The sequence below is a fragment of the Bidens hawaiensis genome, unplaced genomic scaffold (genome assembly GCF_021521415.1).
Source record: "Bidens hawaiensis isolate Kalapana, Puna unplaced genomic scaffold, B.hawaiensis_p1.1 tig00044370_1, whole genome shotgun sequence".
NCBI classification, from domain to species: domain Eukaryota; kingdom Viridiplantae; phylum Streptophyta; class Magnoliopsida; order Asterales; family Asteraceae; genus Bidens; species Bidens hawaiensis.
In genome coordinates this window covers 6,955-78,882 of record NW_027497890.1, presented here as the reverse complement: position 1 = coordinate 78,882, position 71,928 = coordinate 6,955, and the positions used below count along the sequence as shown (strand labels likewise).

The 71,928-nt window shown below is 34.4% G+C and overlaps 6 protein-coding genes and 1 pseudogene across 8 annotated transcripts; 5 read left to right on the top strand and 2 right to left on the bottom strand.

Annotated features, from left to right (window-relative positions):
* Positions 1-12,165: 12,165 nt before the first annotated feature.
* Positions 12,166-15,095, bottom strand: LOC143594949 (RING-H2 finger protein ATL2 pseudogene; annotated as a pseudogene). The gene is made up of 2 exons (XR_013146441.1): positions 14,984-15,095; positions 12,166-13,357 (listed from the first exon to the last, which is right to left on the bottom strand). The product of XR_013146441.1 is annotated as an RING-H2 finger protein ATL2 pseudogene (transcript).
* Positions 15,096-26,589: 11,494 nt separating this feature from the next.
* Positions 26,590-29,186, top strand: LOC143594956 (PGR5-like protein 1A, chloroplastic). Of its 2 annotated transcripts, none has more exons than XM_077074129.1 (10): positions 26,590-26,811; positions 27,308-27,523; positions 27,623-27,723; positions 27,787-27,843; positions 28,042-28,118; positions 28,254-28,305; positions 28,375-28,485; positions 28,575-28,672; positions 28,768-28,837; positions 28,937-29,186. In XM_077074129.1, exons 1-9 carry the CDS (start codon positions 26,628-26,630, stop codon positions 28,835-28,837), a joined length of 966 nt encoding a protein of 321 aa, XP_076930244.1. In that variant the 5' UTR covers positions 26,590-26,627; the 3' UTR covers positions 28,937-29,186. The 2 variants fall into 2 exon arrangements, with proteins under 2 accessions (XP_076930244.1, XP_076930243.1); XM_077074128.1 differs by having other exon boundaries at positions 28,768-28,843.
* A 1,854-nt stretch (positions 29,187-31,040) lies between these two features.
* On the top strand, positions 31,041-32,054 carry LOC143594953 (expansin-A7-like). The gene is made up of 3 exons (XM_077074127.1): positions 31,041-31,241; positions 31,353-31,662; positions 31,699-32,054. The coding sequence occupies exons 1-3, from the start codon at positions 31,067-31,069 to the stop codon at positions 32,015-32,017; spliced, it is 804 nt and encodes a 267-aa protein (XP_076930242.1). The 5' UTR covers positions 31,041-31,066; the 3' UTR covers positions 32,018-32,054.
* Positions 32,055-33,829: 1,775 nt separating this feature from the next.
* On the bottom strand, positions 33,830-34,897 carry LOC143594948 (uncharacterized). The gene has a single exon (XM_077074123.1). The coding sequence runs from the start codon at positions 34,757-34,759 to the stop codon at positions 33,830-33,832; it is 930 nt and encodes a 309-aa protein (XP_076930238.1). The 5' UTR covers positions 34,760-34,897.
* A 17,128-nt stretch (positions 34,898-52,025) lies between these two features.
* Positions 52,026-55,970, top strand: LOC143594959 (B-type cell cycle switch protein ccs52A-like). The gene is made up of 10 exons (XM_077074133.1): positions 52,026-52,612; positions 53,376-53,498; positions 53,583-53,687; positions 54,320-54,499; positions 54,615-54,677; positions 54,755-54,949; positions 55,039-55,140; positions 55,232-55,294; positions 55,374-55,442; positions 55,531-55,970. The coding sequence occupies exons 1-10, from the start codon at positions 52,121-52,123 to the stop codon at positions 55,582-55,584; spliced, it is 1,446 nt and encodes a 481-aa protein (XP_076930248.1). The 5' UTR covers positions 52,026-52,120; the 3' UTR covers positions 55,585-55,970.
* A 6,070-nt stretch (positions 55,971-62,040) lies between these two features.
* On the top strand, positions 62,041-66,220 carry LOC143594958 (uncharacterized). Its single transcript, XM_077074132.1, has 12 exons — positions 62,041-62,359; positions 63,247-63,365; positions 63,464-63,570; positions 63,641-63,728; positions 63,809-64,520; positions 64,612-64,666; positions 64,754-64,835; positions 64,916-64,996; positions 65,093-65,197; positions 65,287-65,336; positions 65,496-65,619; positions 65,701-66,220. The coding sequence occupies exons 1-12, from the start codon at positions 62,206-62,208 to the stop codon at positions 65,785-65,787; spliced, it is 1,764 nt and encodes a 587-aa protein (XP_076930247.1). The 5' UTR covers positions 62,041-62,205; the 3' UTR covers positions 65,788-66,220.
* Positions 66,221-66,908: 688 nt separating this feature from the next.
* On the top strand, positions 66,909-69,131 carry LOC143594952 (plant intracellular Ras-group-related LRR protein 5-like). The gene is made up of 3 exons (XM_077074126.1): positions 66,909-67,514; positions 67,874-68,790; positions 68,864-69,131. Exons 1-3 carry the CDS (start codon positions 66,989-66,991, stop codon positions 68,975-68,977), a joined length of 1,557 nt encoding a protein of 518 aa, XP_076930241.1. The 5' UTR covers positions 66,909-66,988; the 3' UTR covers positions 68,978-69,131.
* The last annotated feature ends 2,797 nt before the right edge of the window (positions 69,132-71,928 follow it).

The following is a 71,928-nucleotide window of genomic DNA, read 5'->3' as shown; positions in this document are numbered from 1 at the left end:
AATATGAGACAACGAAGATGGGTCGAGTTGTTAAGCGACTATGACTGTGACATCCGTTATCACCCCGGCAAGGCTAACGTCGTAGCCGATGCCTTGAGTAGGAAAGATCGAGTCAAACCATTGCGTGTGCGAGCGCTGGGGATGATTGTCCAGTCGAACCTTTCGGATTTGATTCGAGTCGCTCAACGTGAGGCGTTGAAAGAGGAACAAATGGAAAACGAGGGACTTTACGGCAATGAGAGGAATTTCGAACAGCGCGAGGACGAAATTCTCTATTTCAAAAATCGGATTTTGATCCCGACCCTCCATGACCTTCGTGAATTAATCATGGACGAAGCGCATAAATCGAAATATTCCATACATCCGGGATCGGATAAGATGTACAAGGATGTGAAGGAGTTCTACTGGTGGCCGGGTATGAAAAAGGATATAGCCACATACGTCGGCAAGTGCACGACGTGTGCGAGGGTTAAGGCGGAGCACCAGAAACCCTCGGGGATGTTACAACAACCGGAAATTCCCGAATGGAAATGGGAGCAAATCACGATGGATTTTGTGACACATCTCCCTAAGACGTCCCGTGGACACGATGCAATTTGGGTAATCGTGGATCGATTAACCAAGTCGGCACATTTTATTCCGATTAGAAATAATTATAACACCGAGAGACTTGCGCAGATTTATATAAATGAAATTGTGTCTCGTCATGGTATACCCATCTCGATCATCTCCGATCGGGATAGCCATTTCACCTCCAATCTTTGGCAAGCTGTCCAAGAAGCGTTGGGAACGCGTATTGATCTAAGCACAGCTTACCACCCTCAGACCGATGGTCAGTCTGAGAGGACCATTCAAACCCTGGAGGATTTGCTTCGTGCGTGCGTACTGGATTTTAAGGGAAATTGGGATCAACATCTCCCACTCGTTGAATTTTCCTATAATAACAGTTACCATAGCAGCATAAAGGCAGCACCTTACGAAGCATTGTATGGGCGGAAGTGCCGATCACCACTCTGCTGGACTGAAGTGGGTGACACACAGGTTATTAGATCAGACCTGGTCCAGGAAACGACCAGCAAAATCCATGAAATTAGGAACAATCTGAAGGCCGCGCAGGATCGGCAGAAGAGTTATGCCGATACCCGTAGAAAACCGTTGTCATTTGAGAAAGGTGATAAGGTGTATTTGAAAGTATCACCGTGGAAGGGTGTGGTTAGATTTGGCAAGGCGGGGAAGTTAGCCCCGAGATATATTGGACCATTCGATATTACTGCAAAAATCGGTCCCGTAGCTTACCGATTAGAACTACCCGATGAATTAAGTGCAGTTCATAACGTGTTTCACGTATCGAATTTGAAAAGGTGTCTGTCGGATGAGACATCGGTATTACCACTAGAGGGTGTCCAATTAAACGATAAGCTTAATTTCGTAGAGGAACCCATAGAAATTGTAGACGGGAAAATCAAGCAACTTAGACACAATAAAATTCCGTTGGTCAAAGTTAGATGGATTCGCAACGAGGCCCAGAATATACTTGGGAACGAAAAGTATTCGCAACGAGGCCCAGAATATACTTGGGAACGAAAAGACGAATTTCGAAAGAAATACCCCTACCTGTTTCCTCAAAAGGAAGTAATCGACGCGTAAAATTTCGAGGACCAGATTTTTTTTACGGGGGGGAATGTAACGATTCCGGCAAAACCAGGTATACCCTAACCGGTATATACTATTTATGTGTTTTTTAATAATGATTATGTGAATTATGATGCGTTTATACAAGTATGTATGATTCATAGTACGAATTATACTCGAATATACAGTTAATCGTATTGGAAATACGATTAACCGACTAACGATTATTGAAGCCCGAACGATCGGGGATTGCATTATAGACGAAATATATAATATTTAGTGATGTTTGCGAAGTATTAAAGCTTCGGGATAAGTGAATTAAAGCACAGAAAAAGGATTTCGATTTAATGATACGTCGGTACGTTAAACGAAACCTTTAATACCAAACCAAGCAAGAGACGATCGATCAAGCCGAAAAAGATGCACAATTATTAATACTATGATGTTTTAAGTTAATAAATGTCATGGTTTAAATTTTTAAATCGGTTTTATATAAATTTCATTTTTAAGCCGAATTAAACGTTTAACCGAAAAATGAACTGAACCAGATTATCCAAAACATTATCCAGATTATGAGAATCTGAATATGTGGCTTAAAATGAAGATGTGGGTCCCACCCCACCCTCCAATATGGTCCGATCGGACCACTATGCTTCATTTCATTTCATTTTTCTTTTTTTCACAACACCCTCCAACAATCCCTTTACTCTCTCAAGATCTAGAACCAAAAACCAAGCTTTTCAACAAGAGAAACCGAGGTAAAGATCGTATTATAGTCGTGTTCATCTTCTTTTCTCGAGTCATTTACAAGAAAATGAGGTTTCAAATGAAAAATGGGTGAGAACCCGAGATGAAACCGATTCTTGCATGATCAAGTGATGTATACAAGTTATACAAGGGATCTTGGTCCAACAAAGGAGTTAAAAGAGTCAAAAACGAATTTTTACGGTTAAAATCTTTGGTTTGATGTCTTAACCGAAACCATGAAAGAAATGGCTTGATTGTGGGTGTAACTTGCTTGGTGTGGTGTTGTTGTGCTTGTAGGTGTTATATCTAGTTGCTAGCAAAGGCTAAAAAGCAAGATCTTTGCGATCTAAAGCTAGAAACACAAGGTAGTTCGATTTTTCGTATGATTTGTATGATTTGGACAGATTGTGATAGACTTAGAGTTGGGTCATGAAATTTCACAGAGATGATCTACACATGAAAATAAGAGATCTGTGAAAATTTGGTAATTTTTGGATAAAGGATGAATATTTGGTGAATTTAATGCTCGGTTTTGGCTAAAAATGATGAAAAATAGTTAAGCATCATGAAAAATTCTGGAAAATTCCAGATAAGCTTTTTATAACATATAAAAGTCACACACAAAATTTCAGATCCGTTGGAGAAGTCTAAGTAGGCTTTTCGGTAAAACGAGTTCTAGGGTTTTCTAGCTCGGTTTTGGTGAAAATGGCATGAAAAATGATATTTTGGTTCTGGAAAAATTACAGGGAACTATGTGGATGGCAGGGGTCATCCCAGAAAAATTTGGGATTTTTCTAAGGTCGTTTGGTATTTTCGATATATTTGGTGTTTAAATGACGTTTAAAAATAGATAAATAAATGTTAAATATAAAAATTAATTCTGGAAATATTTTTATAAAATTCCTTACTGTCAAAAAGTGTTTTGTGCAAAATTTCAAGATCCGAGACTAAACGGTAATTATTTGTTCTAAAAAGAACATAAAAACAAACTTTTAAAGCTTAAAACGCGTAAACCGGCAAAGTTCGCCTAAGCGAGCTGACTGGTGTATAAAAACCTTAAAAATGAACCATTTTCATGAAACTAAGTTAATCAAGTAAAAATAAATCATCCGAAAATAATTCGGATGATTTGGGTATTTTTATCCGAAATAACAGTCTCCGGCACCCTTAATACGGAAACGGGTCCCGCGGCCAAACGGGGCGTCTAAACCGAGCTCTAAATTCACGGTTTTAACTAAAATATCAGTCAAACACTATTTCCGGGTCGTGTATGACCAAACTCATTTTTGAAACATAAAAACGGATAACCGTGCTAGGCACGCAAAACGGGGAAAACATAATAATAATAAATTTTGACGGATAAACTCTAAGAGATATCACAATCTGAGTCCTGAGAAGTGTCCCTGGGTTAACATTGTCCCCGGATCGAGTACAGTACTGGGTTAACAGTGTCCCCAGATGTACCGGTTGACAAGGATTTAATTTATGGAAATTGTATAGTAACGACTTAGGTATCATATTACAGATTCAGGCCCATAGCTGTTCACTGTACTACATACTGACTCACGAGAAGGTGAGTTTCACGAGCCCCTTTTTACTGAACTGTTTTAAATATTTTCCCGGGGCGAAAAGCATGTTTCTATCAAAATGTTTAAGTACATGCTGATCGCATGGAAATGAACGTATTTATATAATATTTATTGTACGGGAATCGTACGGTAATGTATTAAGATGGTAATTGTCTGAGTTGTTAACATTGTAAGGCCCGAAACAGTGTTCTGGGTTAACAGTGTCCCCAGAGGTTATTAAATGGGTTTCTGGGCTAACAGTGTCCCCAGAGGGTATTAAATGTGTTTCTGGGTTAACAGTGTCCCCAGAGGTTATTAGATGTGTTTCTGGGTTAACAGTGTCCTCAGAGGTTATTAAATGTGTTTCTGGGTTAACAGTGTCCCCAGAGGTTATTGGATGTGTCTCTGGGTTAACAGAGGTTTCACTTGTGGGCTCAGCATAATTTCATCGCTAATATATGATTACTATAATGATTTGTCATGGTTTATTTAAATTAGTGAAACTCACCAACTATTCGTAGTTGACCCGTTTTCTTTACATGCTTTCTAGGTACACCCAAATTGGAATGAGTGATACGTGTTTGATGATGTGTGCTATTTTGTGGAAGCTTAAGGATCTTTATTTTGTATTAAAAATGTTAATGTACTATCGGTAAAACTTATGTGTTAACGCCTAGACGGTAACGAAACTCGGAACAATGTAATACGTTATAAATTAATGTAGTGGTGTTTACTTTATAAGCAATGCTGTTGATATCAGATGCGTCTGTTGCATCCCGTTTACGTTTCCGCTGCGGTTACGGGGTGTTACAGGATCAGATATACCATCGTAAGTGCCGATGTTGGACATCTGTTTGGCACTTTTCGGGACGATTGCTTCCGCAATGTCCCTTGCAAATTTGGACGTTCCCGCCTTTGCAGCAGTTGGTGTAAATGTTTTGGAGAAGTCACGTGGGTTTCCACCCGCGTTTTTTGGTTTGAAGGTTTCTCCAAAACGCCTTCTCGGTTGGGAGTCCGTTTCCTTACGCTTCCCTTTCGCCCTATGACGAGGGTTTGCGTCACTATCGGATTCCTCCGAATCATCGTCCAAGTACTCTCCGAATTCCTCAGGCTGTTGGAATGAACGTAAGCGTTCATCCAACTCAGCTTGGAATTCTTTTTGACGTGCTTCCGCCCAATCTTTAACTTCATCGAGTGTTTGGCGGGGGAGCCTCGTTATTTGTCTCTCTGACTGGGTATCGGTGAATCCTAGTGAGAGATTATTTACTGCACTTGCCCCAGCTTGGGTAACTGGGGTAGTGTTCGTAAAAACTGTGTAGTCGCCGGTATTCCCCCCAGTAGATGGGGTTGTGGTTACCGGAGTTTCTTTAACCATCTTTCCAGAAGTTTGAAAAAACTGAAAAGAAATGAAGTTCTAGCTTTTATGCACGGATGGCGCCAATGAAGAAACACTAATGAAGAACACTAATCGACCCCGGGCAGATTACGGATAATCTGTGGGTTAAATAGATGTTTCCCACGAGGGGTTAGACCCGGCAAAGATGGTTCTTCTGATAACCTGCAAAACAGACACCATGAGCTCGTCACTGAGAAAGGGGGGGTACCTCCTTGTGACCACCCTCCGGCGTGAAAATCAGACTAGATTGCTCTTGAATATAAGTGTATATTAAGAGATTGCTAGAGCAGATATCAGGTATAAGATATAAGATACAAGATCAGATGAGATGATCATACCATTTGGGGTATTTATAGCCGAAGGTAGGTTTCCAAGAAGATGTAGCCGGCTGAATAGTATTCCTGTTCTACCAACTGTGACCTACGCACGTGCCATGCTGGTAGTTGGTGGGTAGGCAGCGGCCGACAGTGACCAGGCCTGCTGTGTACTATTCCTTTTCCACCAACTGCAGGCTATGCACGTGGTATGACAGGAGTTGGTGAGTAGACAGCGGCTAATAGTGACCTACAGTACAAGAGCATGCTGCTCGCCATACTGTTGTCAATGAGCTGTCGTATCTCTGATCAGATCTTTTGCCCATACCTCGTCAGGTACAGTACAAAAGATCCTCCAGTATCGTACGGACTGGCTCATTTGGGCGGGAGTATTCCCCCTCCCGCCTTTGTGCGGGATTGTTCCCGGCTTTGCTCATTCCTTCAGGTGACTACTGAATTATTGAGAGCTAAGTGCCTTGTGCGTGTAGCCTTGCTGCGCGGGTGGCCTTCCCTGATGGCTTGTATCCGCAGCTGCGGGAACAGGCGGAGTACTTCACCATTGGGAGGCATTTCCTGCGGGAACAGCTTGCGTACTGCGCGTAATGACGTCACGTCTCTGAGCACGGTGGGTCCTGCGGATCCAGTTGGTTTCTGCGCAGACGTCTCTCTTCAAGGTGAGTCCTGCGGGTCCAACTGGGCTCTGCTGGGACCTACCTCTTCACAAGTCCAAAATATAAGCCTAATTATCTTATGATATATAGGGTGTATAGATGTCTATAGGGATCATACGGTTAGTGTAATATACATTTCTGTTTGTAGTGTAAAATTCAAAAAAGTTATTTTTTTTATCACAAAAGTAGAGGTAATCAAGAAACACGATAAACTTAATTATTTGATTATAAAGATAGGAAAGAGGCTATCACTCTCGATTTTAGGTTTGGTCAAGAGCTAAAGTGGATGTGGAGATTTTACATAAATCTGAAGTCAATTTGGATCAGGTTAATCAATTCTATAAATCGACACAACAGTGATGCTTTCGATAAAGTGAGGATTTTTGAAGACAATGGCAGTTGGAACAGGATTGTAAGATCGATCATTGAGCTTATGAGATTCATGTCTTACACATTTATCGTCTAGGCATAATTGTCCAGACTGAAGACGCCTAGACAATGGACTATGTATTTGAGCAGAACTGTTAATTGAGATCTAATCTCCTTATAGCGTTCCCAACTCATTCCATATAATTTTCCTTAAGTTATCTAAAAAACACAATTTCATAAATTTACTTATTATTTTTCAAAAATCTTTAACATTCTATTCTCTATTCGTATCCATAAATTCTTTTTTTATGATTATTATTTTTTTCTCTTTTGTCTTGTTATACAATATATGGTGATTAAGAGATTGTTGATATATTATATGGTATGGATAAAAAATGAGACCATATATTTAGGTTTTTTACTTTAGTTGTCATATAACTCATCCATATAATAAAATGGATTGAAAAAGTGATTTTGATAGTTTTTTTAAAATTTGCCCTAAATTATATTGATCGACAACTTCAATGAATAAGTTAAAAATGTTGTTAATGATCTTTGCACTTGCCATCCTATAAAATTTATTTAAAACAAATTGCATTAAGATTGGTGTAGCTTTTATATTATATTGTTCTATTCATGAAGAAATGGAAGCAGCATTTTAAATTGTAAGTGGGGAACACGTCGTTCATGCATGTTCCTTTTATTATGTGATCAATAGTTATTTTTTTTTTTGGTTAAAATGCCCCGAATCTAGTTTATTAGTTTTAACTAAAACGCCTAATCACCAATTAATATTTATATAATATAGTATATAGCTATTTTGCACATCATAAAATCACAAATCATACTAATTTATTTTTCTTTTATTTTTAGTACCACTACTAGAAAAATAGATGTTATTCTACAACCAAATTGTAGAAAATTTGTTGAAAAAATCCAGTTTCTAACAGTTTTCCAATAAAAAAGTTGTTGGAAAAACACATGCTTGAAAATCGTTTTCAACCATTTTCCAACAACTTTTCTTACAAAAATGCTACAAAAATATGTGGTTGTAAACTTCCTACAACTTTCCTACAAAAACTATTTTGACTTATTATTAGATAATATTGTAGTAAAGTTGGAGCTTATTTTATTTGTTGGAAATCTGTTGGAACTATTTATCGTAGGAAATTTGTAGAAAATTTTTGTAAGAAAATGACTTGTTTTCTAGTAGTGTACAACTTTGTAGTTTTTTTTTCAATACATGTAAAATATAATACAACATTATATACCCATTAATAAAAAAAATAACAATTACTTTGTGATATGAATGAATATATGATGAAGTTGTTTTAGCCGGGTTAACGTCCTTTAAAGCATTTTGTATCCAACTGTGCTTCCTTTGTTCCAAAAGTTTCTATTTCGTATACTTTTATTTATATTTATTAAAGTTTGTAGAAGTTTATCATACGACTTCAAGTAAATAAATATAGAAGTTGAATCGGGAACGTTGGTGTTCGGACATGGTACTGAGTTAATCAGCTTAACAGTAATGAGCATGCCAAGTTTAAATAACTTTGACAAAAACAGGAGAAAACCCACTTATAGTTACTTTCCTTCTTTGTTGTTACTCGTTTATAAGACTCAGACAGCAGCTGAATTATTGAATGATAATAATTTGATGTTTTAACAAATGATCACGTTTTTAACATATTATTTAATATGTTCTTTGAAAGCACTAGAGTGTGTATGACTACTAAAAAAATACCAGTAACTTTTTTATTTATAAATACGAATCAATTTTATTAAAAATAAACAATAATTCTGTCAACATAAAAAGGTTATAAAAAATTATAAAGGTAAAGGGGTACAAATACAGTAGATTAAGAAATTATTTGAAACACAAGAGTGTGGGTGACACACGACATTAGATATATTAATAGCATTAATTGACTAACTAACGCATCAGACGGGAAATAGTGACTAGGAGTTCCAATGAATCACTATTTCTTATCTTTTATTTATAAAACAAATAAAAGATCCAAATATGATTTACACTACTCTTAAGCAGCAACACTATAAAAGTTAAGAAGAAACAATTTGTTTTGTAATTTTTTAAATATAAAATTTAAGTTAAAGAAGTGTGAATTTGTCTGATGTAAAAGCAACATTATTTTTTCTTTGATAAAAAATTTTCCAAAGTTAATTATTTGAATATGCTTAAGATAGTTTCAATTGCTAACAAAACTTTTTTTTTCCTAGTGTTGTATTAATAGTATAGAATATTAATCTAACTATCTATATAACTGTTTAACATAAAATCTTATGTGTCGTTATATCACTACAGGTTGTCTTCTCCATTCTCTAGAGCCATCAAATTGCTTAATTTCTGAATAGAGGCTTTTCAAGCATTTGACCCAAATTCGCGGGTATAGGTCCCATCAAACCCGAATAATTTTTAAATGAGTTATAACATCTCATTTATTTGTGAAACTCTTTCATATACAAATAATAACTTCTGCGGGTCATGAGTCTTACAAAACCCGGATAACCCTTAAACGAGTTATAACATTGCATTTATTTGTGAAATAACCCTTAATCATCAAAGAATAATTTTTGCGGATTACAGGTCTCACCAAACCCTAATATCCCTCAAATGGGTTATAACATTTCATTTATTGGTAAACACTTTCATCATCGAACTCTAATTTAATTTCTCTCAATTATGTGTTCTTCGTCGCTGGTCTATTATCTCCATCGCCAGTTAACTTCCGATTACTACCCACCATCGTCAACCTCCCTTCTCGTGCATCAACCACCATCTTCACTTACATCAACCACCCCTTTTTCAGTAGACAAATATTTGTGTTCATGTTTTTTTTCATTTAAAAAATTAAACATGCTCGTGTTCGTGTATGTTCGTTAATTAAAAATCTAAGAAACCTACACATCTCAATTGAAAAAGCCAAACGTTAAAAAAATATAATGAACGTAACAAACTAATATATATCTATTAAATCAAAACAAAACTACGTTAAAATTTAAACAAATCATCATAAAATAGCAAAACAATTACAAACAAAACTTAAATAAATCCCCGTAACACGGGGATCAAACTAGTGACAAATAAAACGATATAAATTTTAAGTGGCGAACATGGACTTCGGTAAGTTCATGCACCTATTATTATTATTATTATTATTATTATTATTATTAATCGAGCTTAAATTATGCCAATTTGTTAATTAACTAATTTGCTAATAATCATTTCAAGTCTCTTCCAAACGGTTTATATTAATTTGTTCTAATCTTACATTGTGTTAAATAATTAACGGAATCTTGTATCATGTCGAATAATTGACGAAATCTTGTGTCAATTAATTTCACGACACGTTTATCGAGGAAAACCTTGGCATGCGAGCAAAACTAGGCATTTATAAGACTCGTATAACCATGTACGAATCATTTAGACATTTAGTCAACGTCAGGGCCGACACCTTTGCAGACTTGTCGTGTACAAAAAAGTAGACGAGTTGTTTAACGCTATACGACCATCATAATTGACATCCAGATGGTGTCTGTCTTTGAAGATAGTTTACTTCGAACGACTTCTTTGAAATAGCTTTACTTTTCTTTCTTTTTATTTATAACAAAAAAAAATTACAAACGGAAGTAGCTTTCAAAAACATTTTATACTCTAGAAAAGATTCCATTCGTGACGAAAGAAGTGACAATTTCTTCTATTCAAGTGGCATTATTTAATTGAGTAAATTGCATTTTCATCCTTATGTAGTTGTGTATACAAAAGCTCAGAATATGTATTATGGTTTATTTTTATTACTTTTTTTTTTCATTTATTATGTCTGTGTCATCTCTTTTTTTTCCTTCATCATTCAGTCTCACTACTTAACTCATGCTATGATTCATTTAATCAATCCTCTCATTCTCCACCGTTCCGTTCTATTTAATAACAAAAATAAATATAAAAAAAAATATTTGAGTAGGTGAGGAGCCACCTACCCTTCAAAGGATACGAGCATGACCACCCTCATTCTGGCCCCGTCACACGTGAAGGAGAGGAGGGATAGCACATTGTTCAAATGAATCATTTGCATGATGGAGATGCCACATAGGACCCTTCCATGAGGAGCATGCCCCATGTTATGAGAGATTCTATGAAAAGAAATTTAAATTTCCTTAAAAGTTACATTTTATTTAAATTTTTGTTTAATTGTGGTTTAAGTTAACCGGACAATCGTTAATACCCATCTGCGATTTATAGTGAAGTGTTAATCTTGTTTAAAGGACTAGAGTGGTGAATTAACAAAGTTAAAGGGTTAAATATTAAAAGTTGATGATAGAGAAAATTACTAAAGTTAGAGATTAAATTTATTCATTAATTTTTATTTTTTTTTTGTCCTAACGAAGTTTTATATAATTTACTATAAAACGATTACAATAAAGTGGCAGACAAACGGGCAACAAGCTGCGCCGCAACCCCCTTTTGAATAGCAAAGCCAATCCTGCTAAAAACGAAGCTTTGGGACCTAGAAGCTGAAGAGGTTCCGTGTACGACGCGCTGAACCCTACTCAAAAATTTCACAGCCTCTGGAGCCAGAAAACCAAATGTATCAAAGGCAAATGGTAGAAAGACATGTTGATTATCTAAACAAGCTTTCGCGTGTTTAACAACTTTGCCCGATTCAGCCTTCAACGCAGCCTGACCCACAACAAACCCACGGTCCCTGAGCCCAACAAGAGGAGACACTCCTGTAAGATCCACACAGGCGTGTTTCCTCCCTGCCCACCCGAACACTAGAATATCAGCTGGTCGTAAAGTAAACCTCCCTTCAAGAGGATCCGTGAGAAAGTTAACAGGGGCCTCCTTTTTAGCAGAAATTCCTGGCCGTTTAAGAACATCACACAGAACATCCCTAACCAGATCATGTCTGTATTTAAAGCCAGGCAATTCTTTGCAATGCACCGCATGGTCACCAAAAGAATCCAAACAGACCTTGCGACAAATTGGGAATTAGACACTCATATAATATGCAATCTAATTTATAAACTCTATACAGAAGTTCAACATGCTTGAAAATAAATAAAGAACAATGCATAATAGTCTAGTGTATTATCTATAGCCAATTTTCTAGAGACAAGATGCATGCATTGAGAATAGAATCATAGATAGAGAATTGTAACTTGTAACTTTGTAAGAATGTAAGGTGATGAATTAAAACCTAATGAATTTAAAGCCCAACAGCCCATGACTAGTAGAGATAATATTGAGTAATAATAAAAAAAATAAAACCGATCCATATCAATTAAAAGCCCAACAGCCCATGACTTACCAATTCTAACTCTTTTCATTCAAATCTAAAAAGAACTAGTACTTTTCATAACATTCTTTCACTCCATCAATCATTATTTAGATAGAAACCACCTTGGTACACTTTCTGAACAAGAATATGTATAATCAGTCTGGTTTGGTTTAGTTCGGTTCAGTAACTTCGGTTACTTCAAATACCAAAACCGAAACTAAACCACAATATTTAGTTAATCGGTTATGACTTAGTTGAATTATTGGTTAATTGTAAAGTTCATTTAATTCGGTTAACATAAAAGTTACGAATCAGGTGGAACTATAATGTCATGATAGAGATAAGGTATATCAGTATATGCATACCGCATATATTTTGTATTACAACTAACCAAATGTACAATACTAACCGAACATAGCTGCATTAATATAATATAGATTATAAATAAATTTTCTGATATTGATTGATGTATCATGTATTCATGTATCTTCTAAAAAAATGTGTTTCATAAACACAAGGCGGCTTGATACTTCTAAAGACCCGTCGCTATTATCCTTTTGACTTCTGAGATAACGCCACGTGTCGAATCTATCGGTTGTATCTATCTTAACATATCATAACGATAGCCACCAAGATGTCCATTTTCGTAATTTTATCCAACGGTTTTTCCTTCCTTCTGTTATTTATTTTTCTTATGTTACTTTTAATATATTTAAACCAATTATCTGCTCTATTGTGCTCAGGTTCTCGACTTACTTGACTCTTGATCCGACTCTTCTCTCTGATTCTCGCTATCCAACACACAACTTGGTCCAACGCCAGATGACGGCGACACCATTGGCGATTTTCTGTTCATGTTATCATCTTCAACGACAATAACCGGCTTCCCGGTGACCTAAACTCATTGTCCACCACCGACTCGCTCCTACTCGGTACATCAATCCTAACATTAACTCGTAATTTCCTCCTATCCCCAGCTGACGTCGTTTCGGGGGAGCTAACACTTGAACCGGGTTCATTTATATTTGGTATTTCCGGTTCAACCGGCAACCGACAAAGCGGGCACGTTGAATTACTAAAAAACCACATGTCTATGCATCCAGTGTGAAACTTATGTTTGCAATTCGGTAAAACACGACCCGTCTCACCGTCCTCAAATTCCGATAAGCACACAGCGCATTCAGGGATACTCGCATTGGATTCCGACGAATAGATATATAACGGGAGCGACTTTATGACTGAAGCGTGGAGCCCGCCTCTCGGGGAAGCTAATGGTCTATTGTTGTCGACGTAGTAGACAACACGGGTGGAGCGGGTGGGACGACGAGTGTTGTTATGAGGGTGGAGGCGTTGGAAATACCTATTAGCATTAGCATTGGTTAATTCAATCAATAACGATTACAATATATAGAGAATACATTAAAAAAAAAAAAATAGAAAACCCCCAAAATGTTCATTTCCGTACTAGATGTCAAGACAATGATGATTTAACTAAAAATTTCCTTAAATGTCATGTCTATCACAAATCCGTCAAACCCGACTTTTAAAAATCTTGTACGAAGGCATTGCCAAACAATGGGATGTGTGTTTACATCTTAATGGAACCATTAGATGTAAACATCTGATTCATTCAGACTTCAGACTGTTTGATTCCAAATAGAAAAACATCTGAAAGGCTAAAATTAGGTCTGAATCATTCAGACTTGTTCTTGCTGCTGAATGGGACAGAGGTTCATTCAGACCTGACTCATTCAGATCTGAATGAACCAAACAGCCAATATTTTTAGATTTTTAGAGTTCTAAATCCAATTTGTTTTCTCCAACATTGCCAACCTACTATAAAAAGCCACATGCCAGGTAAATAAGGTTGTAATAAAAATTTCCGTTGAAGCTCACAAATATTCCGTTTGAAGTCACCAATGTTTTAAAAACCGGTATTTTACTTGTACCGGATTAGACTAAAAAGTGGTACAACCGGTTGAACCGGGTTATACCAGGAGGTTCAGCCGGTTGAATAGTTTATTTTATAATTTTCTATAAATGTTACTACAATCCAAAAATAACCCAAAACTAAATGATTCTTATAACAAAAAATAATCCAAAAGTTAATCCATATTAAAAAAAATAATACAAAATCACTCAATTTTAAAAAATAGTTCTAAAGTTTACACTTTTGAATGTTAATTGTTGGGTTAAAAGTAATTTTGAAAAAATATGGGCCGCAAATATCAAAAATTTCCCGGGATTAAAACCGGTTTACTGGTAAAAATCAGTATTTTAGACAAAAACCGCTGGTACGATGTTCTAGCAAACCGGTCAAAAATATCGACCTACTGTGCGAAATCCGATTTAACCGGTTCAACCGGCAGGTTTAAACCTGCTTTTAAAACAATGGAAGTCACAAAAATTTCATTGGTAACTCACCTAAATTACGCTGAAACTAACAAAAAATACGTGAACACTCGCACAAAATTCCCTATGAACTCCAAAAATTCTGTCCAAGCTCACAAAAGGTTTGTCGCAACTTTAAAAAAAATCTGTACCACACAATTATTTTTTATACGCGGCCACTTGTTGTAAGGGTACATCACTATCCAGTGGCGAAGCTTGAACGAAAACGTCGGGGTACGAGCTTAAGTTGTATGAAAAAATTCATAAACGAGGGGGCTCAAATTATTCGACCGAAAACATACGCATACAAATTTTCGGGCACAAATGGTTAATTTATGCTGCTGCGAAAAAGAAAAAAAAAACTGGACCCTCACTATGGTTTGTCCCTGCAGCATTTGGCATATTTAAAACGTTTTGGATACTTGGACCCGACGGATTAAAGATGGACATTTGATAAATCTTTTTGGTTAAATGAACATTTTGTTGAACTTTGAAATAAAAATTGATATTTTGGGGATTTTTATAAAAAAAACCCTAAAAACCTAAGATAAGCACGTGAGCTCATGCTGATAAACAATAATAATAATAATAATACCAGCGAGAGTAGAGGTGGAGAGTAAGACCAAGAAAACAACGACGAAAAAGAGGCAGATGATTGATGTGAGCATGATTTTGCCGCTGAGAGCGTATGTCGAGGCGAGGAACATAATAAAACACGGAACTATGGTGTCATTGGAAACGAGTAAGTAGAAAGAATCTAAATTACAAACTAGATGAAACATACACTTTTAATTCATACCCGAAAAACATGAACGTAATCTATATATATGGTCTTACATAATTGACCAAAACATGAAAAAATAACTCTAACACAAATAAATGATTAATTATAATATACATACACAAGGTAAATAATAAAAGAATATGCAAAATCCATGTTAACATTATATATGTTGCATGGTGATAATGACTATATGAGAGAAACTAACAAAAAGCACAAATACCCTAATTGAATAACTAAGACTAGGATATTAAAAAAACAACAAAAAAGGAGTATGATGGGGCTTGAACCTACAACCTCTCATAAGTAAAACAAGGGACTTTCTACTGTACCAGTTCAATCCTAATAGTATGGGTTCCAAGTATTAATTTTTATGGGGTCCTTACAAAATTTAATATACCGTCTTTAAGTAATTTTTAAAAAACATCGGTGTCCCGGGACCCCGATCGGACCTATGTGGGTCCGCCCCTGTTTACAAACCTGCTTTGGTTTTGGTTTGATTGATATCATATTATATATATCTACCTCGAAAATATGCAAATACTTTGACGCGGGAATTAGTAAATGACGGAAGTACCCTTTTCAACCTTCACGTGTCCTGTGAATATTCTAGCAATCTCTTTCTAATTTGTTATTATCGATTATTAATTAATAAAGTTTTGATTAAAAAAAGGGTAAGGTTAAATGTATCCTTTTCTTGTATTTGTCATACCCTTTTTTCTTGTTTTCAATACTTTTAGTAATTTTATTTAACATATTATTACTCTTCAGTATTTTTTGTAAAGTTTATCATAATAATAATATTAATTATATTTTGCAAAGTTTTTTTATTTTTATCTCTTTTATTGTTTATTATTCTTTATAATAATAATAATATTTATTATCATTATAAATATATTTAAAGAAATAATGATATAATCTCTATATAAAAACGATAGATCAACTTGTGTACTTTTATCTTATTATATGTCTCCCGTCCGACAAAAAAATTCCTTTGAATATATGTTGTTAGGTTCGGACGTATAAGAAAAGAAATAACTTGTTTATGATCAAGTCGATGTTGTTTAATTTCTTTTATTGATTAAAAACAATGCACTTTAAAAAAAATAAAAAAAAATGTAAGCTATCTCTAAAAACTATTAAAACACAAAAAGAAGATTTTATAATATGAAAAAAAAAAAGAAATGAAACTCTTTAAAGAATAAAAAACACCTTTTTTAAAATAATAATAATAATAATAACAAAAGATAACAAAATGGTAAAGGAAAAACAGAAAGGTTAAACTGTATTAATGCAAAACTCAAGGGATGAGATATGTTTAGTAAAAATGAAGGTGAGTGTGGTACGTTTAGTAGCAACTTTAAAAAGCTCTTCAACAAATATAAGTACTAATGTTTTTAACGATTAGATTTAAGCTAAATAATTAATTTGAGAATTGTAAACTCGCTAAATCGGTTAAAACTGAATATTTAAGTGAGTGAGTCCAAACTGAAAACTGAATGTTTAAGTGAGTGAGTCCAAATTGAATGTTTAATTTGAGAATTGTAAACTCACTAAACTCAACTGTTTAATTAAAAATGTTAATATTGCAAATAACGACTAAATATATAGTTACAACTAGATATGTACAAATCAGTTAACGGGTCCAAATCAGTTTGATATGCAAACCTTTGATTTTGGGTTGGGTTAGGTTAGTTTGAAAGCCGATTTTCTCAAAGCGGTTTTTGAGGTATGTTTATAAACCGGTTTACCATTTAGGAGCCGACTTTTTTAAACACCACTAGCTGTATAAGTTTTTACCATATGACAAGGCTAAATGTTATATAAGTTGTTACTAAATTCGAGTAATTATTTTCTTATAAATAAAAAAGAATTGTGTATATATAATACGTTAATATTAATAGTTAAATGCCAACATAATTTAATTCTGTGGTTGATATAATGTCTTGACATCAAAACTTTATTAAAGCAAATAAATAACTATATTGATGTAATGCACTACAAAGTTTAGCTGAAGTTGGAAGTTGATGGCTAGAAGCTGTAGCTGGTAGTTGTTAGCTGTATCTTTTTAGAAATATTTAGGTGTTTGGTAGAGTAGCTGGAGCTTTTAATAAAACTAGCTGGGTGCTCACGCGGTGCACTGTTTTAATCCAAAACCTATTCCGACTTGACCCCTTTCGACTCAAAACCGTACCAACATGAATCGAAGTGAATTAGCCCTTTTTCATCGACTCGTTCCGACCTTAATTTGGTCGTACACATGCATGGGGCTTGTCTGACTCGACTTGTTACCGATCCTAACCAATAATCACATAATATGTTAATTTTTTAAAGTTAAATAAGTATAACAATATGATACTATGCTCGTTTTTATGATTCAATTTTTTTAAAAAAACTATTAACGTTTAAAATGTTATGGTCTTTTAAAAAGTCAGAGGGATAGTTGGTTTTGAATATGGGTTAAATATGTAATTATTATATGAATTAACAAAATGTAATGAAAGTTTAAGTACTAAAATTGTAAAATTTGAAACCCTAAAAGCTTGTAGCTTGTTTAAACGCTACTATCATGAGCGTTTCAATTTGGAGTTTTTTCTCCAAGCCTAAAAGCTTCAAGCTACTCTAACCAAATGAAACTTTTTATTAAATAGGAGCTTTTTCTTAAAAGCTTGTAGCTAAAAGCTCCTAAAAGCCCCTAAAAGCTCTTTGTCAAACATGCCCGTAGTGTTACTTTGAAGTCTAAAACTCTAAATTATGTATAATAAAACTCTAAAAGTTACTGACATACATATATGCTTAAGAGTTATACTTGGTACATTTATTATTTTGACACAAGATTTTATTAAACGTAACATGAGTTCTAGAGATATATTATAAACTCGTTGAGTTTTTTTACCAAAATAGGATGAGAGAAAAAACTATTTATCAAAATAGGTGAATTTAAAACTATTTACCAAAATATGTGATTTCTTGAAAACTTGTATTTCTCCCTCCTAATTTAATGAGTTATTGGATAGAAATAGATTTAAATTTAAAAGAAATAAGAAAAAGTTTTATAATAAAATAAAGACATTTTGTTTTCTTATCAAAATAAGCCATTTTTAAAAATAATCTTTTTTAATAATGTATTCCGTAAACTGAATTTTTGAGTCAATTACTATTGTTCAATGTTGATTTCATTCAAAATTTTATAACATTAATATAAATATTTTGAACTAATTGTATTTTGCATGTAAGAAACTATAACATCAATAAAAAATATTTGAATAGTTTAAATAAAGGGTTTGTTATTAATTTTAAAATGTGTTGATTTTGCACATTTTTTATCGTAAACTATTAAGACGTCCCCTACTATACGAATCAAATCGACTTCGACCGAACAACAACAGTTCCCGTATTTGATTTTATGGGTTTTTCGATCGATATAAAACCCGTGTAGATAACTTTTCAGTCATATCAAGACTTTATTTTTTTGGTTTCTCTTTCCATCGTAATAGTAAGTGTCAATAGCATAACAATCCAAAGCAATACCAACCTAATTCTCGTCGTCTATATTTTGCTATTTATTTTGGAAATGTTGTTCTAAAAAAGAATTATATTGGGAATACATGATTAAAAGGGAATATATTAAAAGGTAAAAAAAATCTATTATCGTAGTTAAATATTAAATGAATAACAAAAACGTTTATAAAGCAACTAAAAAAATATATATAAAGACAACAAACATTTATGTTAGAATATTTTTTTTCACAGATACTTTTATAATGAAAAAAGAATCAACGATTTCTTCTTTTTTTATATAAAACTTCATGATGTAACAAAATGTGTTTAATTTATTTTATTTTAGACCTTTGTCAGCTATTATATTTTAAGAACAATTTAAATCTTTTTCTATCCAATAACCATTAAGACAAGAAGGGAGAAATACAAGTTTTCAAGAAATCATCTATTTTAATAAATAGTTTTAAATTCACCTATTTTGATAAATAATTTTCCCTCCATCTTATTTTGGTAAAAAACTCAACTAGAGTTCTATGCCGTTTAATAAAAAAAGCAAAAAAAAAAAAAAGAGTAAAATTTTAAAATGACCATTGGAAATTTGGAAGATAGTAACACGGGTATAGATGGAAATACAAGATATTGGTCAACGTCAACGACTCATTTACTTAACGGCCCCACATGTTTCAAAATCTATGACTTTTCCATCATACTTATCATGTGATTTCAGATGTTTTGTTCACTTGACAAAACATTTTACAACTTTAAAGTCGTTTTGTTACGGTTTTTTATATAAGCATAAATTGCATTTCGTGAAAAAGTAGGGGTTGATTTCACTTGTCTTGCAAAAGGAATAATATCAGTATTTTTCACATTAAATGCAAATTAATATGCATATTTTCAACATTTACGTTACGTGATACTTGCAAATTATTTTTATGTGTATATGGCATCAAATACTAGCTTTTAAACGTTTATACTTATCTAACATTTAATGACGCTGAATCATCATTTTCGATAAGCACCACTAGTATGGAAGTTTATGTACCGGCAAGTGAATAAGTCGAATACAAGTCACCTAACTTTATGATATAAGTATATTGAGTTATTTTTGGAAAAAAGAATATATATATATATATATATATATATATATATATACTAATTTTTTTACCCAAAAACAATTGTATTCCTCAACATGTGCAAATTTCTCGTAATCCATCCACAATTATTATGTTTTCAAGTTTTACAATTTCTTCAATAAAGAATTTTCCTTTTAATTGCCTTTTACTGTACGATATTTATTTGTTTATTATTCTGTGGGTGATGATATATGTTCACACTTCACACTTTCCTTTTCTTTTCTTCTGCTTTTCGACATATGCAAATACTATATATTAATTAAAGACAGAATTACAAATTTTGTCTTTTAAAAAAAGCCAAATTAAGGTTCGTGTCCTTTGTTAAGTTTCCTTGCAGGCGGTGTACTTTAAACATTTTTTTCCTACACGTTATGTCCTTTACGCTAACTGGGTTAGAAAAACTCAGTCAAGTATGACATGTGCCAGAAATGTGATGGGCATAATTGTAATTTTAGTGTATATTTAAATTAAAAAAATATATATATGTATATATAATCCCCTCCTTTCTCTCTTCTTTCTCTCTAAGCCACCACCATCACCATAAACTCCGGCCACCATAAATTCCGGCCACCGCAAACGATCCCTATCACCCGAACCCGACCCATCCTTTTCCAAAGCCCGTATCCCTATCACCCGAACCCGACCCATCCTTTTCCAAAACCCGTATCCCTATCACCCGAACCCGACCCATCCTTTTCCGAAACCCTCCACTGAGATCTGCCGAATCTCGCACCGCCGATTGGGACGCCGTCGCCGAACCCCTCGGCCGGTTGTTTCCCGGCGCCGTGCCGCCGAAAACCTCCGCGCAGTGCCGCCATAAGATGGATAAGCTCCGGCAACGGTACCGTGCTGAGAAGCAACGTGCTCTTGCGTTCTCCGTTGGCCGGTTTTTGTCCACGTGGTTCTTCTTTCAAGCTATGGATTCTATGGAGAAAAACGGTACCGGATCTGGATCTAATAATAATGATGATGATGACGTCATCAATACCGGTAACGATGTAAGCAGTTCGATTATTAATCATCAATTGAATATGAATATGAAGATGAATGTTGATTCGGTTTATGGAGGATTGAATCCTGGCTGTGGAATTAGATTTAAACCGGCTGCAGTTACGACTGCGGTTGCTGTTGATAGTAATATGGTTAATGTAGCCTATAGAGTTAGGGTTTCACAAAATTATGATGATAATAATAATAATACTGAAACCAAGAAACAAGAAACCCAGTAGTCACAGTCACAATGAAACACTAACCCACCATTTATTTTGCTCTCTCTGTGGTGGTGGTTGTTTCCGGCGAGATTCGGGAAGATCTCGAACCACCAATGATTTTCCGGCGAGATTCGGGCAGATCTTGGTGGAGGGTTTTGGAAAAGGATGGGTCGGGTTCGGGTGATAGGGATACGGGTTTTGGAAAAGGATGGGTCGGGTTCGGGTGATAGGGATATGGGTTTTGGAAAAGGATGGGCCGGGTTCGGGTGATAGGGATCGTTTGCGGTGGCCGGAATTTATGGTGGCCGGAGTTTATGGTGATGGTGGTGGCTTAGAGAGAAAGAAGAGAGAAAGGAGGGGATTATATATATTTTCTTTTTTTTTTAATTTAAAGATACACTAAAATTACAATTATGCCCATCACATGTCTGGCACATGTCATACTTAATTGAGTTTTTCTAACCCAGTTAGCGTAAAGGACATAACGTGTAGGAAAAAAATGTTTAAACCTGCAAGGAAACTTAACAAAGGACACGAACCGTAATTTGGCTTTTTTTAAAGGACAAAATTTGTAATTCTGTCTTAATTAAATGCATATAATCAGCTTTTAGAATGACGTATTGAATAATACCTTTTATAAAGTACCCATTTTAAAATTGATTTATAAACACATTATATATTTGATATGAGTCATAAAGTTTTTGTATTAAAATGTGATTATATCATACTTTGGATTATGTTCATACTTATTCTTACTGTTATACTTACTCGCATGTTTTATTTATTTATTTTTCCTCAAATATCTTCCTATATAATTATAACATCTCAAAAATTTTGATTTAAATTTAATAACTTAGGAAAGTTGAAGGATCAAAAGAATAGTAAGACAAGTCATAAGAAAATATTAAATAAGGAATTATGAGAAAAATAAGGAAATAAAAATATTTCCTAAGTTAAAGTTTACTTACATGAAAGAAATTCCATCCCACATTGGAAGATGTAAGAAAGTGGAAGCATTCCACTAAGATATAAATAAGGAAGATGGAATTCATCCCACATGGAAAGTGGTAAAAAAATGGAAACACTTTATAAGGAATAAAATTTCCATAGTAATATTTTTTATGAATATCATGCACCAAAGTGGTCCTAGCGGAGCGCAATGTGGCGCACTTTGCACTTCGCACGCTTGCATCGACGAGAGTTAGACCAGAAGTTACAAGCTACAAAAGACTAGAGACTAAAAACGAAAAATAATATCCAAGGACCCATCGCGCTACGCGATGAGTCCAAGAAAACGGCCATCGCGTACCTCGATGGGCCGTGATGACGCATCATACACGTGTCACATCCAAGTGACACGTGGCGGCAGGGCATGACACGTGGCAGAACGTGTAAGACCACGTGGCAGCGTGTCAGGCCACGTGGCGAGAGAAGCTGTCGCGGTACGCGACAGTTGGAGAAGTAGGACCCATCGCGATGGGATCCAAAATTTGCTATAAATAGGGGTGGCTACGGGTTCATTCTCACACACACCCACAGCCACTCTCTCTCTAGAAATACACTCTCTCTACCTCGGTTTGCGTGCTGAACACCGTTTTGCGTGCCACCAACCCGAAAAATATCACATCGTAATTCGTGCCAAATACTTGGTGTTTCCTCGAAGTGCATGCCATCCAAAAAGTAACCCAACATTCCGTCTCGAAGTGCGTGCACGACCCAGCGACATCTGAACATCGTCTCGATTTGCGTGCCAAGAATGGTTGATCAAGAACGCCTCGATAAACGTGCATACAGAGTATAAGTGCTGCCCGTATAAACTTAGGAATATCTAACTCCGAATACCCGTGCGAGGTAAGGGGTTCTGCCTAAGTTATTATTTTATCATTATAAATGGCTTAGACCATAGTCGGGAGTATAGCCAAACCTTGATTATGATTAAGAGTTATATAACTTTTCTTAAGCAAAGGTTATAGTTAAATAATATTTCTTTATTATTAAGAAATATAAATATTCATAAATAAATAGTCTAAAGTTAATGTTTCTTCTTGAAGAAGAAACATAGTATGTAATGATAAACAAGCAAAGGGACTAAAGGTCCAAATGTTTTGAATAAACAAATGTTTTTATCAAGGTTAACGCTATACAAAAACGGACTAGAGGTCTAAAGCTAGATTGATGATATAGTTATTTATACAAAATGTTATTCTCGTACTATAGGTCCGAGGTAACAAAACAAGAAGAAGAATCAGAAAACAGGAATTAGTAAAAGAAACTGATTATAAATAGAAAAGGTGAATACACCCCAAACCTTTTATAATGAGTCTGAATGTTTGCATAGGGTTTACGAATCCTTAAAAACTTTGTGTACAATAATAAGAAACGGACACTCTGATTAAGAGTATACATGTGTCTGGATCCAAACATACATGGTGACTCGGCATTTCCCCGAGGCCATGCATATCATCAACATGCCTCTGAAGGTCTACGGGACTTTTCAGAGAAATGATATTGTGTATATAATTAATTGTACATGGTACTTAGGGTAATTTTATCCCAATTTAGTTGTGTGCCTAATGAGTAGTCGCAAAGGTATTATTGTTGGTTTCACAAATGTATTGAAAAGAGATTTTAGAGTCAGCGTTATTCACCAGCTTTTGTGCTGACGTATTTTCTCACCCATGTTATAGGGAAACAAGAAAGGTTAAAACATAAAAGCAAGAAGAAATAGAAGATTGGAGTTATAGTCACTAGATGCTATCTGATGGCTCAGATATTTTACTTAAAAATATTATAAAAGAGTTATGTTTTTCAAATAAATGTATTGAAACATTGAACGGGTATTTTAACCCGAAAGTTTAATAAGTTTTCAATAAAATAATATTTTATTAAAGACTTTCGCTGAAATAAAACCCGCAACTCTGATGTATTTACAAAACAGGTACCAACTTGTGGTCACACACCTAGGCCCTAAGTCGGGGTGTGACAATAATAATCAATAAATTGTCACATAGAGTACTTTAATTGTTGATTTAATTTAAAAAAATAGTTTGTCGGTTAAACCATTAAACCATCTTTGTCATGTTAAGAGAATCTTTATGTGGTTAATATATGTTTAATAATATATAACTTTATTTTCTTAAATCTAATATTCGTTCAAATTATAACTAAAGTAAATGAGATTTTGATGCTCAATGTAGGTTTTGAACAGTGACGGATCTAGGATTTTTTTTCACAGGGGTCGGAAATTTTCGAGTATTGGTTGTCTATCGCTATATAGTAAAATTTTTCGGTTTTGAGTCGGGTCTAGTCGCATAATTAATAGATAAAACTAAATTAAATTCCAAATAAACCATGTTTATATTCATAAAAGTATAAATTCAAATATCGATGAAATGTAATCTGTTTATAAAAATAATTAAAATGAAACAAATGAAAACTTATAACTATCTAGTAAGTAAAGTCATTATACATTAAAAGATACATTAAAAAACAAAACATATAAAAACCAAATGCAAGTAGAATCTCGACATGTTATAATTTAAACAAACCAGTAAAGAAAATATACATAATTTACGTTTTTATGCTTTATAACATCATTTTTAAATTGAGATGGTTAAGTCCACATGTGGGTAGACACTTCTTCCAATGTTTAATAAAAAATAATAGTAAGTAAGAGAGAGAAACTTTATCTTCTTTCTTTTCCAAAACGTGTAGCCAGTTCCAAGCATTGTATTTCTCCGATTACTATTGCCGGAACCTTTTTTTTTCACCTAATAATCCTTTTTTTTTCCTCCCTTTTCTTTATCTCACATGGGTTGGTATTAATATTTTATAGGGGTCGATCGGGATTTTATCTTAAATAAAACACTAATTTTTATTTTTTTTTCACAGAGGACGCCTGACCCCCTACGACAAAGCGTAGGTCCGCCCCTGGTTTTGAAATGGAATTTAAAAGGTTGAAGTTTATAAAACTATAAGCAGAAGACATGGCTGCTGTTATGAGTTTCGGTTTTAAAAAATGTATTTGTTCTAATTTGGAGTTACAGATTGAGATGAAACACATGTATGATCTTGTGACGTCGTGGTTACATATGGATCTTAAACGCAAATCAAAATAAATCATTGGACGATTTTGCAAATGTTATATACTTATATATGATCACACCGCATATATTTGCTAGCGAGAGAAAATATACATCACAAGAACATTTATTGCTCTCATAGACTACATACCAATTAACTGTTCTCAAGAGGTCGGAGGTGGTTTGAGTTAAAATCCATAAGGGTTAGTCGGGATTCTTTTTTCATAGGATACAGCTGACCTAATTACATGCTTGTTTTTTAATAATTAAAGTTGTGTTTCGTAATTCTTTAAAACACTGTTACAACATCTCACTAAGAAAATAATATTTATCCCATCTCGTTTCACTAAGTAGACAATTTTACTCTCACAAGTCATGATGCCTCACTAATAAGATAGTAACCATTAACCACCCTTATAATATCTTTCTAATTTGTATAAAGGTTGTCACTTTTATATCTATATATGGATGTTGTCTACGAGTATTGCGTTTGAAATCAACACATCTTTCTTAATTCTTACCTAGAGATACGTGTTTATTAAGAATGTTACTCATCAATTTGAGGCGCGTATGAAATCTTTAAAGTCGGTTATTGTATTACCACTTTTAAACTAAACGACGTTTTCTATAATTATCTTTGTTAAAAGACATAATATTTCATTTATGGTAAATATAAAGGACGGAAAATGTAATTTACTAAAGAATATTTTATCGATTAATTATCTTCTTTATTCATGCAGTGTTTCAAAAACCGATTCACACCGGCCCGTTGAGCCGATTAAACAGGATTTCGCACAACAGACCAGTATTTTGAGTCCGGTATTTTTGGCCGATTTACTAGAATATCGTATCGGCGGTTTTTGTCTAAAATACATTTTATCGACAAACCGGTTTTATGTCCGAGAAATTTTTGATATTTGCGACCCATATTTTCAAAATTACTTTTAAAAATTAACATTCAAACGTGTAAACTTTAGGACTATTTTTTTTTAAAAAAAAATGAGTGTTGTTGCATTACTTTTTTAATATGGATTAACTTTTGGATTATTTTTTTGTTATGGAATCATTTACCTATGGGTTATTTTTTGGATTAAAGTTACATGTATAGGAAATTATAAGGTAAATTATTCAACCGGTTGAAACTTTCGGTATAACCCGGTTCAACAAGTTATACCATTTTAGCCCAATCCAATACAAGTAAATTACTAATTTTTAAAACATTAATTCCGTGAGAAGAGTTTTGAGAAATTAAAGAATGAAAATCATATTAAAAAATGCAAAAACATTTACCAATGTGGAAGATGACGTGGCGAATTCTATGTCATAAATCTGAACCAACTAAGCTGCTGACATGGCATTTCCAGATCAAAAGAAAATAAAAAATCAAGTACCTAACTTTCCCTCCACATATTCAAACCTTACCTTATCTCTCAATTTGTCTGATCCTTCAATTCCTTACACAAAACAAGAACCTCAAAATGAATTCACTTTGCAATTCTCAGTATCAGCTCTGCGGCCACCCGCGAAAATGGGTTTCGCAGTGACCTCTTCTCGTTTTGTCGCTGCTCCTATTCGAAGACCCTCTGCTGGTTTATCAGGTTCTAACCGCTCAGCTGCTTCTAAGGCTCAGTCGATTAAGTTGATCGGTAGAGAGTTTGCGATTCAACGGAGATTGGTTATTATTTCCCCAAAGGCCACCAGTGATCAACCAGGTTTTGTTATTGTCTTATTTTTAACACTAGTAAAATACTGTTACATTTAAAAATTTAATGCAATTAAAAGATATAAAAACATGTATGTGAGGTTAGTTTCAAGTATATAAAGAAAAGGTGTTTTCGAAATACACGCGTAAGCTATGCCAATTAGTGATTTATGTGTTTAATCCAAAAATACTGAAACTGTTAAAAGTTTAGGGAAATTATAAGAGATGAAATTGGAACCCTAATTGGTGGATTTCGAGCCAAACAACCGACAGCCCGACCAAACCACCTATAGTCGTTTGGTACATGATCTGGCTCGTTGACACCTTTCTGAATGTAGTTCCACTTGTAGCCCAAGTTATGTTATTTATAAGTTTGGGCCTTTTTGTCATGTTTTCTTTTATCTAGTTGGTCCATATAAGAGTCTGCTAACTTCTAGATCAACTACTGATCGGTAGGCAATTTCAAGTTTTCAACGCAAATTTTTGCGGTGTTGTGTTTCTTTCAGGTCAAGTTGAAGGAGAAGAAGAAATTGTTGATAGCAACATAATGCCGTATTGCAGCTTAGATAGACAAAAGAAGAAAACATTAGGAGAAATGGAACAACAATTTCTTCAAGCGTTACAGGCGTTCTATTATGAAGGAAAAGCTATCATGTCAAACGAAGAATTCGATAATCTTAAGGAAGAACTCATGTGGGAAGGAAGCAGTGTTGTTATGCTAAGTATGTATACATAGTAAATGTGTTTATTGTCACGGCGTCACCTATTGAACTCTTCATATAACATGATGTCGTATATCGTCTTTGCTATATGTTTTGCAGGCTCTGATGAGCAGAAGCTTTTAGAGGCTACAATGGCGTACATATCCGGTAACCCGATAATGAGTGATGTAGAGTTTGACAAATTGAAAAAGCAATTAAAGGTATGCAAATGATTACTATGCTGTTCATGCTTATGAAACTAATAATAATATACATTATTTCAGAAAGATGGAAGTGACATAGTGGCTGAGGGTCCAAGATGCAGTCTTCGCAGTAGAAAGGTATGCACGTAAAATTCCTAAAATATAAAAAACACAAAAAGGATATTATAGTTAAGTAAATGAATTATTAATAATGTAACACTCCATCTGAGTATTTAAACTAACTATGTTGTTAAAACATTTTTCATGAAAACTTAGTTGTATGCAGTGTTGTAAGTTGCAGCATAATCTGTTACCGATAAATATATTTGATTGTAGGTTTACAGTGACCTGACTGTTGATTACCTTAAAATGTTCCTCCTAAATGTCCCAGCTGCTGTTGTTGCAGTAGGATTGTAAGTGACACTTCACTTATTATGCTACTTTTATTGTTTATAAATGATGCATATTATCGCTTGTTACATTTGATTTTTTTAACAATTATGTCAACTTTCCATATTAATTTCTTAGTATATGTTTGTGTATGGTAGATTCTTCTTTCTTGATGACATTACCGGATTTGAAATTACATACCTTTTGGAGGTAAATGTGGTTTCATCTTGATTTCTTGGCATTTAAAGTTATATTTCTTAAGTTCTTTACTTTTATCAGCTTCCAGAGCCATTTAGTTTTATCTTCACTTGGTTTGCGGCTCTGCCATTCATAATATGGTTAGCCTTTACGATTACCAACGCCATTGTCAACGATTTCTTGATATTGAAGGTACAAGTATTCAAGTTATTCCTTATAGATAATTCAAATTAACACTAATCTTTGTGTTATACTAATATCTCAATTTTTATTATTTTCAGGGCCAGTGTCGTAACTGTGGGACAGAGAATACTTCATTCTTTGGAACCATATTGTCAATTTCCAGTGGTGGTTCTACCAACAATGTCAAATGCGCAAAGTGAGTTTGATGAGTTTTAACTACTTAACTAATTTTATTTATAAAATATATATATTTATTGAATATTAATGTCACGTTCAATCCTCTAATTTCAGCTGTCAAACCGCACTAGTGTTTGATCAAGAAGACCGTTTGATAACATTGCCAGAAGGAAGTGAAGCTTGAGTAAGGGTATAAACTCAATTTCTGCAAGTTTGCATCCATAACTTTTATGCTTTAACCTTTCTATATATATTGTTTACAACACAAGTGAAACAAATGCAGGAGACCATGAGTGGCTTTATGTTTGAAGGAAGATGCCAGTGTAAATGTACTTAGTTTTTTAATTCATAAATAGGGGTTACATGTTTGTTAGGCAGTACTACATAAGCGTGCATTTGCATTTTTATTGTATATTCATGTGCATAAAATGAGAGCATGGATTATGTATGTTGATATGTATATTTTACATTGGGTGCATGCTCTGTTCATATACGAGGCAGAGTCTTTAAGTAATAACATCCCACATTATACATATACTTTTGCTTTCAGATTCATGTTTGTAAAATGGACAATTTGTTATGATGTGATTACAATATGGAACTGTAAAGATACACAACATGTCATGGAGCCCGGATAACTGAATAGCAAGTGCGTAAATTATCGTTAAAAGCAAAATAAATCAAAGCTTATATATTATGTACAATACCAAATACCATAGGTGGTTGTTACCATTAACCAGTCATCATTAGTTGTGATTACCTCTTTTGGTTGGTGTTAGTCGAGTTTATTGTCTATTTTAGCTACTATTATTTAATTTATTATTTATCTTTAAGTTTGTTTGTTAGTAAATATTTTATCTAGAGTTTTAATGTCAGGATAACTATTGACATATTTTATTATTATTATTATTATTATGATTGTTGTTGTTGTTGTTTTTTGGTTACACGTTGATTATGGTTGTTGAACATATGAAAACCCTGAATTCTTTTAATAGGTTCTTTAGGGCTAGGGGGTCCTGGCCCCCTTCGTTATTCTGCGCACAAGTGTAAATTTACCAATTTTTATTTGGAAATTATATATTTATACGTAGTGTAACTTTGTTTGTTTCGCCCAAAAATTTTAAGTCTCCCCCCCCTCCCTCCATTTATGAATTTTCTTTATACATATTTTCGTCCTCCCTTGTTTTAATCCAAGCTTCATCACTGGCTTTTAGTTGCCAGTTATTCGATCTAATGATTCTTTGATTTGCTTCAATAATAATTACATTTTTAGCACTTTGTGAGTCCAAAAATATATGATAACATTTTTCTCATTTCTCAATATACATATGTTAATAGTTTGGTTGGTACAAATCATTTTAGTAATACGATATACTGTATAATATAAGCCGATGATACGTACGTCATAGTTAGCAGAGAATATATAACAAGACGTGCAACGGAATATGTATATAATATATTGTCTTTCATGCATGAATTTTAATATATCATGTCTTCAAAGTTATATAATAATCATGGTCGGGACACGTGTATGACCAGACAAATTAGCATACAACCTGCTCGCACGTTTCAACTTCATGGATTTGGTTCATGAACATTATTGTATAGTCGTACGTTCAATACTTATCTCAAAAACTCATATTTCAATTTTATCAACAACTACAATCTTTTTATTTTATATTAAACACTTATATTTGGATTCTACACGTTAAATTAATAATATTCTTATCTATAAAAAAAAACACACGCCGTCCACAGTTACAAATGATCAATATTATAGTGTGAACATATGAAATTTTCTTTAACAGCGTACCACAATAGTAAAACCCATGCTATTCGGGATAACCAAATTACAAAACGCAAAAGGCGACCCCATATACTTCATACGCCCGAGATTACAGACAATACTAGTTGTGATCTAATTCAAACTTACAGCACTTAGTCCAAGTCTTTACTTCCTCTAACGGCCTCCCATGTTAGTTGTGCTATAGCCCGTTGATGTGAATATACGAAAATAACAGCATATCCGTGCATCACAAGTTTATTTCATTAACAAGTTTATATCGCCGTATTATGATTATTTAGTTATATATCTATAGTAATTAAACATATTTGTTATTCACTTATTCTCTCTTATCATGCCATTTTTATTCTGTTAAAGTTTACCAGTTCTAGATTATGTTATGGTGAACTCGAATCTCCGCCTTGAACCAAATCCATCATAAAAAATTATAAGCAAACGGTTGACTTACAAATGTCAACCTTCGTGAGGGTCACAAAAGTCACCCACTTCCTGAAAGATCTGGCTAGTTTTTGAGTACTATAAATGGCTATTAATGTTAAATTGAAGTCCATAATTAAGCATATAGGTTCTAGCTACTAATTTCTCTAGCATATTTAGAAATCAAAATAAATGGCTTCATTTTATCACTCATGGAGCTTCTGCTGCTTCTTTAGCATTGTCACACTCATATTAATCTCCTGGTTCGTAAATCCAACAGGAGCCGTGTACCATGGATATGTTCCGAGCCCATGGACCCTAGCACACGCCACGTTTTATGGTGACGAGTCTGCATCTGCCACCATGGGTATGTAATGCATGTATATATTATAGCTTACTGATCATAAACCAAATAATAATATAGATAATAAACTCTACTAACAATTTGGAGTGTAAATAACATTCTTTTATGTTTCAGGAGGTGCTTGTGGATACGGAAACTTGATCACCAATGGATATGGAATCGATACAGCTGCATTGAGCACGACTATCTTTAGTGATGGATATGCATGTGGCCAGTGTTACCAAATACGGTGTGTCCAGTCTCCATGGTGCTACACTGGTTACGCAACCGTGACTGCCACCAACCTATGCCCACCTAATTGGTCAGAGGACTCAAATAATGGCGGGTGGTGCAACCCTCCTAGAACCCATTTCGACATGTCCAAGCCCGCATTCATGAAAATAGCTCAATGGAAAGCTGGCATTGTCCCTGTCATGTATCGTAGGTAAAATTGATGTTAATTTGTGGGTGTTTTAATTAGGGTTCCATGCAATGAGATTAGGAAAGGCGGGATTCGATTTTCTTTTCAAGGAAATGGATACTGGTTGTTGGTGTATGTGATGAATGTTGCTGGTGCTGGTGACATCCATGAGATGTGGGTTAAAGGGACCAAGACCAACTGGATCAACATGAGCCATAACTGGGGTGCGTCGTACCAAGCTTTTGCGACACTTCAGGGTCAAGCTCTCTCCTTCAGGCTAACTTCGTACACCACTAAACAGACCATTACGGCTTACAATGTGGCACCGGCTAATTGGAACTTAGGATTGACTTACCAAGCTAGTGTCAACTTCCATTAAAAACCATCGATGTTTTGCATATTCATATAGTTGATGGTTTTGTTGATTATTAATTCAGTTTATACCCTATACTTAATTGAATGGTTTGAGCCATTTTCTAATTAGTATAATATCTCTATAGGCTCACTACAAGAAATTAACCCTATAGCGACCAAGGCTATATTGAGGACAAAATTCGTCATTATTACCAGCTTTTTCTCGAGGACATTTCGTCGATATAGGGTTGGTCAAACTTTTTTCACTTTTGGACCCTATCTCGACGACATATCGTCGATATATGTTGCAGCAAACTTTTGGAGGGATTCCAAAAATATGCGCGCCAAGTTGAAACCCTAATTCGACGACATGTCGTCGTCATAGCCTAAATTGACTTTTATTGTTATTTATTTTTATCCAGGGTAGATAAGTAAATGAAAAGAAGTTAATAAAATAAAATAAACACACTATTGCGACGATATCTCCTCGCAATAGGTTAAATTAACTTTGTGTAATCATCTTTTATTAATGATGGAAAAATAACAAAAAGTATAAAACAAGATTTTTTAAAAAAAAAAGGAAATTACTAACCCTATATCGAGGACAAGTCGTCGACATAAGGTTAATGTGATTTTTTTAGTTATATCGACGACATGTCTTCGAGATAGAATAATTAAAAAAAACTTGATATTTTTTACTTTCTATTTTTATTATATGTGTATGTATTAATTTTTATTACTAATTATTTTCTTTTGGTATTGTATGTGTCTTGTGCATATGTATGTTTATGTATGTATGTGTGTATGTATGCGCTTCATCCGTTTTGAATGGGTAAGAGATGAATATAAAATCCTTGTTACAAATATAGTCAGCCCCACATTTATGGAGCCTTGGCATACAAGACATCTGTGTAGCACTATAGCCATTTTATTTACGTTTAGACATCTTTGTAGTCCAGTTAAAACACTTGTCATTATATTGTGTAGTCAACACAATTATGCATTAAATTATGTCCGGCTATCTTGGTGCTTAAGAGTATTATGTGTCAACATCTGATTTGTAATGCCTATAATGATTGCTTTTTTGTTTTTGAAATCCTTCTCATTTTAGGACTGTTGAAATCATTTAAATGAAGGAATTTAATCAAATTAATTCCAGTTACTTGTCAACAAAATGTAATAACAGTGAAACTGAAATTTCGATTACAACAAATTTTATGAATTAAACACATCAAGAAATGGAATTCAAATTCGAATTCCATTGAGTTTTGCAAGCCAACCACGATTTGCTAAAAGTCGATACCGAAGGCGTGAAAGCTGTTCATGTCCAATATCTACATCCTGAATTCCTGATCCCTTTACAATATTTCATCCGATTCGTGATAAAATTTCACGAAAGGGGTTGGGGTGACAGTACCGTCACCCTTTTCCATCGGCACGGGTCAACTAATTCTTTGGATCAAATGGAGAGTATTAATTATTTTCCCAAATGGTCATTCAAGTGATTTTTCATATGAAAAACATACTACAACTTTTCTATTTTTTTTTTAATGTAAACACACTTTTTGAATATATATTATTTTATCCTAAACTGTTTGCTCATCATACCCCTGCTCATGACGATGTTATTCTGTAGATTTAACACCGATAAATTAACAAAAAGAAAAAAAAAAGAAAAAAGGATATATAATTAAGTTATAATTATAATTGTAATTTCGAGATCAATAATATTACAACAAAGCTTTGCTATTGGTGGGATATACTGAGTACGATGATGATGATGAATAATATTACAACAAAGAATTTTTTGATACAAAAGCAGTACAAACAACTTAACTCACCGGGGATTATTATTATTATTATTATTATTATTATTATTATTATGAACATTATTTGCTCGAATCACATGTCCGGCCATGGAAACTTGAAGTGCTTCCTCTTCATAAGCTCTTCTTTCCAACTCCTCCAATCTTGCTTTCTTCTTAACTTTGACAAACATTGCAACCAATAACAACCCTAATAGAAAAGCCCCAATTGCCGCCCCGAACGAGCTTCCAAACAGCACCTTCCACCGCTTTATCTTCTTCCTCTCGGGCAACAAAGGCGACTCCACCACCAACCCAAAATGACCTTGGCTCGAGGCGACACAAATATTCGGTGCAACCTCTTTTTGGAGTGTCACATTACCATCATCACCAAATGTTGCACACATTTGTATCTTACCATGCAACGTGTCATTCCTTCTAATAATGTGGTTACTAAAATCTATCTTTATTCCATTTATGTTTGGAGACTGAATCTTAACCTCAGTTTCGATGCTAAATCTTGCATCGTCATCCGCGTTATAAGCTAGTAGCCCTAACACGGGTGACACGAGTTCATAACCTAGTAGTTGGTTGTAATTGTCATGGTAAATATTGGACCAATTGTGTCCTAAGTTTTGTGTTACCACAAGTACTCTTTCTACATATGGATGAATATCCACACCAACTCCTAATTGGAATTCTTGAATTCTTGCACCATGTCTCTTGAGGCTTCCGGACCGATACTTCACGGTGCTAACGTTGATCCCAGTGAAACTCGATGGTAGATTGACGTTATACGGCTGTCCGGTTTTGAAGTTTTTGTATGATTTGAAGGTGTAGTATCGGATTGCGAGATCAAGGAGTCGTGTGGGCTTGATTGCATGAGCTTGGATGGAAAATATGATGGGCAATGCCAAGAAAACAAGAAGAAGCCAAGTGAGAGTAAGATGGTGATAGTCCATTGATTTGAGGACTTGAATGTGTTTGGTGGCAAATGTGCATATCTTGACAATATGTTACTTTCTCTTAAGGGGAAAAGAGGAAAGTAGGTTTGTTTATGGAGGTTTTATAATGACAAGATGTAAAGAAAGTTTGAAGATGATGATGATGATGATGATAGGAGTGTTTTGGAGATAGGGGTGTTGTGGGGTGTAATATTGAGTATTGGTTGTCAAAAAGGTGGGTGGTGGGGTAGGGAGGTAAACATTTCTTTTGATTGGAGTGACAGTTGTAAATGTGTAAATATGTAATAAATTATGGTAATAAACAAGTCAAGAAAGTGTGATCTGAATCACATTTGAAAAGGGTAATAAATAATCAATTAAAAAAAGTTGGTCAAGTTTATCTTAGGCAGGGACGGATTCACGGGAGGGTCAGAGGGGTCAGTTGACCCTCCGGTGGCCAGGTCTACGTTAACCTGTATATCTGTATGGAAGAATGATTTTTGGTAGCTTGACCCTTCAAAATGCATCTACAAGATCAATTAATTAAACCAAAGAAAAAAAAAGATTGAAATAGAAACTTCGAAAAGCTCCGGCGGCGGTTTCCGGTGAAGAGAAGGACCAGAAAGACATGAAGAAGAAGAAGAAGAAGAAATGGCTGTATGATTTTAATTTACATATAAAACTATTATTTTATTAATGTGTAGAGACTATGAATATGACTGAATCTGACCCTTCCTACCCCTCTAGTTTTTATTCTTTCCATAATGTTTATTCTTTTATTCTTTCCATAATGTTTAATACAAAAGTAACATAAATTTGGTTCTCACAATATTTGAAATTTAATTATTTATCGTTAAGTTTTGATCTAGGATTTTTTTAATAATCAATTAATAAAGTCTGAATATCCATTGAGCTAAAGATATAACTTTCGTCAAATATTTAATTATAAATATATTTTAGTTATAGTTATTTAATAGAGTTCGCCCATCTATGTTAAGTTATATATGTTCGTTTGTGTTCATAAATCTGTCGTTTATACTATTAATGAATGGGGATAGACAAAAACGGACACTTTGTTTTCCTAATTAACGAACAAGGAAAAAAACGCATGTCTTGTTCGTGTTCATTTTGTTGGTTTACAAGCCTAATTACGACCCCCAAATTGAAAAGTTCTAGTTCCGTCACTGATTTTAGGTCTTGATTTAGAATGAATTGAGAAGCACTCTCAAATAATTAATCACAGCCGCTATCTACAAAACCATTGATATGCTATCAAGACATAAGTGTCACCAGGTCCTATGATGAGACGAAACTAGTCAAATGACTCAAATAGGCCATTTTGATAATGCGGCCACATCAGTATGATAGGACGGAAAAGGTCATACATGCTCGTATGATTTATTGCCGGACAAAGAAATGAATGATACGGTCAATAATAGATCCATATAGACCATATAAGTACTAACTTTTATCTGTCTTATTACAAAGAATATATGACCTCATACAAATAGTACAATTGAGCAAAAAAAATAACATATGGTCATATGATATGACAAACAAACTGATGTACTCATTTGAGTTTGTAGAAATGAATTTTTAGTTTAGGAAAGGCGAAATGGAATTGCAATTAAACTAAACAAACAAAATAAACAGACCTAACAATATATCCAATAGAATACACAAACATGTGAAACCTCAATTACCCGTTCTCATCTATTGACATTCAACCAGCTAAAGAAATGATTTGTCATCATAACTTGCGTTTATTTAAAAATTCAAACTTTCAAATAATTTATCACTTGAGATTCAAACCACTACCAGATCGAAGAATCATTTTCGCACGCAAAAGTTCTATTGATGGACGGTTCAGACCGACAAATAAAAAACCAAATTTTTAATAATTCGTTAGCAATCTCTTGATATATCAGTCATAAAGTTAATGATCTTTTACCTAGCAACACTACACATCATTATCAAACACTAGCCAATTGAATAATGAAATCTTAATATAAAAAACACAGTAACTATAAAAAATACATAAAGTTAAAAATTTAAACGAATTCAAACCAATCGAGCATGCATGTAGGGTAACAAAAGATATTCACATGCATGCTTAAACTTTTTTCTTGGATTAATTTAAAAATGTTGACTATTGAGGTTGGAAAAATGATTTGTTTTAGGGGAGGTTGTGGGGGTCTAATGATTATGACTTTCTTTGTGAAAAAGGGGTGGCATGGCGTGCTTAGGGATTTGACTATGCCTCCCACATGCAATCATATAAATATATTCTATTATGTGGCCGTAATTAATCTTTTTCTTATTAGTTTATGAAGAAACACTAACCAGACCCCGGGCAGATTACTGGTAACCTGGGGGTTGGAGAGCTGTTTCCCACGAGGGGTTAGACCCTTGGAAGATGGTTCTTCTGATAACCTGCAAAACAGACACCGTGAGCTCTTCACTGAGAAGGGGGGGGTTCCTCCTTGTGACCACCCTCCGGCGTGAGAATCAGACTAGATTGCTCTTTTTATATAAAAGTATATTAAGAGATTGCTAGAGCAGATATCAGGTATATATGATAAAATAAGATGTTGTAAGATGATCATACCATTGGGGTATTTATAGCCGAAGGTAGGTTTCCAAGGGGTTTAGCCGGCCCAACACGCTACCAACTGTAACCTATGCACGTGCCCTGCCTGTGAGTGGTGGATAGGTAGCGGCTGACACAGAGCAGGCGTGTCGTGCACTCTTCCTCTTCTGCCAACTACAGGCTAGGCACGTGGTATGGCAGGAGTTGGTGGGTAGGCGGCGGCTATTGGTCACAGTGCTGTGGCGTGCTGTCTGCCATGCTGCTGTCAGTGAGCTGTCGCAGTCTTGGTCAGATCTTTTGTCTGTACCTCGTCAGGTATCACACAAAAGATCCTCCATCATACGGACTGGCTCATTTAGGCGGGAGTTTTCCCCCTCCCGCCTTTGCTCATTCCTTCAGGTGACACTGGGGAGAGTTAAGTGCCTAGTGCGTGTAGCCATGCTGCGCGGGTGGCCTTCCCTCATGGCTTGTATCCGAGGCTGCGGGAACAGGCGGAGTCCTTCACCATGGGAGGCATTTCCTGCGGGACCAGCTTGCATACTGCGCGTAAGGACGTCACTTCTCTGAGCATGGTTGGTCCTGCGGATCCAGTTGGTCTCTGCGCAGACGTCCCTGTTTAAGGTGAGTCTTGCGGGTCCAACTGGGCTCTGCTGGGACCTACCTCTTCAGTTTAGTATTGAAACTAGTTTAAAAACGGATTTCAACGGTCCATTAATTATGCGTTTAGAGCGAGTGTTTTCTTAACTTCCTATGCTCCTTTTTAATCGTACATTTCTTGCTTTCTAAGATTTGAACCCAAAACATATAAGATGATCGAAGATACGTATTGTCTCTGTCACTAGCCTTCCAACCCCAGGAGGGGAGGGCTTAGCTAGATAGGATTCATACTATTGTTAATTTAGATTATAGAGGTATAGATCTTCACCACTAGACGTATTATTAACTTGTTTGTGATGGTAAAATTATATACAAGGGACACCATTTTGTTCAAATGATGGTTTGCCCAAACTCTTAGACTAAAATGATGAATGATAAAGGTATTTGATGATTGTACTTTAATATTTACAGGTTATATATTTTCTCGTAAATTCTTAGTCCGTTATGGTATTTTTAGGTAACCCGTCTTAGGGGTTCCCCACTGATCAAGTACACAACACCATAATTTGATGCATAGACATCCCTTTTATGTTGCATGTTCGCGACTGCTAATTGCGTAATCATGCCACTATTGTCTTGTTGAAATTATAACTCGCACAATCGTATGTACGTTCTGATCTTATGAACATGCAAAGTTTTAAAATCATTGAGTCATCAGATCAATCGATAATAGAGGTAGCATAGTATCCTTAGAGTGGCATGATTGAATTAGTAACCCACATATAGCTTGTAGATCTCACATGTAATTGTTATTTCTCTATATTTCCTCCTCTAGCTTATCATTAATTTCCGCAATGAAATCTATAAAATTTGAAATTCATCTCCCGTGGGATTGTATGATTTGCTTTTAAATTATATATAGATTAATAAATTGTCTTTCACATTATGTGATGATTAAAGGTGATATATTAGAGATAATTATATTTACAATGGGAAGAATTTTATCACCCTTCTAACATAACCAATCACCCATATGCTCTGGGACATCATTATTCATATTAACTTTGACATGGCATGATATATCTACATATAAGAATAGATTGGTCCTCAAGTTCGTGCTTCAGTCATTATTTCACGAAAGATATAATAAGCTCTCATTGGTTTCGCTAGGTGTGAGACATGTTGCTACCAGAATAATCACATTAGAATCACTCGTATGAGTTTTTTTAAACCAATAATATCCCTTGCCCATGTTCAAACCCGGGGCCTCCTCTCTAAAAGGCAAGTGCTTATACCAAGTGGTCTAGCCTCACGTAGGCTTCTAGCTACCTTCTACTAAAACGTGTTGGTAATATATCCTAAATTCACTCATTATCTTGATCACAATAAAAATGTAAACATATGATGCAAATGCTATGTATATATTATATACATCTCTCTATTCACAAGAAAAGATGTTTAAACGATCAATCGGTGTAGCAAATTAATCAAGAAATAGTGGATAGAAACGTTGTAGTCGATCCAACGGTCAGACCATGCGATGATTGTTCCTAGTGGAATCGTCAAGAGTTTAGAAGTGAAGTTTGATCTATCCCCTCGCCAAAAGGCGGTGTTTGAATGCCTTCGGGCTCCTCGGGCTCAGGATTTTCTAACGGCCATCCCCATTGAAGGATTAGGCCAACGTATGTCAGGTTTGGAGTATCGGGCTATCCTTAAGTACCGGTTAATGATCCCTATGTTCCCGACGGATGAACCTTGCCCAATTTGTCGCAAGGTCTGTTTGGATTCTTTTGGTGACCATGCGGTGCATTGCAAGGAATTGCCTGGCTTTAAATACAAACATGATCTGGTTAGGGATGTTCTGTGTGATGTTCTTAAACGGGCAGGGATTTCTGCTAAAAAGGAGGCCCCTGTTAACTTTCTCACGGATCCTCTTGAAGGGAGGTCTACTTTACGACCAGCTGATATTCTTGTGTTCGGGTGGGCAGGGGGGAAACACGCCTGTGTGGATCTTACAGGAGTGTGTCTCCTCTTGTTGGGCTCAGGGACCGTGGGTTTGTTGTGGGTCAGGCTGCGTTGAAGGCTGAATCGGACAAAGTTGTTAAACACGAGAAAGCTTGTTTAGATAATCAACATGTCTTTCTACCATTTGCCTTTGATACATTTGGTTTTCTGGCTCCAGAGGCTGTGAAATTTTTGAGTAGGGTTCAGCGCGTCGTACACGAAACCCTTCAGCTTCTAGGTCCCAAAGCTTCGTTTTTAGCAGGATTGGCTTTGCTATTCAAAAGGGGGTTGCGGCGCAGCTTGTTGCCCGTTTGCCTGCCCCTTTATTGTAATCGTTTTATAGTAAATTATATAAAACTTTAACAAACCAAGACAAGGATCCCCATGTCGTTCTACTAGTCAACCGTGGATCACCCTTATTGTGTCTAAAGACTTTTGATGATCAATTAAGTCAAGCTTAAGGACGATGAAGTATTAGGTGACACAATTCTAGATATAAAAATAAGATGTGATAAAGGTAATCACTACCTAGATTAGTGAGAAGGTTAAAGGTGATTACCACTTTTGATTTTTAAGATACGGGAATTGCTACTCTTTACCTTAGATGCTATGATGATCACTTCCTTTTCAGTGAGGTGTTAAAGTGGTTTTGTGGGTTTCTACTTTTATTTTCAACATGCTTTCATCAACGCAAATTGAATGTGTTTATAAACATGTAAGGTATGTTGACTCGTTTAACACCCGATACCCATTCTAATTCAATCCTATAATATCTCGTTTACTTTCATCTTGGTTTTGTGTTGTGTCAGGTGTTATCACCTCTCATCCTTATATGTAGATGACAATCTTATCCTCTTCTGCGACTTCTTTGAAATTCTTTCATTGTATTAACAAGCATCATTGGTGTGCCTTTATAGGCGATTACGACCTTTCTATTTATAACTCTTTTCAGAGTTTCCTTCTTTGATGGTGTAATCGCTTGTGACCCTTTAAATGTCTTTGCCATTAAGTACAAATTTCTTGTGATACTTCATTCCCTGCTTCAATGTCTTCTAACAATTGTAATATCATGAACTAAAACAAGAATGCACATGAAGTTAGGAATCCTTTTCTTCATTGAAATATCTTTTCAATGAACATCAAGATAATAGTATTTCTATTAAGATACTGGAAGAGAACTTGGTAATTTTTTTAGAAAAACATAATCTACATTATATAAAATTTTATGAATATAAGGAAACACATAAAACTCAAGGACAGGGACTATGCATGGGCCATAAACCCTTGGGCACCCAAATATCTAGGGCCCACCAGTACTGTTATAGATGGGCTTAGTCTGAATTATTTTGTCACACTCGAATCTCGATAATAAAAACTCTGAAACACATAACTATTAGGGATGGCAATGAAACCGGAACCTAATGGGAAAACTCGAAACCCGACATAAATGGGACCGGTAATACCCGACCCATTAGGGTTTGGGACGGGTTTGGGATTACTAATATACCCGATAACATAAACCCATTTACCCGATTATATACCCGATGTACCCGATATAACTTACTATATTATATATATATACTATATTCCATATATATTATTTGTCGAAACTTGTTTATGTAATTTATTTGAGACATTTTATGTTTATGGTAATCATCTTTGTAATCGAGTAGTTATATTTTGTCAAAACCCGGTAGAAACCTAGCGAGTTTTGAGTCGGGTATACCCCACGGGTATTTTATCAAAACCCGATAAGAAACCCGATGGGAAAACCCGAAACCCAACGGGTAATTACCCGATTAAAACCCGACGGGTTTGGGACGAGTTTGGAACGGAATTTCATAACCGAGTATGGGTTTGGGAATGCCTAAACCCGACCCAAACCCGACCCGTTGTCATCCCTAATTACTATACTTATGAATTATTAGTTTATATCTTCATTCATCAATAAATATATTACATATCAAAAGTCTACTTTTGTGCCTATACCTGGTGCCTGGTGGTGTTTCAAAATCTCGTTTAAAGTCATTAGTACCGTTAGCACAGAAATTAGATGAATCTTCATACTCAAAACATTTAATGAACACACTCGTCGAAAAGGCTTTACAATGCCATTGTCCTTTTCCATTAACACGACATATTGCTAGGCGGGGCTTTCACCTTTTTCAGCGAGAAATAATAAAAAAACTACAATATCAGAGAATATTTTCTTTTTCTTTTTTTTTATTTCTTCTTATGTCAATCAAATACAAAGAATAAATATATGAATATGTTCTGTTCTATCTCAACCCAAAGACCTAGAAACAAATCATAACCAAACTCAATCTCTATACTATCGGATAATAACAAATAAATAAATATAAATGATGTTTTTTTAATTTAAAATCCAATACTCCCTATCAAGCTGGAGTGTGCAGATCTCTAGCATCCAGCTTGCCAAGTAACGTCAATAAATGTTGTGCACTAAGAGGCTTCGTAAACAGATCAACAATTTGTTGTTTGGTCCCAATATGAATTGGTAAAATATCTTTTGACTCCATTCTTTCTCGAACAAAATAGCAATCCATTTCAATATGCTTTGTCCGTTCCTGGGAAACTGGATTATTAGCAATATGCTTAACTATACCAGATAGGTATTAGTATGGGGACAAAGAGGTTAGCAGTCTTTAGAGAGGATCTCTGGGTTGATACAGAACCAATAGAGATCAAAGATCTGTCTAACATTACACCCCAGTATAGTGAAATAATCTTATCCTTTCTAAGGAATGAATTGAATCAGTATATGCAAGATTATCACAATATAAAGGGGTTGCGTCCGTGTAACATACTTGAAAATATTTTAGTAACCACCGAACCCATAAAACCTCACTCACCGTTGTCCCCATGGCTCGATATTCATCCTCTGCCGAAGAACGAGAAACAACTGACTGCTTTTTGGTTTTCCATGAGACCGGAGCTCCTCCTAACAATATTAGGTAACTTGTTCTTGAACGACGAGTAATAGGACACCCTAGCCAATGAGCATCACAATAAGCAACCAGGTCCAAATCTCCTTGTTTAGGCAAAAAAATACCTTGCCCTGGTGTGGTTTTCAAGTACCTAAGAACACGATGAAGAGCTACCATATGTTCTTCACGTGGATCTGAGACAAACTGACTCAAAACATTCACCGAGTATGCTATATCTGGTCCTGTTGCCTATAAATACAACAATCTTCCTATCAAACGACGGTATTGAGAAGCATCAATTTTGTTGCTCTCTTCACAATGACCCAATTTTAAAGTTTGCTCCATAGGAAACGGACTAAGACATTCACCGAGTATGCTATATCTGGTCCTGTTGCCTGTAAATACAACAATCTTCCTATCAAACGACGGTATTGAGAAGCATCAATTTTGTTGCTCTCTTCACAATGACCCAATTTTAAAGTTTGCTCCATAGGAAACGGACTAAGACGACATCCCAGTTGACCACTATCTTCAAGAATGTCTAGTGTGTACTTACGTTGACTTAAACCATACCTTCAGATGAACGAGCTACTTCAATACCTAGAAAATATTTCAAAGGCCCCAAATCCTTTATACTAAATTGTTCATTCAAATGAGCTTTGGTCATCTTGATCTTTTTCTCATCACTCCCAGTTATAATTACATCATCTACATAAATTAGAACAACAACAAATAAGTCCTTAGAAACGAAGGTAAATAGGGAGTGATCCGCCTTAGACTGAACATATCCAAATTTAACCAAAGCGGTGGTAAACTTTTGATACCAATTTCTGGAAGCCTGTTTTAACCCATAAATGGATATTCGTAACCGACATACTCTGGTTTCTGCTTTCTTAAAAAAACCTTGAGGGATTTTCATGTACACCCCTTCCTCCAAATCTCCATGCAAAAAAACATTATTTACATCGAGTTGATGTATTATCCAGTTTCTTTTTACAGCAACCGCAAGAAGAACTCTAACTGTCACGAATTTTGCAACAGGGGCAAATGTTTCATGAAAATCGATACCTTCCATTTGCGTAAAACCTTTTGCCACTAATCGTGCTTTATATCTTTCAATTTCTCCGTTGGGTTTGTATTTAATTTTATAAACCCACTTGGAATCAATGACACGTTTTCCTTCTGGTAGCTCTTCAATGGTCCAAATATTATTCGCCTCAAGTGCTTTAATCTCTCTCTTCATAGCTTCAACCCAATTCTTATCTTGTATAGCTTGATGGAAAAATTTCGGCTCATCCTTACTTGTAATGGCCGCCAGGTAAGCTTTATGAGACTTAGAAAATTTATCATAAGATAAATAATTAGAAAGAGGATGTACCGTCGACGAAGATTGATTGTTTGTGGAGTGTGAATGATCAACGGACGGTGGTAATTTTACATCAAAACCTTCAAACCATTTTGGATGAGAAATGTTCCTTTTTGGCCTGTTTTGACCCTCATTCTCGATATTGATCTTTTCTGACCTGTGTTCAGTTTGTCGACAAACTGGATCAACCATGTTAGTTTGCTCTTCCCGCCCATTATAATTGTTTTCTTGTTCAGGAATATGTTGATCAATTGTTGGACCATGCTCATCATTTGTTGGGCCACTGTTTGGTTGTGGATTATCGATATTATTGTCCATGTGTGAGCTACTATGCTCACTTATTTGTAAATCATGAGTATCTGGATTAGTTTTTGACCCTTCATCAGAGATCCCATCTAAACTGTTGTTATTAGTTCCATCTTCATATTTATTAACAAATAATAGCCAATATTCTTCATCAATTGGTGGAGGCTCAAACACTTGTAAAGCTGGGGTTTTTGATTTTATTTCCTCAAAAGGAAAGTGATCTTCTTCTAAAAATAGGACATCACGAGACTTAATGATTTTCCCATGTTCAATATCATATATTGTGTATCCCTTTATGCCTTGAGGATACCCTAAGAATACCCCGGGTCTCCCCCTTATTTGGAATAATTTATCTCCTCCCGTCTCCGTGCTCCGATAATAAACTAAGCACCCTAAAACTTTCATGTTTTTGTAATTTGCTTTCTTCCCAAACACCATCTCATACGGTGTTTGGTTTGTAAGGCCCCGTTACCGGTAGCCCTACTTTCATGTTGGATTTACTCATAAACGCAGTTCTAAATATCAGAGTTAATTAAAACATTCGCGGAACATTAAAAACTTTCATAAAACATTTCGTAACAATCCAAAACTTGTCTTAAACAAACAACTTGTCTTTCAAAAACAAAGTAATTAAAACATATCACGTCTTGAGCTTTCTGATGCCAGCCTCTTATTCAATGCCACGTGTCTCCTCAAGCGAGCTGCCTCATCCTACTCACCTGCGTGCATACTAAAAGTCAGCTACGCTGAGTGAGTTCTACTTAATCATACATTATACAATACACATAAACTTATATTCTTTCAATCATACTTTCATACTTTCTTTTGTACTAACTTGCTTTCATATCTTACGTTATAAAGAGCATTACGCCCTACATTCCTCGAGTATTATTAGGGCTCGGTACCCTCCTTCCTCGAGTATTATTAGGGCTCGGTACCCTCTTTCCTTGAATATTAGTAGGGTTCGGTTCCCTAGTTCTCGAATATTAGTAGGGTCCGATTCCCTCTTCGTTACCATACAACCATACATCATACCTCGAGTATTATTAGGGCTCGGTACCCTTTTCATAACTATACAACCATACAACCATCCTTTCCTTCTTTTATTAACTTTATCACGTTCATACACATAAGCATACATATCATACTTACCTTATATATAGCGTTACAACCTGACAGTACGTGCAATATCCGAAGATCGTTCACGTACCATCAAGCAATCATTCATACATTTCACATTATTCACATAAGGCATACACTTATCTCTTAGGATAAGCGTATTAACAAACATATTGAGTATGCACACAGCCCCGAAAACATAACACATAAATGGGGCTAGAAACTCACCTGGATCCTGTTACGCTCTCCGTTAATCGTTATTCCCTTCTTGAGCTGTGCACGGCTAACTGTATAATATTTACATGTATCAATTAACTATCACTACTCATATCATCTTTCTAGTCTTAGCTACTACCCACAACGAACGGGGGTCCGGGGGCAGCGCCCCTGGCAGCGAGGTCTAGGGGCGGCAGCCCCTAGCAGGGTCCAAGAGGCAGAGCCCCTGGCTGGGGTTAAGCTGCCAGGTCAGCTTGGAAAAATTTTATTTTCATTAACTGCCTTAACATATTTTCCGTTAGGGTTTTGAATCCTTAAATAATTTGCTACTTAAAGTCCAAGGGCTTCTTTGTAATTAAATCGTTCTTTTCTAAGTTCAGGGACTGTTATTGTCATTCAGTTAAACTTCTAATTCGTTATTGGTTCATAGCGAATTGGATTATCCTAGCGAACTGGTTCTTATAACGAATTGAACCCTTAACGAACTGGACTCCTTAACGAATCAGTCCATATAGCGAATTGGACCTTCTAATTCGTTATTTCTTTTAACGAACTAATCATAACGAATCAAGGGTAATTCGTTACCCTTTTCCCTTAATGAATCAGAGACGAATCATAGACGAACTAGAGCTAGTTCGCTGTGCTCCCTTAAGCGAATCAACTAACGAATCACCTTCAATTCGTTAAGTCCCCATAGCGAACTAGGGTTAGGTCAGGGAATGTCAGAACATTCCCTGACATTCCTTTTCCTCGTACCACTATTCCGGCGCCGCCTTTGCCGGAAGGCCGCCGGAAAACCGCGAACACGTCGGAAAAACGAGTTTTAACTCGTTTTTCACCGTTTTTCGTCCCGTTCGATCCAGATCTGAGCTAGGGTGACCCCTAAGCTCATCATAGGTTTGGTTTATACCCGATTCCACCCGGATCTCGTGACTTAAACGGTTTAACGGTGTCGGCTCGTCGTTTAGTGACCATAACTAACGGATTTAAGCTCATACAACAAAATACTATCATACCTTGGGTCGGGATCCGATTCTTCTTCTATATTTCGGCTAGAGAGAGGCTAGAGAGAGAGAGAGAGCTTAAGTGTGTGTGTTTGAGAGGTGTAAGGGATATGTGTTAATGAATTAAATGGAGGATTAAGGGTATATATATTTTTGATCATGGGCTTAAGCCCATGGTGTTTCCTTCATTCCTCCATAACCCAAGTCCATAACCCATATCCATTTACCCAACACAAGTCCATCTCGTATTCTATTCAACTAAACCGATAACGACCCGCTATAAAATAAACGAACTTTATTTTATTAATATAACCGAAAGTAGGATGTTACATTGTTCTTGGTAGCTTTAATAGGTAACCGGTTTATGATGCATGTTGCAGCTTGTATACATTCTCCCCAAAATTTTCTTGGTAAACTTCCTTGAAACATAATAGAACGAGCTATTTCAAGAAGGTGTCGGTGTTTTCGCTCGACCACCCCGTTTTGTTGTGGAGTGTGTGGGCATGTTGTTTCTAAAATAATTCCTTCTTGAGCGTAGAAACTCATCATTTGATTTGAAGTGAATTCGTCACCATTGTCACAACGTATCTTTTTAATGCGTTTTCCAAACTGTGTTAGCACCATCCTTTGAAAATTTATCAAACACTCACTTGCATCACTTTTGTGTTTGATGAGGTATGTCCATACCGCTCTACTAAAATCGTCAACAATTGTTAAAAAGAAACATGCATATGAAGTGGATGGTTTGCGGTACTTTCCCCAAATATCACAATGAATTAAATCGAAGCAATCGATACTTTTTATATGACTCTTTGGAAAGGTTAAACGGGTAAACTTTGCTTTCATACAAGTATCACAATCATCGTTTTCGGAATTCAAACAACCGTTATTGGAAAAACCAATTCGACAAAGTTTTCCATACGACGCATGACCTAGTATTTTGTGCCATATTTCTGCATCCGTTTTTGACATCATAGCTTTGCTTTCTCTAACCACCATGCCCATGCGATAAAGACCATTAACGCATTTACCCACTCCAATTATATTCTTCGTATGTAAGGACTGCATGCAACAAAAGTCAGGAAAGAAGCTAACGACATATTGTAGATCATTGGCTAATCTACTGGCCGAAAGAAAGTTACAATGAAATCGGGTATGTATAGGACTCTGGTAATTTTTGTTCGATTAGTTAGCATGATTTCACCCCTGGCTTTAACAGAAATATTATCACCATTAGGAATCATCACGGGTGATTCATTGGTGCACCGGGTGTAATTTTCTAGTAAATATAACCTGTTAACGATGTGCTCCGTTGATCCAGAATCAATAATCCACTCGTTTCGTTGTTGTAGCTTACCTTCCATGGCCATGCTAGCCATAGGTTTAGGGTCACCCTCTGAATTGGCAGTCTCTTCTTTAAAGTGTTTAAGGAGAGTTTTGATATTGAGTTTCACTCAATCCTCCAATAGTAGTGTTATTCTCCGTGTCTGCATAGTCGGCCTTCTGTTTTCTTTTTTTTTTGTTTCGCTTTGCCGGGCCACAAGTCAGGATACCCGATTCTCTCGAAGCATGCATCTTGGATATGTCTGACTTTCCTGCAATGCGCCCACAGATCTGATCCGATGCATTTTTTAACTTCTTTCGCATCAGTTTTTGATTTTTGTTGATGGTTCCCTCCATCACATTTGGCGACGTCATCATTCTGTGATCGTTTGGCGGAAGTGATAGAGCGTTGATGTTCGTCCTCAGAAGCAAAACCCATGAGGAATTCATATAATTGCTCGTGTTCTTTCATCTTTTTTCGAACATCGCACGAGCAATTTCCACAATCGCGGCGTTACGGGGGTAGAACGTTTTGAATTTCGTCCCATAAGGGTCGAAACTTGGGGTAGTAGGTGGAACTTGGGTCAGTAGCTTTCTGCTCAATCTTGCTGCCGGAATCTTCATCTCCGGCCATATCGTCTTCTTTTTTTGAGCGTTTAGGGTTTGTGATTGACACCCCCCCTTCTGATACCATAAAAAACTTCAATATCAGAGAATATATATATATTTTTTATTTCTTCTTATGCCAATCAAATACAAAGAACAAATATATGAATATGTTCTGTTCTATCTCAACCCAAAGACCTAGAAACAAATCATAACCAAACTCAATCTCTATACTATCGGATAATAACAAATAAATAAATATAAAGGATGTTTTTTTTAATTTAAAATCCAATAAATAAATCATACCACATGTACTTTCTTATGGTGCTTATAAACCTTTTAATGAGTGGAACATACCCGGATTCACTCAGACTTGATGTTGTTAATTTAATTTGTTTAGGGAAAATCAAATATTATTAGTTCATTAGTCATCTTAACTAGTCAATTATACCGTGTATAATCTATAATTAATCATATAACTTGTAATTAGAGATGGAAAGGATAAAGATTCATCAACATATATGTTCGATGAAGATACAATGTGGATATCGTGGACGGCCGGCCGGATGTCTTCATACGAACCGTAAACGTGTTTGACGGAGGTTTTGAAGAATAAACCTTATAATGTTAATTTGCAAGCATGTTTTGTTGTGAAGCGTGGATTTATGTATCTGTATGTATGTAGTAAGCCTCTCATACTTGAATGAATATTATTGTTTGTTTACTACACCACACGATATTTACAATGTTAATTTACATGCTTTGTCATGAAGCATGGATTCATATATTTGCATTCGTATAATTTGAATTGAGACCCATTCTTTAATAAATCTTATTGCTTGGTTGGCTTCTGGACTGCATATTGATTCTCCATCCGGGCTGTTTATTGTTTTGTCATTTTCGTTGGGTTTGTTGGGCTGGAGCATAAACTTAGAATTGAATTCATCAATTCGGTTTGGTTTCTTTTGAATTTATTATTATTATTTTGGAAAATCGGTTTTTGTTGGTCTCAACTATCGTCTTTTGTTTACTACCAGTCTCAACTAACGAATTGGCTGCTGGCGGTCCCAACTTTTAACGTATTTGTTCCGCGACTAACAGAATTATAACGTCGTTAGTTTCAGGTCGCCGGAAAAACGTTTTTGGCCCGAAAACACACATTTTTCCCCCAAAAACTCAACAATTTTGTCCCAAACATCATGTTAACTTTGTATCGTACCTTTAGAAACCTTTTTCTAGTAAAAACCCTAATTATTGAGGTCGCCGGAACCCTAGAACCATTGTCGGAATCAGTTGATGGTGCTTAAGTGATGGTGGTTGGTTGACGGTGAGTCAACTGGTGGTGGTGGCGGTGTTCAGGTGGTGTTTTCCGGCAAAAAGAATTAACTTTCCCGGCCAAAAACGTTTTTCACGCGACCAGAAACTAACGACGTTAGGATTCTGTTAGCCGCGGACCGTTAGGAACAAATACATTAAAAGTTGGGACCATCAGTGACCAAGTCGTTAGTTGGGACCGACAATGACCAAAAGGCAATAGTTGAGACCAATAAAAACCAATTTTCCTATTATTTTTTGTACATCTTTTTAAACTTTACAAACGTGTTTTTGAGCGATTTAGAGATTGATTTAAAAATAATCTGGTTTCAAACCGGATAAACACTTCACTTGATCCTAACTAATAATATGATTGTTTTCTCATCGTATAAATTTATTTTTATATAAAACATAAACTTAGATTATTGGAAGTTAATATTGAAACAAGTTGCTAAGAAAGTTAAAGGGCATTTTTTAAAGGAAAGTGAAAATTGAAGGGTAAGATCATAAGAGTTCTAAAGATAGGTTTAGTTTATTTGGGATGTTTATTTAATATGGTAAGATTACTAAGGGTTATCTAGTTTTCCTAAAATAGGTTGTTTTGTTTTCCAAGTTAGAGTTTTAGTATAAACCGATTATCAAGGTCTATGCAATTTGTGTGCAAGTTTGTTGAATAAAACTATAAAAGAAAGAGTAGTGATCTAGTGTTTAATCACAAAACCGATTGTTCGAATAATGTTTTTAATTGGGGCCTGATTTCCAACATAGATTTTGCCCAAAATTGACATATCTATTAGTAACTTACCTTGTTATGTATTCTTGTACATTTCAGGATAACCAAAATCATATTGAGGGATGATAAATGAACGCGACTCGACCGAAACATTTGATATGGGTAATTGGATACGGGATTATATATTAAATTAGTTATAAAAAAGTTTTGTTGAGTACGAACGTGTATGGTATTAAATTATAACATGGCCCGATTCCTCGAGACATGCATACGCTTGCCTGAAACAACCCACACACATTTAATGTAATCAACTAATTCACTAGTTTTTCATGCTTATACTCTTAATATCTGGGTAATACAATTGAAACTTTGTTACTATTATATAAAGTTTTCCCTAAAAATTAATAGTAACAGATGTATTTGAAATTCAACAGGTAATTTTAGCAAACCATCTGTTATCCAGCCTACAAGTATTTAACGTGTATTATGTAACTGAGATCACCAATAGCTGTAAAAAATCCCCAATAAACCTAGACCATGACACCAACCGTAGCAACAAGTTACATTGATATGACTTATTCTAGATGGTTTAATTTTAACTTATGAAATCCATATCCGTTGCTAATAGCTGGTCATAATCTAAAAAACATCAACATCAAACCCTATTTGTTTTTATGAATTTCATATCGTATAAGATTAATAAAATAGAATTGAAATCAAATCTTAAATGGTTAAAACTTCATAATAGAATCAATATAACTCGAAAAACATCAAGACTTTCAATAACATTAAGGTCTGCACTTTCTTTTGGTTAAAAAATAGAGTCGGAAACCACAGGTTGATTTGCACAAATTAGTGTAATTTAATATTTTTAGTTAGGATACCATCTTGCTAATCTGAATAATGCTTAGCCTTAATAGAAAACAAATTATCAATAAATAAGAGGCAAATTGTAAAAAAATCATATAATATAAAACCAAGAATAAAGCCCTTCAAAATAATAATAATAATAATAAATAATATAAGATAGCTTATTTCTCAAAACAAAATTCACAAATTATGACTTTTCAAGTAAACTTTCTCATAAAAGACCATAAAAAAGGAAAAGAAAATCCAATTCCAATAATAATACTAACAATAATAATATTAATTTCCCGGGAAAATCCCATCTGTTACCTATATTATTCCCGGGTAAATAAACTAATAACCATAACCCATCTTCCCAAATCAATCACTCAATCAATCAGTTCACCATGAACCCTAATCAATCTTCTTCATCGACTCCACCGTCCAAATCGAAACCCTCAGACCCACAAACCCCATCGTATTACTACCACCCATCTCCTTCACGCACCATCTACAGCGATCGTTTCATCCCATGCCGATCGTCTTCCAATTTCGCCCTCTTCAACATCTCTCCGCCGTCGACGACTTCTCCGGCAACGGCGACACCGCCGTCGTCCGATTCGACACGTGGCGAAGAAAACCCATCATCGTCCGCTGCGTATACGGCGTTGTTGAGGACCGCATTGTTCGGGTCGGATCTAGGGTTTGGTGGTGGGTCGACGGATAAGAAGAGTAACCCGGGTGGTGGGTCGACGGTTAATAGGAATATATTTAGGTTTAAGACTGAGACTAGACAGAAGGTGGAGTCGTTGTATCCGTTAGGGTTTGATGATCAGTTGCCTGGGGTTAGTCAAAGCCCGGTCAAAGCTCCCAGAAAAGTACCTAAATCTCCTTACAAGGTTGTTGTTTTTCATCAATTTGGTGATTTTATGACATGGGTTTTTATTAGTTTTTGCTAATTTGCAGTTTTTTTTTTTTTTTTTTGAGGGGGGGGGGGAGATATAATAGTAGGTATTGATTGTGTATATTTTTGTTAGGTTTTGGATGCACCTGCATTGCAAATTATTTGTTTTTAGGTTGTGATTTTAATTTTAGTTTTTTTTTATGTTTTGTTTAGTTGTTGCTAATTTGCAGATTATTTGTTTTTAGATTGTGATTTTAATTTCAGGTTTATTATTATTATTATTATTATTATTATTATTATTATTTATATGTTTCACAATCTAAAAACAAATAATCTGCAAATTAGCAACAGCTAAACAAACATAAAAAAACTAAAAAAATTAAAAATAAAACTAAAATTGATTAGTTATCACTAATTTGCAGAATATATGTTATATTATTTTAATTTTATTATTATTAATTTTTAATGTTTTGATTAGTTTTCACTAATTTGCAGATTATTTGTTATTAGATTGTGATTTTAATTTTAGTTTTTTTTATATGTTTTTTATGTTTTGATTAGTTATCACTAATTTGCAAAATATATGTTATTAGATTGTGATTTTAATTTTGTTTTTTAATTATTATTATTATTTTTTATTGTTTTGATTAGTTTTCACTAGTTTGCAGATTATTTGTTATTATATTGTGGTTTTGATTTTGGTTTTTTTATGGTATAATAGTTACAGTAGGTATTGATTGTGTATATATTGTTGTTAGGTTTTGGATGCACCTGCATTGCAAGATGATTTTTATCTTAACCTTGTTGACTGGTCTTCTCACAACGTGTTGGCGGTGGGATTGGGAAATTGTGTTTATCTTTGGAATGCTTGTAGTAGTAAGGTGAGTTTCAAATTTGTTTAAATGTTTATTGAGTTTAGTTGGTCTTGAATCCTTAATGGTAATGAAAGTTTAATGTGAATGCAGGTAACAAAGTTGTGTGATTTGGGGGTTGATGACAGCGTGTGTTCGGTTGGGTGGGCGCAACGTGGGACTAATCTTGCTGTCGGGACCAGTAATGGAAAAGTTCAGGTAATTTTTATGGTCTAGTTTAATGGTATATTTCTGTTTATGTAGTTATACATGATGGTGAATCTTGGCAGAGTGAATTACTCGTGTGCGGAATAGTGATTCAATGCGTTTGTTTTAGAAATTGAGAATATGATTCGTTGTTTGACTTCTATTGTTGAATTATACGAACCTTTTATGCTCATAAGATAATAATACGGAAAACAGAATCATTAATAACCTTTTGATATTATAACATATTAATGCAGAATCCTAAAGAAGTAATCTGAATCAGATCTACCTTATAAATTTGCTTTTCCATTTATATGTTTAACATAATTGGTTCAGCAACATAGAGTATGCATGTATGGATAATCTTTATTTAAATTGAGAATATGAATGATAGAATGAGCAGAAGATTTTTTTTTGCTAGAATCTTTGTAATTTACATGGTGTTAAGTCTACTCTAAACGTATTGTTGCACTTAGTTTGTTTATCGAATCCTTTTGAATATAAGTAGTATTTTTTTTTCTCCTAAGTTTTGCTTATAACATTGCCTAAACCTATTGCTTATAACATGTTATAGCAGAATCCTAACATGATTGATGTCGGTTAGAATTCTAACCAATATTGTTGTTTTTTTATTTTCAAATCAGATTTGGGATGCCTCACGTTGTAAAAGAGTAAGAACAATGGAAGGACATAGGTTACGTGTTGGAGCACTAGCTTGGAATTCATCTATGCTATCTTCCGGAAGCCGAGATAAAAGTATTCTTCAACGTGATCCTCGTGCACAAGAAGATTTTGTTAATAAACTAAGTGGTCATAAATCAGAGGTAACCTTTCTTAACCTCCAATCTGTTATTATTATTATTATTATTATTAGTTAATATAAATCAGTTTATATCCACCATCTACGATTTCTTACTTATCTTGACTTGTGAATTGTAGGTCTGTGGACTCAAGTGGTCTTATGATAACCGTGAATTGGCATCGGGTGGAAATGATAACAGGGTAAGTGGTTAAGTTAGTTACCTTCTTGATCTCTTCAGGATACGTTGTTAATTAACTTATTATTATTATTAATGCAGCTTTTTGTTTGGAACCAACATTCGACACAACCTGTTTTGAAATACTGTGAACATACGGCTGCTGTGAAAGCAATTGCGTGGTCCCCACATATTTATGGACTCCTCGCCTCTGGTGGAGGTACTGCTGATCGATGTATTCGGTTTTGGAACACAACCACTAATTCTCACCTGAGCTGTATGGATACTGGTAGCCAGGTAATCTTTTACATATAATTTGTGTATATTAAAGGGTAGTTTAGACGTTTTAAAAACACTGCTAACTTCCTGTGCTGTTATAATGGCAGGTATGCAATCTTGTGTGGTCCAAGAATGTCAATGAACTCGTGAGCACCCACGGATACTCTCAAAACCAGATTATTGTTTGGAAATACCCTACTATGTCAAAGGTAACAGTTTTTAATAATGCAATGTGCCAAAATTGCCCCTCAAGAATTTATGGTAACTTTGTTGGCATTCAATATATGATCTGCAATGCAGCTTGCGACACTTACTGGACACACATATAGAGTTCTGTATCTTGCAATCTCACCAGATGGACAGGTAATTCTTTAAGTTACTTTTGTGATTATAAGTTTAGAGAATATGATCATAAATTTATTAACAAAAATGGGTTTTGCAGACGATTGTGACGGGAGCTGGAGATGAAACGCTTAGATTCTGGAACGTGTTTCCATCACCCAAATCTCAGGTAATAAAATTTGGACTAAAATAATTTTTAGTTAAATTTTAAAATTTAAGTGTATAACTGAAACATGTGTACGGTCGATGCTATGAAGAACACAGAGAGTGAAATTGGTGCATCATCCTTTGGCAGAACGCACATTCGGTAATCTCGCTTTTGAGATTTTCGGGTCACCCTTGAAGCGCAAGAAAGAATGGTTTCTACATAACTTAGGATTAACGAGTTTACCATGTTGATCAGCTTGATCATGCCAATGCAGTCATGCAGATGCTTCAGAGCCCACTGTTTAATCTACTTCTATCTATTTTTGGTGTAAATTTGTGAATATAAGTTAAAAGTTAACAGTGATGTTACCTACTCTGAAATTAGACCAAGTTAAACCTGACTAGTTTAGTGCCTGCTGTTTGGCCCCCTTTTGGTCCATCGTCACTTGTAAGTGTCGGACAAAGATTGTGTCCGGAATGTTGTTTTTGTCGAAAAGTGTGAAATGTTAATTCTTTTACTTCACCCTTTAAAAGTTAGAATAACAGATAGGAAGAGTTAATCACATCTTATTCTTGTATCTATGTGAAATGTATTATAAAATCTTAGGTATAAAAATACGAAAACTGAGTACACAATTTCCTCTTTCTATCATAGGTATATATCTTTAGCATAGATGTATAAAATATAAAAGGGATATTGGTTTTTAATACTCCTAAATTTCACAAGTTGGTAGATAACACTCTTAACTAACGATTTTTCTCCCACCACTCCTAACTTGTAACTTATTTTCTTTTGTCACTCCCGAACTTAACGGACCATAACCCCGTTAGTTTTTTTTGCTGACGTGGCATTATTTTGCTTATGTGGCATGCCATGTGGAAATACCTTGTTAAAAAAAATAAAACCTAACTAAAAAAACAAATAATATTATACACACACACACACAATTACATACTCCGGTATCATTCCTTCACCACCGTTTGCACCACCACATTGGCCTCCACCACTGCCAGCCTCCACTGCCTTCACCATCACCACCAGCTTCACCACCACTATCGTAAGCAGCCACATCAATAGCCAAGCCCTAGACCATCCGAATTTACTTTGCTAAAATTCAATCTTCGTGTTTACAGTTTGAATATATTAGCATAGGGCTTTTGATTGGAATAAAGAAACGAGTAGAACGCAATGTTTATTACCTTGAATCGTTGCTCTATTGTTAACGGCGGAACTCGCTGGAAAAACGTGGCGGCGGCGAAAACCTCATTTGATTTTGGGATTTTGATCAACAACTACCTCATTTATCATTATCCAACTATCCATCACAATATGCAAACAATAAATTGATTTGAACATGACCTGTAATGATGGAGGCGGTGGAGGCTGTTGGGGGTGGTGAAAGCAACGAGGCTAGCGGAAGGGGTGAAGGTGGCAATAGAGGCTGAAGTGGTGGAGGTATGTGGTGGTGTAGACTGTGACTATGAAATGGTGGTGGTGGTGCTTTTGTCTGTATGTTTGTGTATGTGTGTGTGTATATATATATACTAGGTTAGAACCCGTGTGATACACGGGTTGATAAAAAACAAAAAAAATAATTAGATATATATTGTACCTTTTCATCAAAAATAATAGTTAACATCTCAATCCAAATAGTCTAAAATTAATAAGCGATATCGATTGCTCTAGTTTTGTTCAATAATTTATATTGCATACAAATAAACAAACATCTCTAGATGTGTTAAAAAGTCTCTAATGCTTGCAGCTAAACAATTCATATGCCACTTTATATAAAACTAAAACTTGCAGCTTCTAATTTCTACAAAACCAAACTATACCTAATGAAAGAAACCAAGTTGAACTTCCTTTCATAACCTGAGAATTTATAAACACAAATGCATAAGATAGAGAATTTATTTTGTTCTTTTTATAAAAAGACGATAATATCTTCAGTGACAAAAAATCACCTAGAATATAAACACACCTAAGCCTAAATGTTATCAAATGCATAAACTTCAAATATGTCTCTTTTTACTGTTAGTGTAAAACATCATAAAATGCATAGATGGTTGAAATAAAAGAAAACATAGTCACTAACCAATTTAACAAATGACATCAAATATGACCACCATATGGTAAACAGACTTTATTTATAATACAAAAGGCTTTGTAAATAAATTTTGTATGCCAAAAATGGCTTAACTAAAATATTAACATTACATTTTTAAATGTAACATATCTCCGTACTTTTTTAGTGGAAAAAAACATATGTTAATTTTGTAGCAGGCAACTGTTATGTGTGATATTGAGCTTTGATCAAATTATATTGCTCTACTACAATAATTTTGAAAAAATTTATATAATTTCCATCGAGTCTGTAATCATTTTTCCATATAAGCAAGTGTAGAAGCATGTATCTAAAGGGTATAATGGTTATAGATAAAACCAAAGCTACAAGTAGATCTTGACTACCTAAACACAAACACTGATGTCAAAGTTGGTGTGGGTGATATGAAACTGCATTATAATGTACAGACTGAAAAGTTATCTTTCTGGGGTTCTTATTTTTGTTATCACGAATAATTTTTCTTATACGTCGGTTTTCCTTATATATATGTAAAGGTAAAAAAGTTTAATAAGTAAGCTTACAATTTTTGATAAGTTTTCGTTGTGTAGAAGCGAAATTCTCATTGGTGATACCTATATTAAAAAAAACGAAATATGCTAATTGTATCAAATAAATAAACAATATGATGTAATCAATATCAATAATGAATAGTAATAGTAAGAATAAGAGTTTAGAGAAATATTCCATCACTACTATTAGATATAGGTATTCGCAACACATGCAGTATTGGTAGATGTAGAAGAACTCATAGTGTCACCATTGAAGGACATCATCTCCTTAAAAACAATAAAAGTCCGTAAATATTCATTAAAAATTCACTAAGAATAAAATAAATTCAAACCTGATTGACGTATTTGTTTGTTGTTAAGTCAGAGGGTGTTAAGTTCCGAATTTCATCATTGACATTCCCTGTCCGAAGTCATTTATTGGATAATCTATAAAACATCCAATCCAATATATTATTAACCAAAGAAGTGATGATATAATTATTGTACGTAAGGCTATTTGGAACCGATATTACCCGGATGAAGAAGACGTAATATGATTGGTAATTGCGTTAAATTTGTTAATGAAAACTATAAAACAAAGATGAATAAAAATCTAAAAAAAAAACTATTGAGCCTGTGATCATATCTCTATGGTATTTTGCAGTTTTAAGAGATAGTTTTCTTTATAAAATATGTGTGTATAATATATTGGATTCACAAACATATATTTATTGTTCTAAGAAATGGTTATCTTTATTGTTCTTTGATATTTAGTAACTATCAATTTAGGTTTTTTAAATTGAATTAGGGTTTCAAAAGTTTACAAAGATTGATCGAATACATGTAATTTGAATCAGATTTATGTATCCGATTAAATAGTTAAAAAGACTGAATTAGACTAACCTGTTAATAGAATTACAAAGATTGATCGACTGAATCAGATTCGAAGATTGAGCAATTGAACCGATTAATACAATTAGAAAAATTGATCGATTGAACATGTTAATAGAATTATAAAGATTGATCAGTTGAACCTGATTTAACCTTGATGTGAAAATGAATCGATTGAATCCGATTGAAGCTGCAAATAAGATTGAATTTGTTTAGGTGAGAAGATTGAATATATGAATCCACAAAGGTTTGATAGTTACATGTTTAGTTGATTGCTAGGGTTAGAAGCTGTTGAGTGCTGATAAACATATCTCTAAATATGAAACTGCGATATTGATTTTGAAATAGTCAGATGTAAATGTGAATTATAATATTGAATTAAAATTAAATAAAAATTGTTAGGAATTGCCATGTGGCATATTAAAGGATTCTGGTTAAATAGAAAAAGTTTGTTGATTTGAAATCCACTCATTTATTAGTAAGAGAGATATTATTTTTTTGTTAGGTTTTTATTTTTTCTAATTAGGTATTTTCCACATGGCATGCCACACAAGCAAAAAACGCCACGTCACCAAAAAAACTAACGGGGTTAGGGTCCGTTAAGTTCAAGAGTGACAAAAGAAAAGAAGTCACAAGTTGGGAGTGATGAGAGACAAATCGTTAGTTGGTAGTGTTATCTACCAACGAGTGAAAGTTATGAGTATTAAAAACCAATGTCCCAATATAAAATGATGGTGATTGTATCATCCAATCTCTTTCTCTCTCTATGTTATATGTGGCCAACATCATGTGCCTATCTTTATATGGTTGCATTTCTTTACATAAAGTTGGTCCAACTTAATGCACCCGGTATAAGAGAAACGTATAAGCATTATGCGTACTCCAACAAAGAACAGGTAAGAGAAAGAAAGAAAAGTGATCTACTTACGTAACCCTTTCTACTTGTGTAACCATTTTATGTATTATACCTAAAACATCAAGCGTAAATGTTTTTACGATTGTATGTGTAAAGATGGTCTAAACACTATTATATGGTATGCATTTACCAAAGATCTAAAGCTTTATTGAATTTTTTTTGTCACCATCTAATCAAATTTAGAATTATTTAAAAGAAATTGAAAAATAGAAGGAAAAGGAGGCATCTTGTCAAATAAGACCAATCATGGCCTTAACCTAGTAATTTTGTATGGATCATGGAGTTGTTGATTTGCTTATTTTTATATTTATTTTCTTATGTCATCATGGCACCCTCACCTTTACGTTCGGTTGAGACTTTTATTATTATTATTATTATTATTATTATTATTATTATTATTATTATTATTATTATTAATTTATTATTGTTTAAGCATAATTGAATTAAATTAGTCATGAATTTAACGAAATATAAATAAAATGCATCAAAGAACTGAAAACCTAAATTGCAATCTTTGTAAGCAAGTAACACAAGTCAAATACAATCTTTATTTCTTAACACGTAAGTAACACGGCAATACATTTTTTGTATCAAAAATGTCAAAATGCTCTCATTCAAGACTTCTAGTTATAGATATTACAATTTTAGAAGAAACAAACCAAAAGACAACATATATTTGAATTGTATCTTAAATGGATTTCAATGAATCTGGGAGGACAATATATAAACCTAAACTCTTAACATCAGCAATGAACAACCCATCCTCTTCCAGATTAAACTTTACAATGATGAATCAAATGATAATAACATAATTTATAAAGTCATATGATCATTTAAAGACATGCATTTACTTAAAACTTTTTATGTAACTATAGTTTAATCTAATAAATATTACCAATCAAACTTATGTGTTAGATCAAAACCATGCCTTGTGTTTGGGATGAGCTAGTAATGCATCTCACAAATTGCATTGGAGACGAACAAATTTGTTGAAGCTGATAGTACTTACGTATGTGCCAAATGCAAATAGTAGTGTGGGATCTCGTTTTTGGTTTTAAAATTATTTTTCTGTTATGTTGTTGAACCCCTCTATTTAAATGCAACATTTTTTTAACAGACCATTTATGGTAACACCACTTAATATTTTTTAACATGGCTTAAAACGGTAACAACTTAAATGCAGCATTTAATATATTTTCCTTTTTATAGAAACTATAGCTAAGACCATAAGGTATACTCTAACATATCTTAATTACATATACGCTTCACATCACTCTTTTTTTTCTCTTTAACTTCATGTCATCCAAAGCAAATGGTTTAACCCATTTAACTTCATCTCTCTCATATTAATACATAATTAAAATAACAAACCAATTAGCAATTAATACATAAATTAATACATATTGTTCCTTTTAACCCGTTAAAAACATAACCCATGTGACTTTTTAACACACTTTAACACAAGTGGGGAGTTATTTAATTTGTCTTAAAAGTAACATTTCATTTTAATATGTAGAAGTTAGAGTCTACCCCAAGACCTTAAATTTCAAATAAAACAAACACTATATTATTTTATAATAATAATAATAAATAATAATAATAATATTTTCAAACCACTATAAACATAACCATACAACTTCACATCCTACTACACCTTGAATCCCACTCAAACCACAATAAAAGAACATATTGATTATAAAAAAAGATTTTAAGCATTAAAAAAAAGTAAAAAAAATGACGGTCAAGTGACAATATAAGCACCGGTAAGAATGTATGTTGTAGAAGGGTGAAGGAAGACACTCTGGAGAGGGCTTCAACCATGTCACTCATGAACATTATAAACCATCCAGCTAATGAGGGAGCTAACGGCCAACGGTGAAGGATCAGATCCAGTCAGTGCCATAGTACTCGGGGATGGCTCATCGAGAACTTGACCTAGGCGGGGATTACTCAACGCGACACCTAGGATATTTTTACAACCATGGGTTCAACACTTCAACCACAACACATAGCATAACTATATGTTTCAGCTTGCATGACCGAAGAGAAAACAAGTTATTTTTGTTACACCAGTGAAATTCTGATTCGACAGCTGACAAGTAATTAAACAAAAAACGAAATATGCCAAACTTCCAAACTCTAGGGGTATATCTGTCATAACAACATAAAAAAATGAAAAAAGTTATAGATTTTCTCCGTCCGTCCGTCCGTCCGTCATATAAAACACGATCGTCCGATCACCAGATTCTCTATCTGGCATCTTCACACCAATCCGCGTTTATTTTCTCTTCATTGACCTTCAAAATCCGCACACACACACACACAATAACCGTTGACAGCTGTCACTACAACTCGTAACCGGAAATGGATTCACCGTCGGACGAGCACCGGAACCGCGACGAGACGCCGCCGACGGTTACGGAAATGATGCATAAGACGAAGTCGATTCAGTTCTTCGGACGAACCACTCCGATTGTGCTTCAGAACGACAATGGACCGTGTCCGCTTCTCGCTATTTGTAATATTTTACATCTCGTTTACTTTACCTAGGGTTTCTACTTTGCTCAAATTGATTATTCTGTTTTTAAACTGCTTGTATGTTTTGATTTTAATTAGTTACTGTTGCGTGAGCTAATTTAGGTTAGAGTTACTGAATTAGCGTAGGTTTCAAGTTATAAGAGAAGTGATTGTGAGTTAATTAACAGTTTATTTTGTTAGTGATTACTTGATTGGAACTGTGAACAGTAGATTTTAGGTCAAAGTTTAATTAGTTTATGAAGAGAAGAGGGAGGAGTGATTATTGAGTCAATAACAACTTCAAATTGATGCATATGTTATTTAACCATTGGTGTAAACAAACTGCTTATATGTTTTGATGTGAAAATTGATTGTTATTGATTTAATCAGTTAGCAGTTTAGACTGCTGCTTGAGCTGTTTTAGGTTGAAATCAAAGTATTAGGTAAAGTGATTATGAGGTTTGAGTTAATTTTGTTTCTGTAAACAGTTTATTTTTTTAGTAATTGCCTAATTGGGACACACTCACTAAGTACTTAATTTGTGGGGACTATCAACAGTAGTTTTTAGGTCAGATTTAATTGAATTTTGAAGGAAAGAGGGAGAACTGATTATTGGTTCAATAATAACCTTAAACTGATGCATATTTTTTAGATAATTTGGGAATGATTGTTAGTCATTCTATTGCGAGGTATTATGCAATTATTTAGGTGCACTCTGGTATGACTGATAATCAACTTGCTTGTATTATTTGTGACAACTTAGTTCCATGAGCTGAAGTAATGAAATCAGAAGCTCAATATTTGATAATCATGTTGTGTTTTTTTTTATCAACCTTATGGACATATAAGACCTGTGTGTTAATGATTGAGTTTTGCAATTTATGTTAGGCAACGTTCTGTTATTGAGAAACAATTTGAGTTTGAGCTCAGATGTGGCTGAAGTATCTCAAGAGAAGTTGCTTTCACTTGTGGCGGAGCGTCTAATTGATTCAAACAGCAATGTTAATGTAATTACACTTATAACTTTTGCTACATATATATGTTGTATGTTCCATCTTAGTGTAGGTTAAGTTAACTTCATCCTTGATTTTGGTACTTGTTGCAGAACAAAGATGCAGGGTATGTTGAAAATCAACAACAGAATATAGCTGATGCCATTGATTTACTCCCTCGCCTTGCAACTGGTATCGATGTGAACATTAAGTTCACTAGGTATGTTATTGCAACTTACATGTCTGTATGATTGTAATTGGTTTATGTATTAATATTTGAGCAATTGCAGAATTGATGATTTTGAGTTCACAAGGGAGTGTGCAATATTTGATTTATTAGATATTCCACTTTATCACGGTTGGATTGTTGATCCACAGGTGTGCTATTTAACCAAACTTATATATTAAGTTTATGTTTAATATGAATTAAAATAAATTTATTGGTGCATTGGGGTCAGGATACTGATACTTCGAGTGCCATTGGATCAAAGTCGTATAATACACTGATGGGAGAACTTGTTGCTCTTGAAACTCAAAATATGGAAAGTGTTTCTAAGAAGAATTCTGAAGAAGAATGCGTTGAACATTTGGAAAAAGGAGAGCTTGAAAAGGAAAATGAGCATTTGAGAGCCTTGAAACTAACAGAAGCTGTTAACCGAACTTCAGCAAATGATAAAACTGTTGAGGAAACCGTATCTACAAGTTCAAACATTGAGAATCATAGTGTAATGAACGATCGCGTTGATGATTTGATAACTTTAGAAGCTGACAAAGAAAGCCATGATGAAAAAAAGAATGTTAGTGAATCAGAGAAACATGAAAATAAAGATGGAATTGAGAAATCTAACACTGAAGTATTGGAAAATTTAGAGAAGAGTTTGTATGGTACAGATACTTCATCTCCTGTTGACCAGACAGCTTTGAATGGTGACACAAATGAAGTAGAAAAAATCAATATTGGTGAAACAGCATCAAATGAATCATGCTCATCTGCAGCTAATGTGGTTTTAAAATCATCTAAAGATACAACACAAACAGTTGTTGAATCCAGCTCTTCTGTTTCAACTGCTAATATGGATGAAGGTGAGGTTGCCATGTCAGCACAAATGGACAACAATGTTACCAGTGTTGATGATTCAAGGCTCGTAAATGGACCCACTGCAAGACAAGGTATGTGCGTATTGAAAATTTTTGAATGAATATGTTTGAGTTGTTGATTTCTCTTTGACATCTTTCTAAAATGGTTGGAATTTTCATTCAGGAGAACTGATTAGAAGTTTTTTGAAGAACAGTGCTAGTCAGCTGACTATTTATGGGTATGTTTTGCTTATTTAGTGCGTCTTTTATTTCGTGTTTACAATAAAACAAGATTATGATTTCTTTTGGTGTTGCAATTCTTGCAGCTTATTTTGCCTTCAAGAAGGTCTAAAAGAACGCGAGCTTTGTGTGTTTTTTCGAAACAATCACTTCAATACGATGTTCAAGGTTTGTTCCCCTGCTATTATAATTTTAAAATCTTGATGTTTTATATATTATCTAACATTCTAACCTCGAATTATATGCAGTTTGAAGGTGAACTATACATTCTAGCAACGGATCAAGGGTACTTAAATCAACCTGATTTGGTATGGGAAAAGTTAAATGAGGTATTAAGTCTCCCTTCTCACACTCTTCTTTGATAAAACTAAACACAATACCTTTATGCTATTTTAATGTTGATCTTTAAATGTTATATATTTCAGGTTAATGGTGATACAGTGTTTATGAACAGCAACTTCAAGCAATTCAAGGCAGAAGATCATGACACGCGTTCATGGGATGAGCAAAATGCAAGGGCTAGTACTGCTGTATGTTGCTTTATATTACTATATTTACCAAATGAATAATATTTTAATCGTTGCTTCATATGAATTTTATTTCCTGTTTTTTTATTCAGGATTATCTTGCCAAATTTGACAATGCAGCACAAGGCAACACGAGTTTCAGGTATTTATCTGCCATTGTTTTGTCATCCATTTTAACTCAAAACAAAGCCATATAAATGAACAGAAACCAATGTGTTATTTTCGGCTTTGCGTATTATGCTTGTTTTTGTATTATAGTATCGCATGTAAGAAGATTAACTTTTTTGTTGCTATATGACAGTTCTGATCTGCAATTGGCTATAGCCCTTCAACAACAAGAATTTGAGCAACCACCACCACCACCACCACGTGTTTTGCCACAGTCACCTACCACTTCACGTTCAGGACTTGTTGTCGGTCCCCAGGTAGGCTATTTTAATTTTTCAACTTTAATCTATTTGGTGACATGAAAATGATTTTTTTTTATATTATTGGGCATTTTACAGCATGTGCATCCATCAAGGCCCAAGAATGCATCTTCATCATCTAGGCAGGAACCGAAGCAATCGAAGGATAAGTGCACCGTGATGTGAAAAACCTTTTGGATTGTATATGTTTGCACTCTATTTGAACCAACAAATCCTATTTGGCCATACATGTGATTTTCGATTTAATTTTCTTTTTTAATTTGCTGTAAATAATGTAGGGACTGTTTGGTTGATAAAGATGAACATTTGGCATATTGTATCATATGCGTAGAATGATTTAAGACATTTGCAGTTTAGAAAAATCACTGGTTGTGTACATGTTACTATCCAACTTTCGCATAATTCTTAATTTTGTAGGATCTATGGATTTTGGTGCCAGAATTGCTGAATTTTCTGAGGCACATAAGAAATTCACATATACATACCCAACCTGGACTGGCTATCAAACATGTTGCCCCATCAGTTCACTAGTTATATAATTATCTATCTTCATTATATTGGCTACACACGCATGTGAAACAATTCTTGAAGTTCCCTACCAAAAGGAGGCAAACTTATGAGAAGACGCTAAGACGTGACACACATATGTAAAGTATGATAGTGGCGGACAAGTTGCTGACACGTCGTATGGAGTAGATGACATTGTGTACTCTTGAGTCTTGATTATGGGTTACCTCGATGCTGTTAGACCAAAAGCATGTTGTTACGCTTTATAACGTCTAATGATTATCAAACTCTAATCGGTTCCATATTAGTAGTGTTAATTGTATGATGGTAAATAATAGTTTAATCTCAAAAGAAAATAGTTGTATGATCTCAATAATGTCTTATATCATCATAACTACATCTGTAATAATGTCATTTGAATATTTGATATTTCCTGGGTTTTTCTTTGAAATTAGTTGTAAGACCATTGTTTTGTACATTGCTCTTGGTTGCATCTCCAATTTTGTACTTACCAAAAAATGCTTTGTTTAAGTATTCTATCATTGTTTTTTCAGAAAGATGACTTTTTATTTAATTAGCTTTTAATTATAGTTATTTGTTAGTAATAGTATTCAAAATGAACAAATTGTATGTCAGTCTTTAATTTCTATTTTATACGTTTGGTCAACAAGCATTTCAAATATTATCATAATCTTTTTTAAAGCAGAATATAAATCAATTATAAGTAACAGTTTACCATTCTTTAATATCATTTTCAAATATATAATATACTTTATTTGTATATATATAACACCTTTTTCATTAAAATCAAAGCTTACAAAAACCATTTCTATCCCACTTTCACAAACCAAAAATCTCCATGGCAGTTACATCAGGAAAAGAATTATCAAACACATACACAGAAACCATACAAGAAATCATGGCAACATACAAATCACTTCCACCAAGACCCTCAATTGAAGAGGTTGAAGCAGCCATATCAGTCATCAAATCTGTCAACATTGAAGAAAGCCAGAAACTCGATGAAATCGCCACACAAATCTGCCCAACAGATATCCCACCAGAGCTTTTTACCATCCTTCAAAAGGTCAGACAAACCATGGTCAAGTTTCAGAGCCATGAACAAAGGAAAGAAGCCATGCATATTGTTGACTTTGACCAGACTTATCAGACCTTTGATGAGTTGATACAAAAAGCTTCCAAATGTGTTTCTGGAGATACTCAGATGGATCAACAAGATGATATCAAATACCCAGTTGGTAATCTTGAAAAAGAAGTTGTGATCAGTGATGAAAGCTTGTTGATCTCTAACAAGATTAATAAAGCTGAAAGCTTTAGGGGTTTAGTCAAGAGTTCTTCCACAAAAGCCACCATTTATCCTTCAGGTTAGCTCAATTATGTTCTTTCATGTAATCTTTATCTTATCACCTTATGGGATTTGACCAACTTTTTTTCTCATAGTATGAAACAATATAAAACTAAATTTGAAGTGTAAAGCTTCAAAAGTCAAAGCCAAGATCCTTTTTAGTTTGTTGTTTGTTTTTTATTCAAATTCTACTTTTTTTTTCCTTTTTATGATCAGCTCTATGAATTCCATTAAAAAGTAGTGTTTACATCGATATATATAGCAAGCAGGAAACAAGTTGCGCTGCTATCTTTTTGGATAGCAAAACTAAGTCGTTTAAAAATAACATTCTAAATTAGATTATGTAAACAAAGCATGATTTGAAGTTTTGATTTGTAGGTGTAGAAGAACATGAGAGATTAAGTATGATGAAAGTAGCAGCCTTGATAGAAACATTAGCCAAACAAGGTGGTGAAATTCTTGATCTTCAATCAAAACTAATGGATAACATAGAATGGCTTCCTATAACTATTGGGAAGCTATCAAATATCACTCAACTTAATCTATCAGATAATAAACTCATGGCTCTCCCATCATCCATCACCAATCTTACCAATCTAACCAATCTTGATGTCCACTCAAACCAGTTAACCAACCTACCCGACTCGTTCGGTCAACTGGTCAACCTTCTCGACGTTGACCTCCATGCAAACCGACTAAAATCTCTCCCGGAATCATTTGCCAATCTTTCAAACTTGGTTAATCTTGATTTAAGCTCAAACCACTTCACCCACTTGCCAGACTTCATAGGGAACTTAACCTCTATGCAAATCTTGATTGTCGAAACAAATGATCTGGAAGAGCTTCCTTACACGATCGGATCATGTTCTTCACTCGTGGCTCTTAAACTAGACTTTAATAAACTAAAAGGACTTCCTGAAGCAATTGGAAAGCTCAAATGTTTGGAGATTCTTACTTTGCACTATAATCGGGTACGAAAGTTGCCTACAACAATGGCAAATCTTACTAATTTAAAAGAGCTTGATGTTAGTTTTAATGAGCTAGAAGGGATACCCGAAAGTCTTTGTTTTGCAACTAGTTTGGAAATACTCAATATTGGCAAAAACTTTGCTGATATGACCACTTTACCGCGGTCTATTGGGAAGCTTGAAAACTTGCAAGTTCTTGATATAAGTGGTGATCAGATAAGATCATTACCCGAATCCTTCGGGTTGTTGTCAAAGTTGAAAATATTTAGAGCCGAAGAGACCCCGCTCGAGGTTCCTCCAAGAGAAATCACCAAGCTTGGTGCTCAGGTAAATGGTTGTCTTTATATTATGTTTCTTTTGATGATAACAAACAGTTGATGGTCATGGTTTAATTTTTCAGGCTGTTGTTGAATACATGGCTGATCTGGTTGCCAATATCAATACTAAACCTCAAGAAATCAAGCGAAAGCGCAAAGGATTTTGGTCATGGATTTGCATGATCTTTTCATGCTGATCGCGTTTAATTAAAAAATAAAATAATTCGGACATAATCTTTATTTCGTACTTTGTATAAAAAGTAAATGATCCCACCAGTGAACCAGTAAAACGTCACGATCTGTAAACTCCAAATCTCCTTCTACCCTTTTTGTGTTTATTGTGTAAAAGATTTTTTTTTTCTTTTTGTGTACAAATTATGTTGAATACTTTTAATTAAACTTATGATAGATGACAGAACTCATATTCTTGTGATCATTTTTGTAATATGTTGAGTTTCTAGTCAAACACAAAGTAATTTACATTAAAATTGTTGTCATGCATATTTTTATATATTTTATAAACTGTCAACTAGCTAATTAATTTATAAAAACCTTACTGTCACTTAATAAAATTTGCTTTAGATTATGTATATGTAATTATAGATTCTCAGCCAGTCAGTCATTTTATACAAAAAAAAAACAATGCATTTAAAATAAGTGACAATATATGGTTGAATTTGTCAATATTTAGGATAAGTTTTAAGATTGAAGACAACTTATATGATACTATGAAAGTGATTAGATATTGACCATTATAATTTAATGGCTTTTATCCGTGTTCATTACTTCAGTTTTCTTGATTATCTTTTAGTTTCTTCCATTGTTTTCCCATGATTTGTTTTGTTTCATTAATGAACTACCATATTTACAACTACAAAACTGAAAATTAGTGATAAAAAAGACACTTCATAAGTTTTAAGCAATAATAATAATAATAATATTAATGAAACTAATAATAATAAGATAAATTCGTGTTTTTTCCCTAAAAAGTGTGTTTGCGGTTTTCGTATTAAATCTACGGTTTTAGTCCAATAGTTTCAAATTTGCGGTTTTTGTCTAATAGTTTTTTTTTCACTTGCAATTAAACCCAGCCTAACTAGCCCCGTTAACTCTAACCATTAAACCCATCAGGTGTGCCCCTCGCGTGAGGAACAATTTTGTAGATAAACATGCCAAACAATTACACAGCCAATTAAGGACAAAATTGCTCCTCACTCAAGGGGCACACTGATGGGTTTAACGACCAGAGTTAACGGGGTTAGTTATGTCGAGTTCAATTGCAAGTGACAACAAAACCGTTGAACAAAAACTGTAAATTTTAAAACTATTGGATTAATACGACATATTTGGTCAAACTACTGTAACGAAAAACGAAATACTTTTTTTTTATATATAGAAACGGCCATTAGATAAGAGACAGAATAAAGTAATAGTTTTAGCCCAATGGGCTATCACGTTGAAACCCAAATGATCTCCATTTTAAAATGGGTGTCCAAAAAATGTTATTTTATTTAATTTTTTTTCCCAGTAGTTAACAATGTTATTTCTTTTTCTTTTTCTTTTTCTTTTTAATTACTAGTCCTAAATTTATACATGTATTCAGCATGGGCCTTCAATCATTTACGAAGGAGCGCCACTTTATAGACACCTTGATACCATTAATCCTACTCTTAAATTTACATATTGTCCATAACACTGAATTAAGAAGTATACAACGTGTACGAATGAACCAATATTTTCACGTCCAGTCTTACCAGTGAACTAGTAAGACTGTCCCGGTTTAGAAAATATTGGAATGAGAAAAGTCAAGTTTGTAATAAAAAACAGGAAAAAAAAACTTGAAATTTCCTTTTACCTTTATTCTGTCAATTATATAAAAGATTTTTTTCTATATATATTTCTAATTTATTGTTTACTTACTGTTAATTAAAACAAATGATTGATGATACAACTCATGTTTCTTGTAATAATCTTTTTAATGTGTTAAGAGTTTCTACTTTCAAGTCAAACACATAGTGATTTACACTAATAATTATAATTGTTGTTATCCATCTTTCTATATGTTGTTATAAAATATCAACTATGACTAGTTAATTACAAACCTTTCTGTCAATTTATTAAATTTTCTTTAGATCATGTACATATAATTGTAGATTATCAGTCGTTTTATGTAAGTAATGCATTTTCAAATAAATTGACAATTTATGGTAAATTTTGTCAATATTTAGGATAAGTGTTACATTGATGTCAACTTATATAATAGTAACTGGATTTGGTTGACCATTCAATTGTTCTTATCCATTGATTCCTTTTTCAAATTTTCTCTTTTCAACATTTAATTGTGTAACTGACATGGATGAGAAAACTGAAGTTTTAGGTTCGAGACCGTAAAGTTTAAGTTCAAATCAGATTTTAATATGGTTTTATCGTAGCAGGTTTTCGGTCAGCGTGTTTTTTAAGAAACTGGAGATGGTGGACTTATGCCATCCAATACTATCTGCGATCACTGACGTATGGGGTCCTATTTCGCCATTGAATTACCCCAAATAGCCGTGCTTTATCGTCGCTAAAAAAAGAAACTTTGATCCTTGGTTTTAACCTAGTTACCTTAAAAAGTTACCTGCTTTATACTAAATATTTAGTCATTTATCTTCACCATTCTCATTTATCACCTTATGATTATATTAAATAGAAGAATTTAAGTGAAAGTTGTGTGGAAATACAGTTATGTATATTGTACTAGTTTGAGGCCCGTGTATTACACGGGTAATTGTTAAAAAATTTAAACTTTAACCATTAAGTGAAATACATTCAAGAAATTGATTATATATTGTTAATACATTATAATTAAATTAAAATTACATAACTAAGATTACAAAAATATGTTACAAATAGGTAAAAACTTCCTTTTACACTACATTTGTGATTGTATTAACATGTATACATTGTTTATCAAAAATCAAAATATTTAGTCCATGCCTGTTTGTAGCTATTAATAAAGTAACATATAGGACAGTTTATAACTCTTAATATAGCCATATATAATTGTTCATGTGACAAAAAAGGTTCTCCAAGTACATACCAACTCTAGATAAATGATAATATATATCTATGATACTAATCAAAAAATATTCTTACACATAAAATA

What these genes read in the sequence shown, in the direction of transcription:
- LOC143594958 (XM_077074132.1), top strand. Translation starts at nt 62,206, where the DNA reads ATGGATTCACCGTCGGACGAGCACCGGAACCGCGACGAGACGCCGCCG. An exon ending in ACTTCAATACGATGTTCAAG is followed by an intron (nt 64,836 to 64,915) that starts GTTTGTTCCCCT and finishes AATTATATGCAG; the next exon opens with TTTGAAGGTGAACTATACAT. An exon ending in CAAGGCAACACGAGTTTCAG is followed by an intron (nt 65,337 to 65,495) that starts GTATTTATCTGC and finishes GCTATATGACAG; the next exon opens with TTCTGATCTGCAATTGGCTA.
- LOC143594959 (XM_077074133.1), top strand. Translation starts at nt 52,121, where the DNA reads ATGAACCCTAATCAATCTTCTTCATCGACTCCACCGTCCAAATCGAAA. An exon ending in CGGGTGGAAATGATAACAGG is followed by an intron (nt 54,678 to 54,754) that starts GTAAGTGGTTAA and finishes TTATTAATGCAG; the next exon opens with CTTTTTGTTTGGAACCAACA. An exon ending in GTATGGATACTGGTAGCCAG is followed by an intron (nt 54,950 to 55,038) that starts GTAATCTTTTAC and finishes TTATAATGGCAG; the next exon opens with GTATGCAATCTTGTGTGGTC.
- LOC143594948 (XM_077074123.1), bottom strand. Translation starts at nt 34,759, where the DNA reads ATGGACTATCACCATCTTACTCTCACTTGGCTTCTTCTTGTTTTCTTG.
- LOC143594952 (XM_077074126.1), top strand. Translation starts at nt 66,989, where the DNA reads ATGGCAGTTACATCAGGAAAAGAATTATCAAACACATACACAGAAACC. An exon ending in AGCCACCATTTATCCTTCAG is followed by an intron (nt 67,515 to 67,873) that starts GTTAGCTCAATT and finishes TTTGATTTGTAG; the next exon opens with GTGTAGAAGAACATGAGAGA. An exon ending in TCACCAAGCTTGGTGCTCAG is followed by an intron (nt 68,791 to 68,863) that starts GTAAATGGTTGT and finishes TTAATTTTTCAG; the next exon opens with GCTGTTGTTGAATACATGGC.
- LOC143594956 (XM_077074129.1), top strand. Translation starts at nt 26,628, where the DNA reads ATGGGTTTCGCAGTGACCTCTTCTCGTTTTGTCGCTGCTCCTATTCGA. An exon ending in AATTGAAAAAGCAATTAAAG is followed by an intron (nt 27,724 to 27,786) that starts GTATGCAAATGA and finishes ACATTATTTCAG; the next exon opens with AAAGATGGAAGTGACATAGT. An exon ending in AACAATGTCAAATGCGCAAA is followed by an intron (nt 28,673 to 28,767) that starts GTGAGTTTGATG and finishes CTCTAATTTCAG; the next exon opens with CTGTCAAACCGCACTAGTGT.
- LOC143594953 (XM_077074127.1), top strand. Translation starts at nt 31,067, where the DNA reads ATGGCTTCATTTTATCACTCATGGAGCTTCTGCTGCTTCTTTAGCATT. An exon ending in GTCTGCATCTGCCACCATGG is followed by an intron (nt 31,242 to 31,352) that starts GTATGTAATGCA and finishes TTTATGTTTCAG; the next exon opens with GAGGTGCTTGTGGATACGGA. An exon ending in GTCCCTGTCATGTATCGTAG is followed by an intron (nt 31,663 to 31,698) that starts GTAAAATTGATG and finishes TGTTTTAATTAG; the next exon opens with GGTTCCATGCAATGAGATTA.